This window comes from Anopheles maculipalpis, chromosome 2RL, assembly GCF_943734695.1.
Source record: "Anopheles maculipalpis chromosome 2RL, idAnoMacuDA_375_x, whole genome shotgun sequence".
Taxonomy (NCBI): domain Eukaryota; kingdom Metazoa; phylum Arthropoda; class Insecta; order Diptera; family Culicidae; genus Anopheles; species Anopheles maculipalpis.
Window position 1 is genome coordinate 36066390 of NC_064871.1, and position 64796 is coordinate 36131185.

Below are 64796 nucleotides of genomic sequence, written 5' to 3' on the forward strand. Positions count from 1 at the left end.
AGTATACTTAGTGTACGCGTATGTGCGTGTATGTGTGCACGGTTACAGCGCGCGTCGTGCAAGCAGACAGATGAACCGACAGCAAAGCATCGTCTATTTAACAAGAATCTTGTGATTCTTCTCCTTCGAATGATGCTAGTGCTGACCTGCCGGTGTTCGTATGTGCTTGATGATACGGTGCGTAATTGTGCGGCTAGTGGCTAGTGACTGATGCCATGTTTCGCCGGGTGTTTGCTACCCCGTTGGTGGACTGGTAGGCCATACTAATCCACCCCTTGACGGACGCGTGAGTGTACGAGCTTTGCACAATTCCACCCAGATTGACAGACAATCAGTGTTCTGCCGATATTAACTCGCAGAAAGAAAGATCGCATACGGGGGCCTGAAAGCCGGCGGTGCTACGGACACAGACATAACGCGATGGGACGAATGCCTTGCTTTAGGCACACGTTCGCGAACCGGTGGATGACGATCGGAATAGTTTTGCTGTGCATGGTCATCGGTAGTGTGTGGGCCAATCCCGATGCCAAGCGGCTGTACGATGATCTGCTGAGCAATTACAATCGGCTGATAAGACCTGTCAGCAACAACACCGACACGGTACTGGTTAAGCTAGGATTACGACTGTCACAGCTGATCGATCTGGTAAGTAATTCACATCCGACGACTAATTCCTCAGTAATACTGGTGACATATCCAGTTGTCGACAGTTGGCACCTTTGCTTTGCGTTTGCAAATAACCTACTTTCTTCTACCGGAAGAATCTACAAGAGTGTTGAATGTGAAACAAAATAAATCAATCGTTTAAACATAACGAACATTATCATTGCTACTGTTAAGCGCTCAACGACTTACTAACTTATAATAACACTAAGGATTTTTATTGCAATTCTCTTCTGCAGTAATTATTGCTTAACAAAAAATAATTTTTTTTTTATCAAATTAAGCACTATTAATTAATTCAACGATGTGTTGATTCATTTCATCAATTCATTGATTGTTAGATATCCTTTTATGGGCTTTAACATCCACGAGTTGAATATTGGAAGGAATGAAACCTTGTCAACGAAACAATCTAATATTCACAGCGAATCGTCTTTGCCACGATTTAATAGGTGGATGGTATGATGGCAGAAAGATGCTTGAAAGCTGATATGAAACATTATTATGATTCATTCTCTTAGGAGATTTAATTTGAATCTTTTCCTCTAATTTGCTTCACGGTTTTATAAAGCCTGGTTGTAATGAGATCTGCACATCAACAAAAACTTGTATACAGTAGAATGATGTGATCAGTTTAAATCACTCTGATGATCTTTTTCGTTCGACTCCTTTTTCGATTAATTATGGCATTACAATTTTAATCTTCTTTGACTTAATTGTACCTGTAGCTTAATTATAAGTCTCGTGTAGGCCGGATTCATTTGAATGAGATTTCATTCACGAGACCTGACGTGTGAATTCCGAGTCTGCTAGTGCTCTGGCCGTCAGAACACCCCAACTAGAGTGTCAAAACTTAGTAAAACACGCTAATAGTATTTGGTAGTTTCTTCTTCTTGGCTTAACACCCTAAAAGGTGACGCCGGCCACAAGACGGCTTACTAGACTTACTGATACCAAGCACTTGGAAAGTTATTCCTCACTATGAGAGGACACGCCACCGTTACACCATCGGGCCACACTTATGTTAGTTATTTTTTTTTTTAATATTAAAATATCTATCAGAGCATATCATTATAATTATAAGAATAAACTCCACCTTTCTTCATTTCCAGCTATCAGTAATTTCACCCCAATTTTTAACTCATACTTCTGCTCATTTTCTACTTCTTCTCAGCAGTAAAAAAAAATTTCCAATTTTGCGAAAAACTACTATTCGTAAGGTTTCTTTTTTTGTGATTTTTGGAGCCCCCTTAAATCTACACCAAATTTGCTTAAATCACCATCAACATGCACACATTATACATGCAAATTCGATGCATGACCACCAAAGCTAAGCAGTATGTGCGGATGTGTACTTGTGTCTTGGGCTAGAAGAAACACACAGAACACAGTCGCCGTTCATCATCATCCGATGCAGCATCCTTAGCCGACCACCATTCGGAAATGAAACTGATTCTCTGATTTGCATCATTCGGGTGGTATATGGAAGCGCGAGTGCGATTTATCTGTTTCCTTTTTTCTCCCCTCCGGCATTTCGGTGCATCTTACTTGTTTCCAAGGCATGTGCAAAACACGTGACACACGAACGGAGGTAGATCTCCATTGAGGGAGAAAATCTCAAATTTAATTTAAATCAACCATCCTCCAGCATCGCTTATCCCTGCGACGAGTGTCTCGAGCACGGTTTTTAACTAAAGATAATATCACCCCGCTCATTCTATCCGGAGTGTCCCAAGTGATCTCTACCGGTTGCTTGTGATGGGCTCACGATTGCATCGGGTGCTGCATTTGGCTTATGCTGATCTGAACACCAGTCTGTTCAGAGGTTGTTGCAGAGCATGCTCGTACCGTACCTACATGCTCGATCCTTCTACTACTACTACTACTACTACTACTACTGTTTTTAGCAGCATCCAGCTCAGTCTTTCACCGCCACAGATTTGTGGAACCTTCAGCTGTATGAAGGCTGCCGAAGGCGTGGGGAACTTTGCTGCAGAACCGCTGATGCATAAGTAAATTCTTGTTGCCCGATTACCACACCGCACCGCGCTTTTCCGCACTACGGTGCACCTCGTCCTCCATCACAGCCAGCAACGGCTTTGAAAATCACCGCCCCATTATGCATGCATACACTCGAACGAGCGAGTAAGCAATAGTGTGGGTACATGGATCATGGTACACGGTTGGAAATAACGAGCAGTGAAAATAACTGCATCTACGGACAGCGAGACTTTTCTAATGCTAAAGTGCTTTATGCAGCAGGGGGAAACCCGTGATGGGATAAACAGATATGCCGGGAAATGAAATTCTACCTACCTCGCGCCAGGCAGAACCGCTAGAAGGCGCTAGAAAAATGGATGGATCTGGTAATCTGAGCGGTGCATCACTTCACTCCACCGTGCACCGTGGATCGCTCCGAGGCTGCGCTATCTTTTACAATCAAATTGAGGAAATATAATTTCAAACCGTCACTACTAGATAGCCATTGCCATTCCGGCACCAGTGCGCCATTGCACAGTGTGCTTGTACGATGTTGTATTTTCTTTTCTTGGAATTGCTTTTTCAAAGCGGATAAAATTTACTGTCTTTCATGGTAGCGGAAATGGTGTGGTTCACGGGAACACGAGCAGCATCCGTGTGTCCGGTGTCAGTGCACCACAAAACCAAGGAAGCATCGTGGTCAAACGATGGGACAAAGTGGATCAATTGCAGTAGCGTTGACGTTTATTTCATTGCAGACGAGCATAATCGATCCATCTCGCAGCCACAACGAAACACACGAAGCACGAGGTTAATCTTTTGCACTTGTTCTATCTGATCGAAACATCAAACCATATTTGTTCCAATTCTTTTACTGTGCGCAATCATCATGAGCAATTCTATTTTACTGTAATAAAATTCCTTCGCTTCTTTTCTTCTTTTTCTTTGCAGAACTTGAAGGATCAAATCCTGACAACTAACATTTGGCTCGAGCATGTAAGTATCGGCATGTACCAATCAAGTCATGTATCAGAAAAAAGTAGTTTTCTTTTCTTTTACTGATTGTCTGATGTTGGCTTATTTCAAAAGTTTTGATTTTGCTTAAACTTTTATATATTTTTAAATAAAAAATGACAATATCGGTAGCATTGAAGGTCAAGAAATAAACTGGATTTGGGAAGCTTTCTGGTCTAGAATTTTGAAGTCTTAATAATATCCTCAGCAACATTTTGATACATTTCATAACGACAAGTCTTAGAAGTGGCGACTTGAAGTTAAATTACATCTTTATATTAACTAGACAAAGATTAACGCTTTGTCCCCAAATCCAGTCACATCCAGCGAGTCCAGACCTTTCCCGCCTTCGTATAGGTCATACCCGCCTTACAAACTCCTACCTCCTAGAGAAATCTAGTCCTCCACTCTACAGCTTCTGTGGTGTTGAAATCACTGACCGCCACATCCTCACCGATTGCCATGGATACACGACACACCTGCCAACTAGACACCGATTACACGACAATTCTTTCACCCTGCAATCCTTCATCAGAACCACCTTATTAGATTTTTACAGATCAGTCATTTATGTAGATAAATTTAAGCAATAGTTTTAAATTATCCATTATCATATGCATTAATCGCAATAGTGTTCCATATTATTTAAGCCACACCTACAGTAGTTTTTATTAGATTATACCACTTATTCATACAGAAGAGGCGAATGTAGTCTCTAGGACTCAAAGCCCCTGTAAATAAACGAGAAAAACAAAACGCTTTTTTGTCATTTTATCTGTCAAACCAGCAGTATCAGTCTCCAAAGCTAGGAATCAATTGTTAAGAAGTTCAAAATTTTATATTTATAATGGGACCATCCAACAAAATCTTGCTACATAGTATAAACATACTAAAATAAATACTAAAATACTAACAAAAATTTGAAAAATAGTACTAAACGGACCTCAAAGAAAAGTAACACACCACGGTAAAATATTCAATCGTTTTAAACACACCGACCAACCATATCTTCACATACTATTACCGCTAACTTAAAGAACGCACCCTTGCTAACCCCGATTTGCTCTGTTGTTACATTAGCTTGAGCTCAACCATACTCCTTGCGGGCGCACGAACCACTTCAACGGTTTATTCGAAAAAAAGGGTGCCTGGGCACGGTTTTGGAGACCCGTTGACCAGTGCCTTTCTGCCCGTAATCACGTTCATTAAACAAATTAAAAAGGCCTGTCCAAACAACCGTTCGTACCGAACCTTTGCACACATTCGAAGGTTTTATAGACGGAGTGTTTCTTTCGCTGACACCGTCCATTCGTATGCATACGGCAAAGGGCTCTCTTTATCATCCTTGCTGCACGATTTGTGAAGCTTTCAGAACACTAAGGGACACCTATTAATGTTCGGACCGGCGATCCAAACCGACGAGGGGGAGAAAAAAGCACCACTCACCGGTGTACGGTGGGTAAAACATAGCCGACAGATTACGCCCGGGAAGTGGCTACGGTACGATAACGTGCATAAAGCGAGCAAGCAAGAGCCGCGTTACGCACAGAACACATTTCTGTAAAATTCGCACGGTGACAGAAAAGACATGGGTACGAAATTTTACCCGTACGTACGAGTTTTTTTTTTTGCGATTGTTCATGCGCTTTTTGTGTGTAGCTGATCAAAATGCTCTCCGTGTGTCAGAACCATGCTGACATCCATTAACCAAACAGCGAGTGGAAGGTTTGCTAGGTTGTCCGGGAAGGTTGTCCAAACCTTCGAGTAGAGCAAAAAATAGCCCTGCGAATGAAATGTTCGCACCAGTTCTGGTTCATCTACTATCATCATACTCACACACACCAAAAAGGTACACATTTTCCAGATATAGACATGACAAGTAAGCCAGATCACTACCGGTTGATCGTTTCAGTTGCATCCGCCGTTGTCTGTTGCTAGTGATTCATCTGTTGCAGGTGTTACAATAACACTCGATTCCGACACATACTACTGCTTCCCTTGAGCACCTACTAAAAAATACATCTAACAAACACCAAAACCACTTACAACACGCTATGCAGTGTGTTCTTTCGTACGATGAAACTAGTGCAAGAAAAAAATGTTAAGGTTGCATTCTAGCGTGCAAACTAAACTAATTTACAATTATCAATCTTTTCTTAAGTTTCTGTTGTTTAGTTTGTTATTTATAATCGTCTTGTTTTATGCGTGAAGTTTTGTTTTCCTTTAATAACACTATCGACAGAGTCTAATCATACTCAAATATTCAAGAAGCATTAGTTGGAGCAATCCAAAATATACTTTTAATACGTGAGACCTCTAATTTATCGTTTATTGTTTTATATGTATTCATGATTATCTAGGAATGGCAAGATCACAAATTCAAGTGGGATCCTGCTGAGTACGGTGGCGTCACCGAGCTGTACGTGCCTTCCGAACACATCTGGCTGCCGGATATTGTGCTTTACAACAAGTAAGTACCGTTGAAAGTTTATCAAATAATGTAAATTATTTTTTTTCACATTTGGCCCTGTTCTCTAATAATTAAGACGATCAAGATTAAGTACGAATACTAACATTTCGACCACAAGACTAACTGAAATGTTGCATTGGAATAACTTGAGGGTCTAAGTAGAAGCGGCGTTGTTATTAATATTTTTGAAATGATAACTATCAAATTCACATTCGCATGCCCGGGATACAGGTAAAGGAGGTTTTTTGCCGTTTGCCCAGATATTTTTGTTCTTATCCATTTTTATGACACGTTTTCATATACTTTTGGTTTCTTCTACCGAACTTTGAAATAGTTTTGGTATGCTAGGACATATAAAAGTCTATGAGCACTCTGAGGAACTCTGTAAAACTGTAAATGTAACTTTTTTTTTTTGAATATGCAAAACAGAGTGTAAAAATAAATTAATTTCCGTATTTTTCATACTAGAGATGCATTGTTCATGATGAATAAATAAAATAAAATATAGTTGAAACATTATTTTTAGAATGATTTTAATATGACAACGATCCTTTGTTTAGTTCCAAGGAGCGCGGCCCAATCAGTGTTTAAAACCGAATCCATGAACAATCATTTTCATCGAATCGAATCGAAAAAATGGTGGTAAAATTTTATTTTTTATGTGATGTATTTTTAGTAAAACCATGTGAAAATTAATTGATATCTTGGTGAATTTTTATGTTCAAACATGTTATTTTTACAACTTAACAAAGTTCCTCAGAGTGCATTAGCTTTGAAACGAGAAATTCACTCTAAGTTCTAGTATACTAAAACGAAATAAAAAATCAGTAGAAGAAACTAAAATAATATGGAAATGTGGCAAAAAATTGTGGGACAGGAACGAAAATATATGAACACACATAAAAAAACTCGAGACCAAATCAAACATATTTGGCCGCACGACGAAAAACCATAGGAAATTGTCAAAAATTGCTGGAATACCCTATAATGCAAAAACACAGGGAGGAAGTTCCCCGGTCATCTTCTTTATAAAAACCGTCAACACTTTTCTGGTCCGAACGGCATTCCTACCTTTCGGATTTTTTTCAAATTTTTAACAAGTATAGTTGTTAAAAATTTTCACTTCTTCACACCTATCCTCTGTAAACTCTTTCGCCTATCTTTCTGTTCATCTTCATTTCCCTCCATTTGGAAAACGTGGAGGCTAACACCAATGGAGCTCCAAAACCGTTGTTTCTAACTACCGTGGCATTGCCAAGCTTTGTGTTACTGCCATGGTCTTCGAAGCTTTAACGTCAAACATACTCATGCCACAACAACATAGTTACACCGAACTTCAAAGCGACATTTGACCGTTTATCGCACGACATTCTCCTAAGAAAATTGAAAAAAAAAACTTGAACTATCGGACGACATTCTCTCGTGGCCTTATTCTTAGTTATCAAACCGTGTCTATCAAGTCAAACTTGACAATACTTTTTCGTCATGCTTTATGTCTCACTCTGGCGTAACCCAAGGAAGTGTGTTGAGTCCTTGTCTATTTATTTAGTTTATTAACGATTTACGCAGGGTCCTACCTCAAGATTAGTTTCTTTGCTATGCCTACGATGTTAAATTGTTCTCCCGTATATCCTCTTACTCCTATCTGTCTCGAAATGCGTAGCGATTAGTTTCAGTACATTCCGCGGACCGATTTTGCACGATTACAATGTAGCCGATTTAGCATTGACCCGTGTCCAGCTTGTAAATGATCTGGGTGTCTGGTTGGACAGTAAACTTACATTCGCTGATCACTTGAATATAATCATACCAAAAACATACAAATGTCTAGATTTGATTCGGCGCCTAGCATTTGAATTCTCTGATCCGGGTTGCTTAAAAGCACTTTACTGTTCAATGGTTAAGATCGATCCTAGAATATGCGTCCATCATTTGGATCCCAACGACTGCTTCGGATATCGCTCGAATTGAACGCATCCAAAAGGCATTCACCCGTTTTGCGATCTGCAAATGCCTACGAATATCATATGATGCCAACTACTAGGTCTGGTAACTCTTGATTGCTTCTCTATTCCTTAATAATTGTGATTGTTCCAATTGTGTTGATAATAAGACGCAAGCCATCATACTTAAAATAATTAAAATACATGAACATTTTCTGACAATACGGCATAGTGCCGTCATACTAAAATAAATAATAAATAAATATGTATTATTAAATTTACTATCACGTAACTTCGCACCTTCTTTCAGTATTTCTCACAACCAAGTTTATCTCAATCTCAGTTTATCAATCTGATGAGCAAATTCGTATTTCTAGTATAAAGTATTCAAGAAACGATTACACTGAAGGCTTTGAGAATGATTTAGGAAATAATGTACAATCATTTACATTTCTACATCATTATTTTGCAAGGATATTCCAATAGTAACTTATAACAGAACCTCGTATGAATGTTTGTTAGAATGTTTAAATTTCTATGCCAAACGTTAACAGAAAACACAGCCACCAAGCTATGAATTGCTGGTTGTTCTACATATTTTCGACAGGATTTAAATGTGACTAATTTGTCGTACAACAAAGACATACCGAAAAAAGTTGCATTATCGTGCCATCTTCTTACTATGAATATTACAAAATGCTCTTTTTATTCTACATTTTTCTCGCCCCTCCCTTCTGCCTTCACGTGTTGCCCGTAGTCTTCAGAAAACGACCAAAATGACGTAGGCGTATGCTAATAACGCACTGTCATGCCGAACCCAACATGTTGCGCCTGCTGTAATGTGGCCGCTGCTGTCGTTCCAAATAACTGCTACCCCTGTATGATGCCTGAGTGTTCATCTGTGGTAAACATTCATCAAGCAGCGAATAATGATACGAAACGAGCCTTGCTAAGGGGGGCGGCACACCTAAATCGCCCATGTAGTCACATTTAATGATGCTCATCTATTGGGCCAGTTTGGCCAAATTGCTTTGCATTATTTTGTTCAAATCATGACAAAGTCCAGTCCAGTGGGTTCATGAAAAAGAATTGACTTACGATGGCCATTTGAAACATGTTACCTAATGAGGCCCATGTCGGTCGGGTTTCCAGGCTGGTACCCATTAGAAGTAATGGATTGCATTATCTGATTAAGAGGACACAGTTTTTGCTGGACATTGCTGCGAAATGATGCACCTTTTTGTTGAATTGTTATCTATTTTTTTTCTAATAAACGTCGTCCTCAAATATCCGTCGTCCTCAAGTACCGAAAAGTTTATCTAGTTAACAAATTAACCCAATTTAAGTCACCTTTAATCAGCGCACGCTCCTGTAAATTGTGATAAAATTCTGATTTAGATTCGTGGAACATATGTAATCATTTGATTGCTGATGCGTTTGCATAAAAGTTTGTACTTATTAAGCACAAAGTTTTTACGTCATTTTGATCATCCTGATTGGACCCGGTAGCAAGCATTCGACCCCGAGACCTTATGTAAATGAGCGGTCCTAAATTCAATTATGGTCCCAAAACCAAACCATCGCAACAAGAAGCGAGAAGTGTTTAATGTGGAGTAAATGTTTACAGCAAACGTTGTCCTTCGGTTTGTCGTTCGATGGAAGCTAATGGAAAGCACACGCCTTCCCGCACACTCAAAAGCACACAAACATACACGAGCAATCCGCTCAGCTTGATGGCTGTTGCCTTGCATAAACGAAACGCGTAGTGAAATAAATTTGACAGTCAAAGTCAAAACTAAATAAAACAGTCAACTTTTTGCGTAATAAATCAACTGCGCCCGAAAGTCAACAAGGCACAACGCCCTCACCAGTTTCCCAATGAACTTGTCAGTTTGATCTGTGTATGCGAAAGCGTGTGTGTTTTCCTGTTTTTCTTTTTTTTTACTTTCAACTTTTATGCGACTGCTGCACGAACTTTTCAGCAGGTTTACGTGTGTTTTTTTTTTTTTTGCATTATTCCAGCTCTCATCTGAAATTTGCTGTATGCTAGGATAACATTCAATTGCAAAATAACCAAGTGAGAGTTTTCGCTTTTCTATGCAAAGGGGAAAAAAGCATCCCCTCTCTTTAGTAGTTTTACTACGTTTGCATGTTTGCATATAATTATCGTTTTCTTCAGTCCGACTACGTTGCTCTCATTAGCACAATTTCATTGAAAATCTTAACCTGCCCCAGAGAACATATCATTGAATTGCTCCAGGATGAAATGAATGCAGTATGAAAAACGAAACAAACAAAAATAAAACAGAGAAACCTAATACCTTGCACATTTCTGAATAAAAACATTAATAATTTACACCGGACAAACAAAAGCATCCTGCATCTACATTAGCCTGGCCCGTTTGTGATAAGCCACGCAAAATAAGGCTAGTGAATGTTCGGGTGAGCGACAGCGATCGTAAAAATTCTAATGTACAGTCTTCATACCGAAGTTATGATGTGCTAATATGAGTCCACACGGCCTCTGAGAGCTTTCGGCGCGAGGGAAGTTAATTAAAATACACAACTTCGTCGTAAGCGACAGTGAAAAGTTCCTTTGTGCTGCTTTGGTCCGTTTTATTTATTTGCATTTCCTTACCGTGCGGGCGAGAGTGAGAGCAAAAGTGGTGGTACTGCCTTATCTAGATCATACCTTTACCCTCGGTAAATTATAATTAACACTTTGCCGTTTGACCTGTCGCTGTGAAAATAGCGGCTTTTAGGATCTACACATTATTGTCTTACTTTCTAAAGGAATGCATAAACTTGATCTGCGTTGATTTGAACGATAAGTAACTTTACAAGAGAGTTACAAAAGTTCTACAATCTCACATTGGTGTAGATATGAACGTTTATAAATATTGAGAGCTTATGATTCATTTCATTTTGTAGCCTTGTAGTACTGTCATAAGTCCTATTTATCATGCTCTAAAGATTGACAGAAGAGTTCTCAAAATGGAAACATTAATACTTTTTCTTGGCTTAAGGTTCTTCTAGTAGGTTACGCCGGTCATCGAAATGACTTACAAGACTTGCCGATACCACCAAGTTGGGTAGTCAGTCCTCTCTGAGAGGAAAAGGTCCGGATGAGATTTGAACCTCGGTACTGCCTTATAAAGAGCGGCACCGTTGTCCTCTAAACCACCAAGAAGCCTCCAAGATATTGATACTATAGTTGCCAAATTGGCTATCCGTTAGATAGCACAGAAAGCGTGTAACTTACTTAAAGTTTCAACTGCAATCTCTGCGTTACAATTGACAAATATCCTTCCATCAACTCATGGCTATGGCTATGGAGCTATGGAAAAGTTTTCGAATTAATTTTTTCGATTCTACTGTTGTTAATTTAGCAATGGATTTTAAAAGGGCGTTTTTCAAGATATTTTCTCTTGCCATTACAAGTCAGTTGTAAAAGATTATTTGTAGCATTTTTATCCAAAAGTCCTTACAGAAACAAGTGAGAAAAAAATATGAAAAATTAAGAAAAATATGTTTGATAATGGCAATAGTTTGTTACCATTATACTAAGGAGTAAAACAATAAACCAAGTTCATAATTTCAAAATTCATAATTTGGTTTATTGACCGACGAACTACAAGGCCCACTCGATGTATGTTGACAGCAAATAAAATTACTGCTCTGACAGTGACGCAGGACATTCATATTGTTCAAAAATACTAAGTTGAACTTGACCGTTTCGACCGCATCACAAACATCAGGAGAACGTATCGGAAGATCCGAAAGCTGTCCGTCGATCGTCCACAGAGAGCTTGAACTTGAACTAATAAACTTGAACGCATCGGGCAACAGGTTTTTTCTGTTTTTGTAATTTTTCCGTCATCAGTCTTAAATTTAATTACCTGATAAAGTGATAAAGGGTTAGGTTTATCAAAAGCATTGTAATTACGATTATTCACAGCATAATAAAAACAACGATAAGGACACATATTTTTTCCTCGACTAGCGGGATAGTACTTACGACCACGCAAGCTGCATCGTAGGAAACCGTCTGGAAGGCGCTGGATAAGAACACATCTTTTAAGTTGCATTTATCATTGACGTTGAAATCAATCCCAGTATTGTTTCAACGTTATATTCTATCCAAGAAGAGGATAGAGAATAACAACATACGGCTCAACGGATCCAATGAGGCTGTAATATTACGTGTTTTTGGGAGATGAACAACAACACTTTTCATACTGTTGGTTGTTCTGATGTAACTTTAATTAAATATGTACTCAAATTTCATAATTAATCACGCATAAAATACACCTTCACACAGAGATCGTAACAGCTACTCAACGAAAACAAAAGCTTGACAAAAGTTTAACTCGAAGTCATAATGCTGATTTAATGGATTTGTGATCGGCGAAGGTTTGTTTGACAATTTGTCTTCAGAGGATCGTCATCTTCATCGTCATCGTCATACAGTTCTTTTTTATTTTAAAAAGAATTTAGGTCATTTAGAACATATTCACCTCTTACCAATACAATCTGACTGCAGTTAAATTTCTCTCCCGCAATAACAGCAAATTTGATATGAATGCACGTTATTTCAGGAAAATTTAGGTAAAATTTTATTCTTCTGAACCAATAGACCATGAACGCAACTGGAATCCACCAATTATTGAACCTTTTCTTAGCATACTTTTTTATGCACAATTTATAAATTTTTACTTAACGATCTTGAATCAAATCCTTCTGGATACACCAGAGATGAAAACAAGAATAAATCTCGAAAGAGTAGAGACCACAAAATCTGCTACTAATTATCAGGTGATGGAAAAACTAAACAGTTCTTTGACTCTGGCGATAAGGGATCAGTAAGACGCTGACCGGAAACTTCAAGAAGGAGGGATTTATGAAGTGTAATAATTAAACAACAAATTTCAAATGAATAAAATAGACATTATTAGCACATCTATCAGTAAATTAATTCTCATAACGTGTAATTTATGTGACACAAAGCAACAACACTAAGCATACGTACAAGAGGCGTGGTTGCAAGAAGTTCACAACTGATTAGCGCCAACAAGTCCTTATAGCAGCCGGAATCTATCACAAACTACCAGCCAGCGTGTTGCTAAGCACGACAACTTTAACAAGTTTAACTAACCGAGACGGAAGAAGCGGAGCACAAGGGACCTTGTTGTCCGGGGCAGCTTGATGGTTTGTCGTTGGCTTGTTAGGTTGCATATATTGGTCTACCATTTGCTGTCGTTTGCTGCTGCAAACTCCAAGCATTCAGTTTCCCCTCAAATGGGAGAGGTCCCTTTGGATCATCGAACCGTGAGCAATGTGGTCGTCCGCTGTCCGCCCCACCAAACTAACAAATCCAGAACCATACACACATACACACACTCTCACATAAACACCTACCCTCTGTATCCACGGGCTGGTGACTCGCACTGCAAGCATTAAGTTAATTGCGGGAAAAAGTTTAAATTAGTTTCGAAAACTGTTCAGCTAGCTCCGTGCGCATCGGTGCCTTCGCCCAAGGCGCACACTGGTTTTCTTTCGTGCATTGTGGGTTCTGTTCTGGACGGTGGAACACTACCATACACACGCGCACACATCTTCTAGCGCAGCACATACGCTTACGGTTGATTTATTTTGGCGATATGCTCTCGAAGCATTAGTTTCGTGTAGGAGTTTACCAAAACCGAACCAGTACCATTACACAGCTCGAGCTTTACATCACCAAAATCCCCGCCGTTCGATGGTGGTACAGAGGATGGAATGGTCGGTGGTATTCTGGCACGAAAAGTGTCAATTAAACGATGGTAACTTAATTCACTTCAAACGCACCAGCTTTTATAGGGTTCGAAAAGAAAGTCCCAAGTAACGGGCCGTCCCTCCCTTCCGGGGCGAAAGTTTTTGCCCGAACAGCGAACCACAAATACTGCCTGTCACTTACATTATGTTAGACACCTAGCGTGGCATCAGTCGCTATTTATTTGACAAACTTCACCACCTTCCGATGGTGTATTGTATTGACCCGGCGTGCAGTGAGCCGATTCGGGTCGTGGAAGGGAAAATTAATTTATTTGCTAATGTATGCTAATGGGAATATTACTGTGGTCGGAGGCGGGTGTGTGAGCGACGTATTCATCATGGGTGCTAAATGATGAGTTTTGTTTTACATTTCGTTTTCACCTACACTGGGCAAGCATTTTAAGCCGCATTGACACGGTTCATGGGACATGACACAAAACCCATCAAATATAGGCAGTTGTGTCAATTATTGCAATGGTAATTAGGTGATTAATTTACAACATTTCTCTTTAGTTCATGTTGGTTTATTTTTATAGTCAGTGGTCGAGGACAATATGGTGATGAAAAGGTAATTTTGTACGCACGAAAAGTCAATGATAACAAAACGCAGTTCTAAGTCGGATGAAAAATATAAAATAACCTAATTCAAAGCGAATCATATTTTCTAACGTTATAAATCAGTATTGTAATATCTTCCAAACCATTCACAAACATTCGGCAGCCATGATTTGAGTCACAAAAATTAAAAGATATTATAAAAATATCATCCAAAAGCCGAAACACATTGCTAAAGGTGGTTATTTTAAATCTAAAAACTTTCGACCATAGCTGTCTGTCCAAAGTTCAGCAATAAAATGCCTTTTAGCTGGTTTTGTGTGTGTCTCTTTTGATGCAATGTGCTCGCTTTTCCATAGGGCATAAATGCAAGGCTTCTTTCTCTCATTCTCGGAATTCGTGTTGTCGCATTGTCAACAGATAAGAATGCTAATATTGCTTTCACTGATGTGCGTCCCCGAAACCAAACCGATTCTGTCAAAACAAAAGCTTCCATTGGAAAACTTATTCAATTATTTCACTTGGATCAATAGATAAATTTTCAATGTATAAAACAAACTTGTGGTGAATGGTAAATGAAAAACTATAGTTTGAAAGGAGTTTTCCAAACAAAGAAACGAGGAACCGTTGTGAGCATTTGATCGCCATATATTAAGCAGTTAATAGTTTAATATTAATATTTTGTATTTTCTGAATAGCCATTTTAAACAAATCACGATTCGTGCTTTGCTTCTGTGTTCTGTTTTATTTCTAGTAAATAACATTGCAGTTCACTTCTCACAGTATAGAGCGACCGAATATCAGATAAATTATAACAAAAAACATGTACAGTTTCCTTGTTTTTTGGCAAGTTTCTGTGCATTCAGCACATCGACATTGGCGAACCGTTCCTAAATCCAGGCCACTCGGAAGCAAACATATAATTTATCACTATCGATTATGTTCAATACAATACCGAAACCATTCCCATCCTGCTGCTTCCAACATCGCAACACACATACATCCCTCCCATCCTCTCTAGCACGCATGAACAGCTGCGTTGAAACTTTTCATGATCTTCATTTACAAATGGAATGAATACGGGAAGAGGCCCACAGACTCCTGTGGGCTCTGCCCACCGGGCACACAAGGATCAAACGCATCGAGCCAAAAGCAAACATCGTTTTGCTCGCAAATGCAAACACAACACATGAGTGCCTGTAAACGCATTGAACTATGACTCACTAACGTATGTTCCGGGCGACTGATTTTCCTGTAAGCTTTTTCCTTCCTTTTTTGTCGCTCGGTCGCCCACCCCACGGACAGGCCGCACGCTCTGCTGGCGTTACATAATTCAATCCTTCAAAGCGATAAAGTGTGTGCACAAAGATCGTGATTTATTTTGCATTCCACTTACCAGGTACCGGCATGGAACTTTTTTCTTTCCTCTGATGTGCGTATCGATTTATTGCCGATTGGAAAGCAAACAGATTTGCATTCTCGTACACAAACCCGTGCTTGAACATTAAAGCTCGCGTCACTTTCATTTGTCACATGCTCGGTGGAAATTGATATATTTTGTCACCGAATTAATTTATGTATAGAATGCTAATCAACTGTAATAAATATGCAAGCAATGCTGCAGTGACACGCGTCCCTTCGCTTCCTTCGTGGTCTGCCATTTAAAGTTTGCCATTAATCACAGTGCAAAAATAAGTAAACAAATCGTTTCATTTAACACCTCCACACCGTATGAGTGAGCGGATGGCATGACACGCATTCGTCCGTTTAGTCGTTCAATAAACTAATTCGAACCGATACAAAACGGTAACGATGTTATTGAAATGAGCACGAACGAATTCGATTTTTGGCATCTATTTTCGACCTCTCATGAGCTAATAGGGATCCAAGTCAACATTCGTTTGATAATTTCTCATACTGCCTATGCCAAAAAATGAACGAAGAGTGTCCAACACGTTGTCCAGATCGAGAAACCTAATTGAATTTATCGATAGCTTCCAAATTTTCATTTTTTCTATTCCTCTAGGAGATTCTAGATGGCAAACTTACTCCAAACCTTCCAGCTTCAAACCTGATGACTGATGACGAGGAAGACTTATCTTTTCGACCACTTGTGTCTATGTGTCTGGTTCATACATCCAAACCATTCTAGTATAAACTTTGAATTAGTGAATTATGGTTTGCATCGCTAATAAATCCACCGAAAACCTGTCTATGTCCAGGACATTCGATAATGAACAACGATTGTCCATGAGGTTGGATATTGCCTCGCGCACCAAACTACTTTTGCTGCTATCTTCAACAAAGCTCAGTAAGCTATCTCCATACGTCTAGAAGCACACGTTTCCCCGTCATAAATACTGTAAATTTTCCAAGAATTAAACATCTCTGCCATACCAATAACCAATTACAGCATAAGTGGCTTCATAGAGGGTACAGTTTACACAGTTCTCGCATATTTACACAGCTTAAATTCAACATTCGAACGGATCGCTCTATGAGTATGAGAAATTATCAAACGAATGTTGACTTGGATCCCTATTAGCTCATGAGAGGTCGAAAATAGATGCCAAAAATCGAATTCGTTCGTGCTCATTTCTCGTGGAGTGCACACACTCAACCAATGGCAATTACATTATCCCACCAGCAGCAGCATCAACGAGTACAGCGACAAGCGAATGCCGTAATGGAAACGCAATCGAAATTCGGTACAAATTTTATTTTTGATGGTTTTATTTGCCACAATTACATTAATTGATCCCCCTTAGCTTGAGTTTACTTCATCACGGCAATATGAATATTTGGTTCGAGTAGATATGTCGCGGAAGAGGACACTTCGTGGTAAACTTTTTCAATTTCCTCATACAATCAGAAATTCACGATGTTTCAAGCAATTTTTTAAATGATCTCTCTATTACTAGAAAACTTCATAAATTAAAAATGTCTGCATACCGTTGGCACATTAAGTTTTGTCGACTTTTTTATTCACCACTCATTATAATGTATATGAGCATAGCAAAACGTTGGATTTCGTTGATCAGAGTATACAATAGCTCTCGAATTGCACTCAATTTTCACTTAAGAACTGTACATGATAAGCACGGCGATTTGCAGGTCCAAATTTTCAATTTCAGACCGGTATCTACACCCGGTGTGAACGAAATACAAGAAATAGCGCATCTATACGGTATGGCCCATAAAAATACTACGAAAGTGTTTAAAGTTATTTTTTAGGGTATAAAGGCGACATTTTCACTTCTGTCAGTTATGGTTCATATTGCCAAAACCACAAGAGTTTTAACTGTCAAGAAATGTAAAAAAATGTCCTTGAACTCATAAGCAATCAAAGACGATCGCGAAGAAAGTCGTGTTCAGTTTGATCAGCGCGGAAAAATCAGCAAAAAATAACGGAGGCTCTGGGGTGCTATGTGGCTACTGAATACCGCATGAAACGTATCCTCCTCGATGATCGAAATTCAAGGGTGGTTAAATCTGTGAAAGAAAAACTGTAACAAAACCCATTGCGATCCAATCGACAGTTGACAAAAGAGGCCAATATATCTCCAAAACTTCAGTGCAATGATTGGTCAAGTTTGACATAAATTCTAAGTCCAGGGCACGAGTAAAACACCACTTAATAATGGACAGAATCAAAGCTTTACAGCTAGAACGATCGGAGATTATGTTGAACATGCTCAAGTAGAAGCATCCGATCGTCGTGTTCTCTGATGAGAAAATTTTCACTATCAATGCTGTGTAAAATTCACGTACCAATAGGTTTATTTCGTCACAGAAGCTTGAAACACAATGACGACGAGTTCCAGAGTAGGTCAAGTTTAAGTTCACAACTAAACATCTAGTCGGAGTCATGGTTTTCGGAGCAGTTTCCTCTAATGGATTGAGCTATCCATTTGGGCATATTGAAGGAGAAGGCCTTTCCTTGGATCAAAAACAACTTCGATGAGCACCAGCTGGTCATTTTTCAATACGACAAAGCGCCGTGTCACACCTCAAAAAACCATTAAAAAATTGGTAGAAGAATAACGTGGCTTTCTAGTCAAAAGATGTTTGGCCCCGTAGCAGGCCAAATTTGAACTACCTCGATTACTTCGTATGGGCGAATGTTCAGGCAAAAACCTGTCTTAAATCTCAGTGTCGAAGCGCTGAAAGCTTCCATTACAAAAGTATGGATCAGGAGGTATGCTCCCGATACCGATCGCGCCTGAAGAGAGTGATAAAAGGCAGCGGTGGCCACATCAAATAATGTGAAGTATGAAAGTTGAATAAAAATATTCATAAACTACATTTTTGATGCTCTTCATTGATTCAACTGAAAGTGATCTTATAAAGTTGTGTATAGATTTTCGCATTTTTATGGATCATTTCTGGATTTCTTGCTCGTCCATACGAGTAAAACTGGACTTTGTAGTAGTATTTATAACACAAAAACGTCGATCTGTCAATTACTTTCTGAACAAAACCGTTTCCGCTACTGCCCTTTCTATGCTTCTTTCAGGACACTCTGTTTGTGTACGTGCTGCGGCAACATGAATCCACATTTTTATTAGAATTTCCCTCTCATTCACACATTTTTTGTCTTTTTATTTCTAATTTTCGTCACAGTGCTGATGGAGAGTACGTGGTAACAACGCTAACGAAAGCTATCCTTCACTATACCGGAAAAGTCATCTGGACACCGCCAGCTATTTTCAAATCATCATGCGAAATCGATGTACGCTACTTCCCGTTCGATCAGCAGACTTGCTTTATGAAATTTGGATCATGGACGTACGATGGCAACCAGGTAAGATATGAAATAAATACAACAAATTTAATTGTTCTTGTTAAAAACAAATTTAACCACAAGCGATTATTAAAATTACTAAGTTCCCGATACGCAGTTACAGACGATCTTCATTTGATTGCAATGAATAGTGTCATCTTTCAATAATTATTTTTCTAATCCCCTGAGGCATACTGCCACTGCCTGTCCCAGCCTATAATTTTTTTCTGTACTCGATGAAATTCGACTCGTCAATTGAGCAATAGTTTTTCTCCTGTCACGGTTGCACTCAAGTTATTAAGAGATGTGCTTGCTTTTATTTTACGCCATAGTTCGTTACGATGATTACAATTTAACTAAAGGCCACAGCGATATTGCAACGCGGAACGGAAAAAGCAAATCCATTGTGAGCTTTACTGAAAGCATCCATTTCCTAAATACGGCCTATCTGTTGCATAAACAATAGTAGCAAAACACCAATATCGGATGCTTTTGTTACACTGAACAAAGCGCGACACACAAATTTAAAAGAGTGTGAAACAAAGTTTGCTCCGTTTGCTGGTGAAGGTACGCCTGCCTGCCCAATTTTTACACAAGCAGCAGCAGCTGTCCTAATCCATAAACTTTGCCTCTTGATAGAACCCCTGCCAACCCTCCCAACGCCATTCCCATCCTTTCCTCTCCCAAGCAGCACACTTCTTATCGGAAATTATGAAAGCGATAAAAGTGATACCAAGAAAACATAAACAACAAAAAAACACAACAGACGATGATGAACTAGGTCGCTGTCAACGAGCCAATGAGTTTTGTCAGGGGAAAATTCGTCGTTCTTTTTGCTTCCTCTTACACTTCCTCTTCTGCTTCTGGGGACCTTGATGGATGGATGAAAGTTAGCACCACCATTTTTTTTCTGGAACCGGCACTTTTCCATTGCCCACTGGAGCGGGCCCTTTTTCCCCCACCTGCTTAATATTATTCGTCTTTCGCTTGTCCTTCTTGTACCGGGAAGCAGAAGGCAATGGTTTGAGGATTTTCTTTAAGCCCTTCGCCGGTACATAATTTGCCCTCCGGGCCAACGAGAGACCAGCGAAAGGTTGTACCGGTTTGGTCGATTTCCATCTCGCCCCGTACACACATTGCCATCGACCACCGATCGTTACCGCTCGGCCGTGTCCATTTGATGTTCTCTTCTTTGCCTTCCCGTGGAACTATTCTCCTTCCCGTTGGCCACCGAAGCGACGAGGAGACCAGAGACCGGAACACAGCCGTAGCGTACGATGGAAAATTAATAACGGCGCTAAAAGCAAAAATAAACTTCTTATTTTGTCAAACAATCATCGCACTGTAGCGAGGTGGAACGGAAAAGTTGATCTCTCGTTCGCCTGCCGCAAAAGGGAAGATTCGCGGGTAAGATGCTGCTCCACTGCGAGTTGCTTGTTGGCAGTTAATTTTCTACATCAGCCGACCGAACCAACAACATCAATACACGCCGAGGCACGTTTGGTGGATGGGTGGCAGTGGCAAGACAAATTTGCCCCGTCGAAAACGAGTTACCGAAGCTCGGTGAATGGCTGAATTGATTGGTGAAATGATTGCGATGAACGAGCAATCGATTTGTACCAACATAGCAGAGGGCCTTGTGGTTCTACAAAAAAAAAACGTCACCATAAACCACAGTTCGGGTGAGGGTTGGATGGCTGGTGGAAACCATTGAAAGTGGACGATTTCCAAGTTAAAAGCATAAGGGTGGCAGCATCGCTAACGTTCCCACCTCACCGACACATCCATCCGAATCGTCCGTGGGTGATGTGCGTAACGTAACGGGCGGCGGTTCGAGTCTTCGCGTAGAGGTTTTTGTGGCGTTGAAATGAAAATATTTGCCATTTCCCATTTCATCACCGTAACCGTTCAATTTTTCGCTGAACCGTCCACCGTTCAGTTCCCAACCGTGCCCGCTCTTAGCGGCTTCCTGTGCCAAGCGCCATCCTTACGCCTACTTTACGCTTGTGGCATTTCTGTGTATTTTGCTGTTGGCACCAAAACAACACGTCCAAACCGTTGGCTTTTCCCAGGGCTTGCTACATTCCTCCCGCTCCTATCGCGAAAGGTTAAAAGGCTTTTGACGTACACACAAACGGGTGACAAATGAGGGCATTGTGCAAGAACTGGTGCGCGTTGATTTGATTCGCGTGCTCAACTGTGCTACACAAACAAGCATAATTTGTTGTGTGTACATAGGAAGCGGTGAAGCAGTCCGTGCGCCGGTTCTGCTAGTTGAATGTGAATTGTGACTGTCAAGTTTGTTTTCCTTCAAAGCATATTCATATGGATTGCTGTTGTCAAAATATGTCGTCCGAAACAGCAAACGAAACGCCAGCACTGGGAGCTTTCCGGGGCGTTTCGATCGATTGAGCTTCGACTTTGTTTGACAACTGGTAGTATTATTGATAAAGCTTAATTTGAAAATAAAATAATTCTAGTGGCAACTGGTCGATAATTCATATTTTGAATGACTTTAAGAAAAATTGGTAACAAATGAAAGAAATTATTAAAATACATTAAGGAAAGGAATTAAAAATTAAGGAGATAACACGACATGGAAATGGAACGAACACAACCATAAATATTTATTTAGAACATTTGACAAGAAAATGCATTGAAAAAATCTTAGCACTCAGCTGTAGTTAACAGAGTGCTGACTTGGCGGTCGCCTAGGGCCCCGGACACTGCTTGGTATAAGGAGTCTTGTAGAAGGGTCCCCGCGTTAGCAGCGTTGCAGTAGTAGCTTCGTAACAAGGGCCTCGTAATGAGGCCCCATGGCAGGGTTAAGGAGCGTAAGGCGTGTAGCGTGTCAGGCCCTTGTTAGTTGCCTTCTCAAAAGGAAAAGAGACCTCCTCCTCCCCCCCCCCCCCCTCCCGCACACTTCGCCACTGGTACTCAGCAGAGTTTAAACACCACGCACAAAATGATAGACTCTAATTTGGTTAGCAGAATTCAAGGTTAAAATTTGATTAATAATCACTTAAAATTTTTGTAAAAAAAACCGTAGTTGATCAGCAAGTAAAAGAAAACTATCATGGCAAGAACAACGTTTTAAAACTCAAAGCCTCTATAAGTAGAAAAAAACCCTACGCTTTAAAACCTTTCACGGTACAAATATATTGCATTTTCCGCTGTATTTTACCACTGTATTTTCCAAACAAAAACTTCAACAACTTCAAAGATCTATCATCTACTGCAACAACTTATAACACCAGTTTCATTACCTTTGTACCCATCAGCCGGCCAATTACGAGTGGAACATTTGAGACAAAATTGAAAGAAATACCCTTTCAAGTGTGAACTTCAAAATTGACCAGTCACCTCAACAAAAAGCCATTGCATTCCGACTAAAAATAGAGCCTAAAAAATACAGTTGAGCACCTTTTTTTTTTTTTGTTTGCTTCCGTGCTGTTTGCTCAAAAAGCAAGGGACAGCTACAGGCAACAAAAGACAAGCAAAGACGTTAGTCATCACGATGGTTACACGGTGGCGAAGGAGACAAATTGATGAAAATATGATTTTTATACTTCTTCCACTTTTTATACCATTCCTCCCTCCCATCAATGCTCTCTCGGTGGCGTCCAGTGTAACCGTTCTGTACCCCAACACCAATGTTGGAACCTTATAAAAAAAGCCGAATCGTAAAACGATGCTAGACGATAAAAAACCATTGCCATCGTGAAGCCATGCGACGTTTGCAAAATGCTTTCCCGGCTTGATGTCTATTGGTGGAAAAACTTCTCCCTCTTCCAGCCCGGCAAGGGAAATGGGGAAGGTCCTCCAGCCGGTTGACGCCTTCGTGTTGTTTGTTTCGTTTTTCGTTCCTTTTACCACTTTCTTGCCAAGCTTAATTCAGACTTTTTGCCCTTTTTCTTTAAGCATCTTGAGGATACTTGTTTTATGTATTTTTTTTTTTACTTCTTTTTCCGCGCTTGTATCACTTATCCCGCGAAGGGAATAGCAATAAAATGGCAGCAGAACGGAGTGAAAATGTATATCATCGAATGCAGTGAACGGGAGAGCAACAACAAAAAAAACCGGCAACGCAAGTGTGTTCTCTCCACTAAACTCATGCAAACGGTCCGCGCATAAAGCTCACCCAAGCGCACCTTTTCCACCATCCTGATCGGTTTCGACTCGGTTGGTTGATGGGTTTTCGCGTATAAATGGCACACCACACCGCGCCATTAGCATATAACCGACGGTAGCATCAGTTTTTCTGCCCCCCCTCCCTAATGGATGGGAAACCTTTTTTATTATTTACCGTGCAGATTTGAATCAATTGCGCTTCAAGGCAGGGGATATAAAACATAATTCCTGGTGAAATGTAAATCAATCCACGTTTCAGTTTCTCGTCGTCGTTTTGCTCACTGACAACCTGGAGGGCAGTAATTTGAATGGATTCGAAGGAAAAAGGACGGCTATTTTGCCGCGCTAGTCTTTTTTTTTTTTGTAATTGAAAAAAAAATACTGCTAGTCTAAATTTAATGTTTTTTATTCTTTAAGCGATTTATCAAGCATTTGAAGACATCATCAAAACATTCCACAAGTTCGTAAAAGTTAGTAAAAAGCTCACTTATTTTTTTATTTACTGTCGGGACCTACAACTCCTTTACCATCTTGAACTGCTGCAGAAGCTTGACATAATTAGTGGACACATCGACGTTATCTTTCCCAACATTTTGTATCCTTTCTCCACGCCTCTTCTGTTCATTTTACTGGTCACAAAGTCATTTATGGACTGGGTTGTTCGGTACCATTCTCATGACATCCAACGATTTAATGAACAGCTATTAAAAAACCAAACGTTTATTTCGTGTGTTTGTGTGTTACAAATATTACAGAAATAACAAATAACAATTCAGCACTTCGGAGATGGTATTCTTTGCGGGTTGTGTATAAGTGAACTGCATGTGTTATCTGTTTGTTTATGAGCAGGAACAAGCATGATCTTTGTCTCTTGCAACTGATGTTTTTCCAAACCTTTTTTCCACGGTATGGAAGGAGTTTCCAACGCAACTTTAAAATCGGGTAAACCTTTCGTTGCTTCAGCTATTCAGTGCTTTGGATGATGTTGCTGTTGCTGTATTTGGTTGGAACTATTCGCACCGTTCTTTGAGTTGTAGAAATAATAACAACAATTTCACCTCAGCGAATATTGAAAGCAGATATAAAATTTCTGAGTTCAAATTGCTGATACCAAATAAGATTCAATAGATGGATCTAGCTACATACATCTACTAAAATACAAATACAGACTGCTACATTAACAGGCTCTTTTATTCGATTATCTCTTATTGAAATTCAAATATACTTCTTCTCTTCACCGAGTTTCAAATCCTTTCTGGACCGTAACCCCGTAGTGATGGCTCACTATCAAACTACGCGGTATCGGCAATTCCAGTAAGCCCTTTGATGGCCGGCGTGACGTTAGATGGTCGTTAAGCCAAGAAGAAGAAAATATCTTACCGATTAAACGAAATAAATTGCAAGAGATCTATACATAAATATAGATATGAAATTATATTCAGTTTTATAAATACAGTCCACCAACCAGTTATCTATAATTCTTTGGTTCGTGGGTTAATTATTTGTTTATCAAATCTCATCGTACCATGATGGCGCCATTATCAAAATACCCCCTAGGAAATAACTACCACGCTGCTACGGTCCGGTAAATATGTCTGCTTTCGCCATTCCACAATGCCTATCGCAAAGTTGCGCACCGTGCGGTGAGGATCAATGCTTCAAATTAGCACCGAACCGGAACAGCCGAATAACTTCTCAGCAGAGTTTTTGTGTTGTTTTTCTTCCTTTTTTGTTGTTGCGTGTATTGTTTGTTTGTATTTACGCTATCTTACATCCGGCCGCTGCCACGACCCGAAGCGAAAGCCCCGGGACACGACGCATGGACGAGCGTTTCGCTTATCGAAAAAGCTTCATCGTCATAATTTAATAAGTTGCTTTGCGGCACATTAGCTACCGCCCCAATGTTTGTTTTGGTGCTTAAAAAGCGGATCTAGTGTTTCTTTTTTTTCTGTGTTTCAAACTTTTTCAGTACGATAAGTAAAAAGTTGATTATGGTGTTGTAATTTGCTACCGAAACTGGCTGTTTACAGACCTGCACGGGGCAGATGATAGTTACAGGGATTTCCCCAGAAATCTCACGTTTATCCCACAACAGCCCTATCGTTGTGGTGCAAAGTATGTCCTACACATGATCTCTGCCCTCACAGTGAGTTAAGTAGTCGCGACCATTTATCGCGCCTATCTGATGATCCGCTTTTTCGACCAGCTGAACATTCGGTTGAACTTTGGCCGTACTTAAAGGCTCCATAATGCCCCAGTGCCTTATCGTGTCACATCTTGCCGGTCGGCATGTTTTGGTCGTATGCTTCATTTTCCTGTGTCCTCTTTCAGCTTATCTCATTTGATTAGTTTCTCGGTGTCTCTTTTGCCTTCTAGAATTAGTAGGAAAATCCATCACAACTCAGCATCATTCTGGAAGTATGGAAAGGTTAAATTTACTGCTCTTTGCCAAAAATATGGTGTACAAAAACGTACCATACTTCAAGCAAAATCGCAAAACATTATCTTCGAAGAGTGTTTCATGCCAGCTTACAGCTTTCTTCTTAATGTATGTGGAGTAAGCGAATAGAACATTACTCCGCCAATTTTCCGAAGTTCATTCAGTTTTTAAACTTACACACACAACTTTGCTTAGTGTAGTCCTGTCGCTCTTGAAACAACATCCAGAAGTAAGTGTGCCACACCAAAAACACCAAATACTTCCAGTGCGTCTTTGGTTTCGCTTCACCAAAGGACCGTTTCCGGCTTGGCAGTGTGGAAAAAAAAATCTACGAGAATTCTTTCGCTTCAGCTCCTCACAGACAGCATTCTTTATGCTTTGTTGCCTGTCGAGTAGTGGCGGCAGCATTATTTATGCTTTCGTGTTATCATTAAATTGCATCTGCCCGTGTAATTCAATTCACTGTAGGAGCGCCCCATATCGCTCCCAAGAGTACGCTGGTTGCCATAAAGACCGACCGAAGAAGACGTCCGTTTTCCGAGCAATGTTACAATATTGGTGTCTCACAGAATAAGAAAGAAAACCCGACAATTCTTTGTCTCTTGACTACCCAGCAGGAATTTGTGCATTTGTGCATCAAGCTTTGAAAGTTTCCCAAAGTCTCCAAAGGCCCATTCAGTTGAAATGCCGACAGTACAAGATGTTCGTATCGCGCAAGCGAGGTAGCATGCAATATGCAAATGGTATCACATTAGGAATATTGAACTTTTATTGAACTACACAACAACAGCAACCTCGGACCAACGGACGAACGATATCGGCCTGATATACACTCTTAAATTGAATTTCACCCTCTTGCCAAACTGTTCTAATATTAATGCAATAAAAGTGATGCATATACCCAACCGAGGGTAGAAAATTGGGGAGAATTATGCTTTTTTTATTCCACCAGATGCTCCACGGACTCGCCCATCCGGGCAAAGTAAACTGTTCTCCTCATAAAGCGTTTTGAATGCCTTGAATGTTTTCATGTTCGAAAGCATCCTCCGACACTATCCAAATGTTCCGCCGGGTGGGTCTGAGCTGCGTCGGTCCGTATTACTACACTGTTAATCAAATGAAACGTACTTTACCGTACCGGTCGTAGCATAAAACTAAAGGAAAACTTTCATTTTCCCGTGCAGGAAGTGAGCAGACCAAAAAAAAAAGACCCCCCGTACGGCGAAGGTGAAACGGGTTAGGATCGACATAAAACAACAGTAAACTTCCGTCTCCGACACCGACCAGCCAGTGTAACCTCGGCACATCCTTTTTGAGGCGAGCTTTGCCACAATCGCTTCATTTATCAGCGTTAATAAATTATTGTGAAATTTTATTACAACATTCGCGCCAAAACTGCAGTTTTATGTACCACACAAGTACACTTTATTATGCCAGCCCGTTTACCATCGGAAGCGGTGGGGAACCATGTGGCGTTAGAGAAGCATAAAGGCAGGGCAGGGTATCGGGGAACCTTATTCCATTCATTCAGGCGTCTTAGTAGATGTACATCATAAAAAAACGGTCACTATCTTGTGTTTTGCGTGGCACCGTGCCCTTCGAAACGACTATCCGCCGAACAGTAATCCGGACACTTTGTTAATGGGCACTACATTGCCGACCACTTTGCTGACGGAGCCAAGCCCTTCGCCCAGGAACGAACAGGAAAGTGATTTCAGCGCTTCCAGCTGTGCCCCCCAGATGGACAGTTGACAGAATCTGTAATCATGTAGGGGCCATTTAGTATCGCCAATGCCAAACTACCACAATTCCTTCCCTCACCTGAAGTCATTATCCACCGAAATCTTTTCGCCAATCTTTACGAACGGTGTTCCCTTGCTGGAAAAGCTCTTGAACACATTGTCCTGATGCATGCTGGTCATGTTGAGGTACGCAAACTTGGCAATAAACGAAGCAAATGACTTCCGTGCGTTAATGTCTTTCGCTGACTTGACGGACGACGATAGGATGGGATTTCCGTACACGTCGTGCGTATCGAATAGCAGGCCCAATTCATCACCGTGTGCTACCAACCGGTTGTCGGCTCCGTTTGTGCCTGCCTTGGCCACGATCGGCAAACCGGACAGGAAGTCACGCCCTCTCGTGCTATCCGACCGATGTTCGAAACTGTACATAAACGCTTTGGAGCTTTTGCTCCAGGCCTGAGCGGACACAACGGCTGGTAGATTGAAGACAGCATCGGTCGTTGCTTCTACGAGTTTGCCCAACACCTGCGTCACATCCCAGTTGCTCGGAATTTCGAGATATTTATCCAGGTTCAGTACGCCACCGACGGTATCTAAGGCTTGTACCTGTTTCTCCACATTCAAGAACCCTTCCAGCCCGACCAATGAGCTTGTTTTTTTGAGGAAATTGGTTGGTCCTTTAAATGCCAATTGAATCTCTTTCACTAAAGAAAAAAAAAACCCCCCGTAATGAAGTTACTGCAAGTTTTGGGAACACTGTTCAATGTTAAAACCTTACCGTCGATCGCGTTTGCTGTTTCATCTTTCGTCACCCCAATCAGTAGAGGAATTTTGGGAAAGTCTCCGGCTAGAAGCGATGCCTCCGGTTTGTCCGTCAACAATCCCAACAGTCCCCGTCCATCATCTTTCTCTTCGATGACCGGATTGAGACCTGCCTGGGGCGTAACACCATTGACTAGCTTTTCTCCACTGAATCGCTCAGTCTGCAGTTCCGAATCCATCAGTACAATCTCCTCGGTTGTCTTTGTGCGCAGACACTTTACCACCTCGGTTTCATTTCCGGCCGCGCAACGATGGCGCATGGTAGCTTCTTGGTACGCTACCTGAGGCTCCTTTTCGTATGCATTTGGTTGTACAGACGACCCGGACATTGCCACCACACCGGTGATAGAGCTCCGTGCCATAGTGGCCGATGCAAGCACCATCGCAGCCGATGCTCCCGATCCGTGACCGATCAGCTTAATCTGAGCTGGATCTCCTCCAAACCATCCGATGTAATCCTTCACCCATCGGACAGCCGTCGCCATATCGAGAAGTGCCAAGTTACCAGACAAATCACGACTTCCATCTCCGACCATACCGAACGATCCGAGCCGATATTGGATCGGGACAAAGATCACTCCATTTGCAGTTAGCGGTTCAGCACCGTACTGGGAAGCAGACCCGTACCGATAGCCCCCACCATGTATCCACACCACCACCGGTAATCCCGTCGTTTCGTCCGGCATCTGTGGGGTGAAAATGTTGAGCAGGAGACAATCCTCGTTGCCGATCACACGGTACGGGTTGTCTGCTCTCGGTTGGGGACAGGGTGGTCCATATCGTGTCGCATTGATGTCACCGCTGAGATGACGATACTGTGCCCGTGCGAAACGATTCTGTCCGGTAGGAGATTCCGCATAGTAAATGCCGAGGAACGAGTAGAGCCCTGTCTCGCGATTACGTAAGCCCTCGATACGGGCTGCACGACCTCCAGCTCTCACAAACACCACCGGATCGTCGAGGGGAGGTGTGGCCGATCGAATACCACCAACGATACCTTCACAAGGTATTACCAACACTCCAAAGAGAAGTGAAACACAAAATCCAGCGCCTAATGTCGTTAGAACTTTCTTCCGTGCCATGCTGGTGCTTGAGTACGTGGCCCGGCCTAAAATGCAACTAGCGATCGTAGCTGGAGTGTTTATCAGTGTGCGATTCTGGATAGTGAAGTTGCTAAAGGGTAAATCAAAAAGTTCCCTGATCTTTCGGGAATCGTACACCAAATTCAAGTCTTGCTTTGCAGGATGATTTTGTGTGCTCGTATGCTTGTTTTCAGATTAATAAACGGTAATCCATTATTTAGTTTGTACATTTCAGAGAATTAGCCACCCCTTATACAAGAACTTTTTAAACCCTCTTATGCCGTCTTTCTCTCTTAAATCTCCGCTGTTGCAAATATCTTCAAGTCCGACTCAGTTCAGCATTATCGTCTTCACTTACGAGTGTACGCCTTAACCATGTTGTGATAAAACAATCAACAGTTCCTGCGTGTAAAAAATGTCCAAAAACTGTCTGGTTTTGTCTTGAAAATCATTTAACGCTGTAATTCTCATACTTGTCCTTCAAATTTTACAAATCATTCACACGGATCTAAACTCCTGCTACCCGAAATGGCTCGAATTGCGATTACCAATATGCAAAACGTAAACAGAGCGTAATAAATAATGACACACAACTATTCGAATAAACGTTCAAGTAGTCTTGTTTTATGTACCTTGCCATTTAAATCTTTTTCGTGTCTCCTTTTGTCGCATCCTCTCTGCACAGCTCCCTACAAAAAAAGAGCCAACTATGTACAAATCGTCAGCCACTATTGCCTTCAGCGGATAGGTTCGTTGGCATTGACTTTCGCTCGCGCACAGCCCAACTTGGTGCAAGTTTTTTACGAGTCTTTGCCGCTTGTTCGGTCAACTTTTATTACCCAATTCCCTGAACCAGACAGGGCTCGGCCTCGTATCGTATCGAGAATAGTACAGCGTCGCTATGCTACTTCGACGACTTGCGACATGCAGCGAGAGCGTCTCTCCAGACTCTGGTTGATCATGATACACGGACAAGATTGTTTGCACCATACGTTACGGACATGGTTGTTTTGTTTTTACTGTTACAGTTGAAACCTTCGTTTTCTGTCGCATATGTTCAGTTTGGGGAAGCAGGGTAGCAGGCGATATTGAGCGGTAGTGGTCAGAGTGCACAACTTCCGCTACATTTGGGCAGTTTTATTGTGGAACATTTTGCTACTCGCTGGCAATCTCGGAACGGGTCACTGGAGAACCGAGCTCGAGAAGATTTTTGCAAAAACCAGACGAGAAGATAAGCGGCCCAGTATTGCACTCGTTAAGCAGCTCATTCGTGCTGGAGCAATTTATGGTGTAATCAGATAACACAATAAATACAGAATTAGAAGGGACATAAATAAAACAGGCCACCATCTATCTATCGAAACTATCAGATGTAAAGCGAAATTAAAAGGATTGCCAATGCCGGCCAAAGTGTCTCTTCTATTTTCACATCAGCAAACGTTTCTTCAATATTGATCCTGTTTTCCGAGGAAAGAAAATTAAATAAACCAACTCTCTTCAACTTCTCAATGTTTAAAGATTTCTGGTCTAAAGAACACAACACTAATTCTAAAGGAACAAGAAATGCTCTAGCAGCACGCTCAAATCGGTTTGGAATCTTAATGCCTCTTGCATTAGTAACGTACGAGTGTTTTTTTGTAAATCAAATTTAACCATATTCTATTTTAAAAGCAGAACAACCTCCCAGCGGTTCGCTGTATCGATCAGCACTCTCGTCAAAACTCTCACACGGCTTGTCCTGCGTGTTAATAATTCATCCTAGTATAAACTTCCTACAAAGGATCGTGCCACATATCCCAAACGTAGAACTTTCCTTGGGTGTTGGGCGGTTTCCACCAGAAAACGACGACAGTCCCGGAATGTCGCAACTGCCGATCGCATGGATTATTGGAAATCATTCCAAATCCAATTTGCCAGCTGAGTACTTCTGGTCCAGCCGTGGTACGCGCGCGTTTCTCGGCACGTCTGTTGGCTTCACGAATGCCACTCCGGGGAATCGGCCCTACACCCCTCGATTTGTCATGATTTGTAGAATGTCGAATCGAAATCGGGCGGGACCCGTGCAGAGAATGTTATCGCCCGCACGGGCAACTCCTCCCTTCCAACGGTTCGTACCATTCTCAAAAAGTTCCCGACCCGTCGCACCATGTGTTGACACATGCAGCCTTATCGGTGGCTCGACGCACGAGAAACAACATAACTTCAATGGCTATCGCTTTGGCCAACATTCCACCGAGGCTGGCTGCTGGATGCCTAGCGTATGCGTTCATGCGATGGTAGGTGTGATAAGCGGCGGCGGCAGCATCCACTAAGATAAAGGCGCCGTTTCATATTCATGAAACTTTATGATTTCCGGATCCCTCCGTCAAGGGCACCTACCGAAATTGTGTAATGCTGCACGCTAACACGCTCCAGCGTTCGGAATGCGACCTCATTTCGAATGCTCGAATTCCTCCGACAAGCCTGCCCGTACCCCTGCAACTACCCTCCACACACACACACACATTCACACACGTAGAAGGGGCTGCGCGATGGTGGCGATTTTCATAATTTCATATTTGTATGCATGGAAATTGGTTCCCATTCGGTAGGAAAAGTCCAGAGATTGGCAGGATACGCTGCGGAATGCCAAAGGTCAGTCAGAGAGGTGTGCGGACTGGTGCGAGCAGGTGTTTCCCTTCCCCACGTTTTCTGCCAAGTTTCGGCAGGAAAGTTATGCCATCCGGATGAAAAGCATACGGTACGAACACAATATACATTTATGGCTCTCCCCGTCCGAGTTGGCCGCCAAAACAGGAAAGAAGGTGTCTGCAGCATCTTAAACATTCCAAGTTGTAGGTACGTAGTGGAGAAGTGCGGGCAGCCTTGCTGTTGCCAGGCATATACGGTGGCAAAAAGGGTCTCCAACTCCAGCAACCATTTGTCAGGACGACCGATCCTACCAACAGGCACACGAACGGATCGCGCAGTTTATCGGCACACGATACGAGATTGTTGGCATGCTCGACTTTTGTGTATGTTTCCTTTTTTTCTATGTAAACAAATCACTTCTCACTATAGATTCATGTTATGATCCTCGTATGTGAGACACTTCGGAGCGTATTCTGAAACATGTTCCCGGAATGGTATCAATACAGGCCTCTGAACAAAACAATCCCATTCAAGTCGTTCAGTAATGGTGGTTGGTAGCGAACCAGCAGCAACCAGCAACATGTTAACAACATTCCTATCAATTGCACCAACCTGCCCAGTTGCTGGGCAGAGACATAAAAATCAACACAAAACAATATTTATAACACACTGGAATTTCAATTGTGATTTTAGAAAAAAAAATATTAAAAAGGAAAAATTGTTTTCTCTCGAACAACACAAGATAAATAAATCGGTTTTATGCATAAAAAGAAAAACAAGATTCAGAAAACACTACAATACACACAATCGATATCCGGTGGCGGTACAATATTCACACAAAGCCCCATAATCTGTACGGCTTAAAAGTGATAAAACATCCATCCTTCGATCCATCAAGCGACCCCCCCACACACACACCACCGAAATCGTGTTGCGGATGAGATAAGGAATTGAAAAATGATACCCAAAAAAAATAGGTAAGAGGTGTTTGATGCTGACAGCCAAAACATTTCCCAAAAGAAGAGGGTAAAAAAAACTGCTCATCAACATAAACATGCCCACCGGGCCAGTGTTGTATGTATAAAAATACGGATGCATTATTGACAACTTTACGATAAGAATGACCCTCGAGTTTGAAGAATCTCAAACCCAACGGTTTGTCTATTGCACCCCTAAAAGCTGAAAAAAAAAACTCGGTACGCATAATTTCACAATCCTTTGCCCGGAAAGCATGCGTGGAAGGTACGTTGGCGAGTAAATGTAAAAAATAGACCGCTCCATTTTTTACTTCATTCTCAAGATTGTTTCCTACTTTTCTTTCTTTCATCCTTCTGGCTTGTTTTTTCTTCTTCTGCGTCCGATCTCAAAAGGATTGATGGAGTGCATGTGTGTGAGCGGGTTAATAAGAAGTAACAAAGAACAAAAATAACACGATGTCCTTCATCCCTAAAATCCAACAAATTTGGAAATCCTGAAGTACTGGTGAAAAAAAAAATGGGAAAAGGATAACACACGCCCGCACATCTGAGAGTATCACTTTTTCGAAAGGATCTAAAACACTGCTACATTGTAAAAGTGTTTAGTGTGAACTAGTGTGTGTGTGTGTCGCTTTCAAGAGTTATTAGGAACGAACTGAAGCGAAACGGGAATCGATCTGTGCATCGTTTTATTTCCTTTTAAAATGGATAGCGATTCCCTTGCAAGCTTCTTACAGCCGAGCTCGGGCCAATGGGCCGCACCGTTGCGAAAAAAAAAAAATCTCGAGCATCTCGACAGTCAGTTAAAGAATGGAAGCCCCACGCTAGGACCTACGACTTATGGCCAAAAGATATGGCGCACACACCGACCAACCGTGTCTGTCCCTTCGTCCTTTCGGGTCGTTTCGATTTCTTTATGTTGCGTTTATTCACAGCCTGACCAAAGTTTCCCGTTGCTGTTTGTGGCATCCTCTTGCCTCGCGCCCGCTTTGCGCCTGCCTGTATGTGATGCTTTCCCTACCGTGGCAGGAAGTGGCGAAAGACCCATTTCCCAATGTTTCCGTTCCGCTTTCCCGAAGCGGAGATTGCAACCGTAGTGGGGCGCTGTTTTTCGGCCAGCTTTTTTTTCTCTCTCCTCTCACTACGGTTCGCCCCACACCGAAGCGTCTCACAGATTGAACCGTGTAAAACAAATAAAAGTGAAGATGAAATGGAACATAAAAATTTACGACACTCGGTAAATTGAATATAAATTCGAAGCTAACTGTACACGATACGAAGGTGGCAAATGGCAATACCGAAATGCTCCAGAGAGAGGCACATACACACACACAGACGTACAATGTAAGGCAGGATGAAGTGACGGTGAGTGGCCAAGTGAGTGTAGATAAAATAAATTGCAGCTCAAGATATCCCTTTTGGATGATCCTTTCGAGACGGGACTTTGACTCGATGAGCACGCCCTACCCAACAGTCATCAGCTCTTGACGAGCGTAAAGTGGGCGCCGGGAAAAGGAAAATAGAAGCAGTGGCAGCATTCTTGAGTAACAGCGTAACACACAACGGTGACTGTCCAGGCTCGCTTTCCCAGCAGCGTGTATTAAGAAAAGCGATAGGAACCACGTGCTACGGTCGCTCGATGGTTAGTTTTTCATCGATCAATCACCACCCGGTGTGGTGTGGTAGTGATTGCTTTCACCCACCATTTCGCTCACCCCACCCAAAGGCATCGATGAAGTCTCCCGGGCCGACGTTTATTGATTCGATCAGAATCTGAAGGAGATGGAAGGTTAATGCTGCTCACTAACCTTCGCTAACGTGTGCCCACATTGACAGTTGATTGAGTGCAATCGTTTGCGACCGAATGTTTATCTTATGTCATGCGGAATCGAGGTACATCGCGTCTTTGGCAAACTGGGGCAATCAGCCCGGGTGGTGCAGTAAATTGCACCACATCACCATGGTGCAGTGAAGATGCACTAGCACTGCGGTGTTTCGTATTTACTTTGCATCTAGTATGTATTTGTTTTCGCAACACTCGAGCACCGCAGGAAGCAGCACTACATCGCAGGAAGAAACTACTTAACGGAATGGAAACTTGTTCTTCAAAGCGGCTCCCAATGTTGTAATGCTCTGTTGATGTATGTGTAATGGATAAACTGTAGCATTCAATAGCTCCTCGTGACACAGATGTATTGAATATGTTCTATTAGCTTACAATGAATGAGCCCTCATTTCAAAGCTCAATCGAAAGCAGGACAGGTAAAAATGCAATACGAAAACCACTATTACTAAGTTCAATACGTCGCAGTGGCGTCGCTTTGTGGTCTTGGCCTGTTACAGGGATTCTCGATACCGCTCACGGTCCTGCGTCGTCGTCTTTCAATCCAATATCCTGGCCATTCTTGCGGACACATCAACGCCATCACTGCAGCTCAGTTTGGACCAGCCACTTCTCTTATGTTCGTGTACATGGAGTAGAAAGTCTTTACGGGCTGGTCCATGACACAAGCAGCCTTTCCATTGCCATTGCCTTTCCATTGCCATTTCTTTTCGAGTCTGACACATTTCTAGGCTGGGAAGTATCAATTTTACCAAAAATAACAATTAAAGAACGGAAGGAATTCGGTCCTGTATCTGAGCTACAAAAGCCTTCACAGATCAGAACCTAGAATCGAATCCCGTTTTTACGTAGGATTGACAAAGGAAGCCAGTTATAACATTCCAATACCTCCCATGGTTGTAGGGCTAAAGCCAAGAAATAATGTCAGCTTTCATCAAAAATTTACAATATAATTTTAATCATTCAACTACTTCAACAATTTCAAACCCAATCTATCACCATGAAATCCTCTTCTTAAAGAAGCCAATAAAAGATTTATATCGTTCAGTAAACACACAACAATACAAAACCTCATCCCCACATGCTCTCAATAGCAGTCAAACATTTCCCATCCATTATGTTAACCTGTAACCTGTCCGAACAATCAAGTGATTGGTAGTGCACTGAAATTGTCATTGCATTGTTCAAGCACACCCATCACCTCAAAACCACAGTAAGCGCGTTTGCGAGGTGCCCATAAATCTGCAACGTTCCCTCATGTCCGAGTGCTTTCGGTTTTTCTTCAATACCACTCACCGTTTGATTATTTTTTCTTCCTTACCGTTTTGCCGCAGATTGACCTGAAGCATAAAAATCAACTGAACAATAGCGACAACATGGTGAAGATTGGAATCGATTTACGCGAGTACTATCCCAGCGTGGAATGGGACATTCTTGGCGTGCCAGCAGAACGCCACGAGAAGTACTATCCTTGCTGTGCCGAACCCTACCCAGGTAAGCGAATAGCCGATGCACTGTCAGAACAAGAGGCAAAAAGCAGCGACAAAAAAGAAGAAATGTAGCCAGATACCGTACCGTTAGCTACCCGGCGGCCAGATCGTGCATTTATCCTCCACAGCCAACCCTGCACACTGTAATTCGGCACCGGACGCTCACCTTAACCTCCATAACTATTTTCTTCATCAAACTGTCGTCTCGCTCGACCGGACGCATTTAGCCTCACTTGCTGCTTCGCCATCGGTTTTTGCCGTTGCACCGATAGCACTGGCAGCCATGGGGGCAAACAATAACCATCGATTGCCGCATACGTTCGTCCATTCCATTCAACCATCGGTGCATCCTAGTGCTCCCGGTGTCACTTTAAACGCTACCCATTGACTGGCCGGTACCGGTGCCGGAACCCATTGAAAGCACCCGCTAACACACCCTCGGACATTCCATTTTCTTTTCTTTTTTTTTCAGACATTTTCTTTAACATCACATTACGGCGCAAGACACTGTTCTATACGGTGAACCTGATCATACCGTGTGTCGGCATCTCGTACCTATCCGTGCTGGTGTTCTATCTGCCGGCCGATTCGGGTGAAAAAATTGCATTATGCATCAGCATCCTGCTATCGCAAACCATGTTCTTCCTGCTGATATCGGAAATCATCCCGTCGACTTCGCTGGCCCTCCCGCTGCTCGGCAAGTATCTGCTCTTCACGATGATACTGGTCGGGCTGAGCGTTGTGATCACCATCATTATCCTCAACATACACTACCGGAAGCCGAGCACTCACAAGATGGCACCCTGGGTGCGGAAGTTCTTCATACTGCGCCTGCCCAAGCTGCTACTGATGCGAGTCCCGAACGATTTACTTAAGGTGAGTCCGCTGGTCCAGGCGATTGGAGAGAGAGAGAGAGAGAGCACCCTTACTTGACGATAGTTTACATACGTAATTACATGTCCATCGTTCGTTGGGCCACCCGATGAAAAACCATTGATTCTAGTGGTTTCTTCAGACCTGTGCTGGAAGCTATTAGCTAGAAAAGAAGTAGTACCAAAGTTTAGAATCGATTTACTATTACTTTAAAATTTCTTATCGAGAGTATCTCATTAGTTTTCATCTAACAATCATTAGAAAAATTAGAGTTTTTAATGAGTTATTTGCATTACCAGCGGTCTTTACGAATGAAAAATCTTCAATGACGTTTAGTAGTTATTTACCAAAGAAATCATGGTTGAAATTCTCAGAGTTTCGATTTTAAATAAAGCAACTCTCATACATTTTAGGCTATCTTGAAATCAATCAAACCTAATTATAAAAATGTACTGTGTCTACAATTATATTTTTATTTTCTATTGAATTTTAACTTTCTTAGGATTGCGCTGGGCAGTATGAAATCTACTCATACAATGTCCCTAGAAGTGATGTCCATAGTATCCAACCCACTAGTGATTGAAAACCTTCAAATCGCTACTAGAGACAGGCTCTAAGTGCAAAATCATGAAGCTATATCATGGTTTTGTATCTCTCCAGGCCCTAACCCTAGTACCACTAAAGCAATAAACCTTTACCAGAGTCCTACAATTCCCTTTTAGTAGTCGACACCTCCATGCGCGAGGACACGAAGAACATTCCAAATGATCTTCGCCGGGGGACAGTTCCCAGCATTTTTGTGGATAAGTATGGCCATCCAAATTCTCAACAGTACTACACAGACGGATCCTCTTCGGAGGCGGGCACGGGCTTCGATGTATTTAACACACGCACCGAAACTTTCCACAAGCTTAGACATCCATGCTCTATATATGTAACTGAGCTGGCTGCTATTTTTTTTAGCACTGCTCATTATAAGCGCGAATCCTCCAGACTAGAATTTCACATTTACTGATATCCTCAGCGCTGTCGAAGCACTGAAATCCGTCGAGGCATTAAAGAGCTCTGATTACTTTATACCACAAAAATACTGAACATTCTAAGCTCTTTGTTCAATAAAGCATTCCGAATATCGCTTATATGGCTGCCTGCTCATTGGCCAGGATCCCCGACAATGAAAAAGCAAACTCCCTCAAATCAAACGAGGTGCCTCCGATGGCAGCATTTTTGAGAGGTCGATTCCCCCTCACGAGTTTCTTTACACCCCACAACAGCTGTGCATGGCCCGCTGGCAGAGCATGTGGGATGACGACGAACTCGGGAGGTTCCTGCACTCTATCTCACCACAGGTTTCCCTGTGTCCCTGGTTTCACGGGCTCCCGGTAGATAGTGCGTTTATTCGCATGATGTCGAGACTTATGTCGAACCATTATGCGATGAATGCACATCTTTAACGTATAGGTAGCGCCGACTCCAAGGTTTGTAGCTGTAACAACGGATACCACGACATTGACCACATCCTCTGGTCATATGTGGAGTTCGATGCGGCTAGACCCGGGCTCTTAGCAGCCGTTCGGGCATCAGGAAGATCCCCGGCGGTGCCGATGCGCGATATCCTGGTACATAAGGACTACGATTATGCGCGGATTCTGTTTGACTTCGCCAAAGAGATGGGAATCGTCCTTTGATTCCTTCCCCTCTCCCTTCCCGTAGATTGTACGCACTATTAGCGGATTGTAGTTTGTTATGTTTATTTGTTTTTTTTTTTTGTTTTTGTTTTTATTCTTTGTTTATTACACGTTCGCAACGGTAGCGTTGACATGCGCCAGTCGTTATTTCGGCACCAGAGTCGGTAAAAGTTTATTTAGGAGATCTGGGGTCGTAACTGGCGACCTTGTCGTTGACGGGATGTCTGGGTTCGATTCTGCGGCTAGTTGTCGGCTTCTTGCGTTTTGCTGGCGTCAGGGTCGCCAGCGACAACATTAGATCTCTGAACCAATTGAATTAGTTTTGGACGACGTGCGTTGCGTGGAACGTGGAATGCGTGAGTAAGATGCTACTGTAGCTTCACAAAGTTGTAGTGGCTTTCGGGCTCGTGCGTTCTACCGATGGTGGGGCCGCCAGCCATAACATGCTAATGCTAGCAACTATATGATGTGAAGAACACCAAATAGTATCCACAAGAAAAGGGGTTTTCTTGGGAACCAGTAGTTAGGCTCCACGGCACGATGCTCCAAAGAGGCACTATCGGAAACAGCGAGGACAACGTCTGAACCATACCTGGCAGTAACAACATCCACAACCGAGCTCACCCGGGATAAGGTGCACTTGAATTAAGGGAGAAGGATATGTCTGCCCTCCAAATAGGATATAAGTTTCATGAATTGTTAAGCTAGATTTAAGATTAGATTTTAAGGAATACGGCCTGGCCGACATAACGAAAAAAAAAATTTAACTAAAATTTAATGTTGTACGGGGCTGCCCAGTGGTGTAGGTGACCAGCGGCACCGGTCTTCAAACGGCAGGGGTTCAAATCCCATCCGAACCGTCCCCCCGTAATGAGGACTGACGTACCTCACTACGTCGTATTCATAAGTCAATACGGTCAGGCCGTTCTTACGAAAAAAAAATGTTGTAAACGTTATTTTTCATTGTTTCATTTGTCTTCTTACTGTTTCTTTCACTAAACAGGAGCTGGCAGCAAATAAGATTAACTACGGCATAAAAATCAGCAAGAGCAAATTCGGTGCTGCCCTCGCCGCTCACTCGCAAATGCAGCCCAACTCCGGTGGTTCCAGCCCGGACTCGATACGACACATGCAGGGCCGGCCGGGTGGATGCAACGGACTGCACTCAACGACAGCCACTAATCGGTAAGTCGCCGACTAAATTCCTCGTTACGAGCATAGGTAGAGATGATGTTAAATTTACACAGTTAAGTGAAATGCTGCACGGATTATCGCGAAAAATCTTATAAAGGATTAAACAGAAGGGATGGTGTAGCTTAGTAGAGATGCTTTTGTGATACGTTTTATATTGCAAAATCAAAATGAGAGTATGCCAAAGAAACTTTCTATAAACGCTACACTTAAAATACATCGCATAAGCTGCAGAGCATTTACTACTTCAATACGAGACGGAAGATGGATAGAATATGCTGTATGTACATCCTCCGGAGCTCTTCTTTACTTCCGTACGAACTAAATACAAGAAAAAGCTTCATTCTTTTCAACAATCGACATAAATGTAGACGTTCCCTCGTTCTCGATACGGTTATCGACACGATTGCCACTATCACGATAATTAATCCTTGGCAATATTTTCATCGACCTTCTCCCCGGCACTCACCACTCAAAGCTGAGCATTTGAAGCAAGATATCTGTGCCATTGTGGGCCAAGTGTGGTCTGCCGGGGGGAGGGAACGTATCGTAACACAAAAGAACACGCCATATCCTATATCGCTGCAATTACTCTTTATCCCGCGAGGGAACCGTTCACGTGCGAATGCTTAGCTCCCCATGTTCGAAGCTGAAGATTATGATCAACCGGCGCCTTACAGCACTCGGAATTCACAATCGATACTGCGCCGGTTAGAGAGTTTCGTACGCTTTAATTAGTCAATCGCTATATCGTGCCACTCGACCATTCTGTTATGCTTTTTTTTGTTTTTTTGCTTCCTGCAGGTTTAGTGGATTAGTTGGTGCCTTGGGTGGTGGGCTGAGTGGGCTGGGTGGCTACAACGGATTGCCCTCGGTAATGTCAGGCCTGGATGAGTCACTCAGCGATGTGGGCACGAGAAAGAAGTACCCGTTCGAGCTGGAGAAAGCCATCCACAATGTGATGTTCATACAGCACCACATGCAGCGGCAGGACGAGTTCAATGCGGTATGTATCGTTGCACGCATCAAATGTCATTAGCAGGTTTTGTTTTTATAATTTTGCTATAAGTTTTTTTAATTCACATTACACTTTAGGATCCGATTGCCAACAGACTCCAGGCATGTATGGTAAAATTAAATGAGTGGAAATTGATTACGGTTTGTGGTGTCGGTTACACACCCATCCAACCACGAAAACCACAAATGACAAATTTCAATCAGTGTACACACGTCACGTCAAGCCACTTCCCGAAACCCACATTTTGTTTGTCATCTTTTTTGGTTGTAGTTATCTCTAAACAAGCTGGAGCTGGAGCATTTGCCGGTCCTTAGACTAGGCCATATTGTAACCGCAAAAAAAGCGAACAATCCCTCAAGACAAACCACCAAGTCAATCCGGACAGCCGAAGAAACACCCACGTCCAGTAATCGATTTGCCTTCGAACAAATTCTGTCCCGTGCGTTACTTCATCTTGAATCTTCCATTTTGCTTAAAATGGTCCACTTGTGCTTTACTTCTGTAGCAAGTTCATTTTCCAAGACAGAATCAAACAAAAACCATCTCAAGAAAAAGACCCCCAATGCCAGAATTAGGCCTTCGCACTAATCCGGACCCGTTTGATACGCCATCGATGGGGACAGCAGACACGTTTCGACACGTTTGTTGCTTCTTACTTGCCTTTTTTCCCCCTTTCTTCCTTTTCCTGGCTTCATCTCCAAAACACACATTCTTCGGGGTTTTTGCACGGGTCCATTATTGGGAAAATTTATATCCACCCATTCATTTACCGCCACCATCGTTAGTGTCATTGAATTTTGTACTGGCCGTTACACGGGCCCAATCGGTCTTTACAGCCACGTCTGTAGCAAACGGGGATTCGACACTCGACACTGGAAAAATCATCCCCATTTCCCGAGAAGAAACCTTCCGAGGAAAATCGTTTCCGATCCGCATACCACAACCGATGCTAATGATGATTGTTTTTCTACTCTTCTCTTTTTTTATTCTCTCTCTCTCTCTCTCTCTCTCTCTCTCTCTCTTCTATTGCTGCACTCGCATCTCTTTTGTCGGTTTCGCGTTGGAATTTGTGGAATTCGAATCGTTAAAATTTGCGAAAAATAACCCACAACAAATGTCTTCACTGCACCGAACCGAACTGGAAATAAAACTCAACAAACGCAACGACGGCTGACCAACACGGACACACCGGAATGTGGAATAAAACCCGCGTTTTTTAACCGCAAACAAAACCGTACCGATCCTCACTACCCACTATACTACCACCAACTCTATCGTGTCGCAACAACTACAACAAAAAATAATAACAATAATTTTTGCGCCGCTACAAAACAACTTTCTTAACTACTTTTTCGTGGTGGGATGATGGTTCCTCTCGCCCTCGCTTTCCCCCCCCTCTCTCTCTCTCTCTCTCGCTTCTAATATTTAACTTTGTGTTGATAATACCCTGAAACTCCACACCGACGGCGTGGCGCACACAAAAAAAAAACGACACCGGTCTACCACAACGCAGGAAGACCAAGACTGGGGCTTTGTGGCGATGGTTTTGGATCGTTTGTTTTTATGGTTATTCACGCTAGCGTCGTTATTCGGCACATTTGCGATCCTGTGCGAGGCCCCATCGCTCTACGATGACACCAAACCGATTGACATCGAGTACTCCATTATCGCCCAGAAGCTGTTCAATCTTACCGTCAAGGATACGCGTTCCTAAGGGTTGCGTGCCACGGTATATGCGGCTTTACACCAGCGGTTCGAGGTGGATTGTAACAGGCGATTGATTTTAATTTTTTAAACTTCAACGCACACACACACACACGATACTGAGTAATTCGGCGAGTACTGCACAATACCAATTTCTTTGTTTCCATGAACCAAGGGTACTAAACATTCAGTTTCGTACACCATTCGGTTCCCATCGTAAAGCCATCAGCACCAAAAGCCTAGAAAAGAAAAACATGGTTAAAGTAAGCGCCAGACCGGACATCGTGCTGGTTGTGGTTACCATTTGCTTTGGTAAGTTTTTTGTTTGGTGTAATTTTAGTCAGTCGTTGCATTTTAGTGCGCAGTTTTTATCTCGCCTTCGGCGCTCTGCTTTCGAGCACAGTTACGCCCGATTAATGGCGTTCAGTAGGTTTTCCGTAGAACTAAGCGGTGCACCAGTATGCGTCAAAGTACACGGAATCAGTAGGATAGTAAGTGTGTTGATGGATGAAGGTAATGTGTACTTGTACGGCATTTTTCTATTTCTGTGGTTGGATAAATGAAAAAAAAAAATATGAAAAAGTTCATAGAAGCAAAATTAGTTATAGAAAAAGTAAATCCAGCGTTAAAGTACAGCAATATCCTAAGCATTGGTTTATTTCCTGAATAAAACAGACTTCAACAAACCGTTTTATTGCGTTTTTAAACGCCCTAACTTCAGCGTACATTATTAATCTATATCTAAAAAGGTTAGTGATCGAAAAACAAATTTCCTTTGATACAGCATAACGCGCAAAGTGTGAAAACAAACTTTTTTTTTTCTTCTTCAGTTATGACCGGTTCGTGTGAATTTCAGTACGCGTTCAGCACCAGATGAAACTGTATTTTTCTATCCACCCTTTGTAGACCTTTTCTATCATTGTTGCAAGGAATGAATCATAAAACTGCTTCCAAAGAATCATCCTCTCTTTTCATTCCTGCAAAAGGGAGTAAAAAATACTAAAAAAAAATAACTTCCTTCCTGTACCACTGCTATCCAAACATGAAAAAAAAACCGAAAACCAAGACTTTATATAAAATCGATAAACAAACAGTGTGTCAACTAAACGAACTACAATTATTGGAAACAAGATTAACAGCATTCAACTAAAGTATTGATACTAAATGTAAGCTAAGGACTACAATTGCACGGAGAAGTAGGCTAAAACCGTCAACGTACTGGTGGTAAGGCACCATCAAACGATTCACAATACATAGAAGCGAGTAAAAAAATGTCTCCATCAACAATGGCCACCATGGCAAAGTGTCAATGATGCATGGAAATTGATTTTCAGGGTAAATAAACGAAATAAAGTACTCCAGCCGCGCCGGGAAGCTGCTGATGAATTCAAGCGGAAAAACAAAGTAGTAATACAGGTGGAGCACATCTATCTGTTGCCCGGGAAGCATTTTAACCTACCCCAAACCGATAAACTAACCCACACACACCACACTCGCGGGGGTATAAAATCAGTGCTAGGGAGAGGAATGTTTTGTAGTGTGTTTGAATTTTTCTTTCGTTCGATACAATAGCGTGAAACAGAATGAGAAGAGCAAACAAAACATGAAAGAATATACGAGTAAATAAGAGTAAAGTACGCACACATACTGAGAAAGAATAAAAGAAAACTACCACACAACATCCGCACCTACAAACCAGCGTTTGTAATGTTCTTTCGGTGATTTTTTCTCCACCGGCCCTACTTTATCATCTTTTGTTTGTTGGCATGCCGAAAATGCAACATGTTCTTGACGCTTTTCACTCATCGGAATGCTGCTCAACACTGGATTGTGTCTCCGTTTCCCGCAAGCTACGATGTGTAAAATGGTGCGACCGTTTTTCAACCAACTATCACGCATCACACCCGTGTGCTCGTGTGCAAAACGAGGTTAAGTGTCAAAGTGATCTAGCCTGGGAAGGTTAGAGAGAAATGGTACGCCTTCACACATTTGTTCTCCTACTTTCTAGCTTCGATTTTCATCCTTACGGTGTGCTTCGATTGCGAGAAATCGGTACTCGACAATGAACATTCAGCGCACAGGGCACACATCTGCCACCAATACGAAAAACCCCCGTTACGAAAGCTCGTACCGCCTGGTACCTGTCGCCCTAGAAGTGGTGTTATTTTTCCATGCGAGTGGAGCATCATTTGTGGAAATCAGGTGAAATACGACTATACAAGACAGCGCCCAAAATGCTGCAATCCTAACGCCCTGTATGACACGCGTAACAAAGAATAAAACACCGCATGCCTACACCTACAGGAAGCCGGAAACCAAGAAACCCATCAGCATGAAATGAACTTGTCGATTATGGGACGCGCTCGTTAGATCAGACGCGCCGGTGTGGGGTGAACCCTAAATTGACATTTGGCAAAAAAAAAAACGATAACGTCCTCACCGGGAGACCGATTAAGGGCACACGGGCACACACCAGATCGGCAAGCGATGTGCTAGCATTCGGGCACCCGGAAGCCCGTTAAAGGCAGATGATTATAGGTTGTTGTTGTTTGCTGTTGTGGGAGCAATTAGGTGGAACGCATTGTACCATCTTCCCAACAACTTGTCCCGCGTACCGCGGCGACTTTCAGTACAAATGCGCGTATCATTAACGTATACTCGCGTGGGAATAATTTTATCACGATGGGAATGATTTGAATTCGCGTTGTGGGAAACGTGTACAGTCCTTCAATTACGTTCATCGGTGCTTTGAGTGCTTTATTGATCCTAGCTCGAAAGGAATTTGTTTAATTAATCTTAACGATCAAAAGAGGCTCTAGATTCTGTACTTCCTAAAATTCATGGTGATTCATGCGGCGTCGGAAAAATATTAAAGGTATCCGAAAATTTACTGCGTGAAACTGCTCTAATTCGTGTCAAGCTTGTGAATGGTTAAGACTATTTAGGATCATCTTCCATTCGTCCTATGATGATGTTTCTAAAGATATGAATCATATGATGCGGAAGAGAGCGTGATGACTTCTAAGTTTTAGGATTTAAGTTTACTCGTGTGCCAAGTGGGGTCCGGTGATAGAGGTGACAGCAATGATCCAACTACGCGCTAAAATTTGATGGCCAGCTTAACCTTAGAAGTCCCTTCACTTGGGGGCGGCCCGGTTTTATAGGCGACAGCGGAGCCGATCTTCAAACGGCAGGACCAGCATTCAAATCCCATCCGGACCGTCCTCCCGTAGTGAGAACTGTCACGTGATATCAGTTAGTCTCGTAAGCCAATTCGATGGCCGGCGTGACCTAGAAGGTCATTACACCAAGAAGAAGAATCATTATTCACTTCACTCATCAATGTGACTCCTATACTCACTCATGTAATCTGCTAAATATGCCTAAAACAAACTTCAATTCTTAGAATTTTTCCTTATGACAATGTCAATAGTGCCACTTGACGAAAGATTGGTTCGTCAAGTGAGAAGCGAGAAGCTTAGTGATTAGTGAATGAGTGTCGCTCGCACTGGAGACACTCACAAAAAATATAAATAGGGCTAAAGTTAGTAAATAAAACTCTCTTGCATTTTGGAACTACGCAAATCAGCTCTTCCAATCATGTAATAAATATTATAAGCACAAAAATGATCCGAAATTCCGCAAAGTTGTTCAATACCAATCCTCTGTTGTGTCAATTGTTTTGTGGCAAAATCGAATAACAAGCTTTAAGCAACTATTGATATAAGGTCTGTCAAATTTATTCTTACAATAGCTCGTCCGATGACATAATAGTCACGCCTTGTCTTACAATGTGTTTTCAACAACTTCAATAAACTGATGATCGGACATCATCAACTACGCCATCACTCGTTCATCCCCGTAACGAATGCAGACAAACGACGAAGGACGAGTTATAGCCAACTTCAGCAAAACTAAGCAAGCTTAAGCTATTACAACCACACACCCTATAAAACAATCCAAAAGTCACGACCAATTACAAGCGGCAGCCATAAAATATAGACATCGCCAGCGACCAACCGACCGGGAAGCCAAACCACCATCATCGCATTCTTCTACAAATTTTGCTACATGGTACGATTCCCCGGAACGGCAGCCTAGTGCTACCGAAAAGTAATTACCAAAGTTGTTGCCGAAGAACACTCATTTTGAGATACAATATAGTTTTGCGAACGCAAGTGAGGATCCGTCGCGACACGCTGGCATCATTGTTGCGGACGCTCAACCACACACAAACACTCTGTTGTCTCGTGGAATTATGTATGCTCATAATCCCCAATCGATAGTGGTTAATAGGGTGGAAGTTTATGTGAACTTCTCTAACAACCGCTGCTCAGCTCCGTAACCCATAAGCATTGGATAACTGCAAGTACACTCGAGAGGTCCTGTTTTGAAGGGGGCAACTTAACCTATTTAAAGCAGTAGCCAGGTAAGCAGGTGGTAAACTAAGCCGGATAACTTTTCTAATCAGTAGGTTGAAATATCATAAAAAAATGGTTTCCGTACACCAACGGGCATGGAAATTGTTCTGTTGCATTTTTCAAATATTAACCAACAACATCTTCTGCCGCAGCCATCATCCTCGTGGGTGACTACAGTTTCCAGCTGTTACCGCTAGGTTTTACAAAGCACGACCACTTTCTAATTTTCTATTCATTGTTTACACTTCTACTGCCGGGCTGCTGAAACTGTCAGCAAGTCGAACGTACGAACGAGCCACACTTTTGCTTAACAAAGTATCATATATTTATAATAAATTTCAGAATGCTCGTATAAATATTTTATGAACCTTTTGCATGAGTTTCTTCTACCAACAGGTAGTAGCAGCTTAGCGCAACGCTACCATTCCAACAAACACATTGAGGTTCCTTACATTTTTTCACTAGTTCACGATCTACAAAGGATAGGTGTTTTTGCTAGAGCATAACATTGTTTTACCTAACTCATAAAATATTTAAAATCAACGTCTAGTACAGCTACAAAGATAGAGTGGCTTAGGCGACATAAACTTTTAGTGATAGTTGCTTTTAATTTTTGCCTTCTCAATATACATTTTTCTATTTAAATATTCTTCTTGTTCACCAGTAAATTGCAACAAAATGCCATTCCCACTTAAAAGAAAACAAAAACCATCCCCCGCATGCGAGCTTTCCAATTTCTATCTCTAATTCCGCTTGATTGATGCCTACGAGTTGCACATCAATCCATTCACCATCGCGCTCATCCCGAACTCGGTGATCAAAAGCTACATCAGACAGTTCCGGTTAAGTCGTCCTGCGGAGGTTTCCGTTCTGCTTCGCTTTCCACCGCAAGATGTTTTTCGTGCAGCACATAAATCAATCACTGGTGCGGTGGAAAAATGTTGCGCAGCCACCCATAGCGTACCGTGCGGCCCCAATGTGAAACACTCATCCAAAATGCACATCCCCGTGAACTTGTGAAAGGCTGTCCATGGTTAAATTGCTACGAACGTACCGACGTTCAAACGGGCTGACGGGGCCAGATCAACCGTACAGTGTGCAATGTGCAAATAGAAGCCACAACCTGGAAGCCACCGGTTGACCGGTTTAGATACAGTTGGTTGCACGCCGTTCGCCACCGCTCGCCACGTTCCGTCTTTCGAGTACCCCGAAGAATGACGGAATCTTTGCGGGAGCAGTGAAAAACCCGTACATACTTTGCGGCAAAATAATTCAACCACTTCGGATGCTTCCCTTTCCCAGAGGCGGCACACATTGGGCACGTCTCGTAAATAGCGCATATAGTTCCCGAGCGCCATGACCATCATTCGCACGAGAGTGGTTGTTACACCGTGGTGGCGAAATATCCCAGCGCCCACTATGGTAATATTTCAAAATTAATAATGCAAACCCTTTTTCAGCAGCACATGCAGCACATCTGCGCATCGTACCAAGCATTTGCGCGAAGTTCCGTTACTAGTTACTGCTGATGGGAACGCATTTTCTGCTCCGTGCACGAAGTGCATGCTGTATATGTTTAGCACTGGAAACTGAAGTGAATAAAAAAAATGAAAAAATAGAATGTACAACCAGGACATTTTTAAACACTACAAACGCACATGGTCACACGTATGAAAATAAATATCGATTAAAATCCCGGGACACGAGATAAAATTAAATATAAAAACATTTAACAAAACTATCTTTCGGAGATTATTTCCATATATTTCAAAACCAGAATGAAAAACATTATTCTGTCTTTCATAACATATCGCTAGTACCACTTTGTTTTCTATAAAAACACGCTAAAACTTTTAGCAAATATTTAGTGCCAAATGTGGTTTAAATTTTGAACTTTCCAATGTATTTTACAATGTCTCGCGGAGCATTTCAGTAAAGTACTGGGCGCCTCCATCGGATTACTTTGCTTATGGAAAACGACTCCCACATCTTCGCCTTTAGGCCGGGGCAACACACAACAGACCAAAATGAAACAATAAATTTTATTATTTTACATTGTTGATGGAATAATTGTACGTTATGGTCAAAGTAACACCTTTTTTTTTTGTTAACGGGGAGGGAACCTTCGAAAGGTTCCCATCTCGGAAGGTGGTCTGCGGCCAGACCGACCCTCAAGATGGGGTATGTGGGATTCATCGTGACGCTGGGCCCATGAAGCGGACCCGGCAGCCGATTCGACCCAACTAAACCACTCCTCGACCTGATTCGAAACCTGCCGATGCGCTGATGTGCGTAGTACTCCATGCAGGATCGTTTGTGCGATGCACTCATCCAGTTGGCGCGCGGTTGCAGCGTCATTCGTCCTTGTTGTCTCAGCTGCTTCTACTGCTTGGTGCCTTTCTTTCCGCTGCTGCTGCTCAGACCCGTAGCCGTTACTCCCAGTTGGGTCTAAGCTCATGCTGCTGCTCTGGTTACTCGTCGCTGCTGCTGCTGCTTCAGTTGTCGTTGTAGTACTTTGTGGGCGGTTACGGCGGCAGCTGTTGTTGCCTTGTTTGTTCCGTGTTACATCGTCATTGCTGTCGCCTCCGTCTTGCCGTTGGTGGACTTTCCTCATTCCACCTCACTTGGAGGTTTCTGAAGATGGTCCGAGCGGCAGTCCGGACTGCTTCCCATGTGTCGCGGTTGGCACACATTTCCGCCGCCAGATTGTCCATCGTCAGGCGGGTGTGGCTCTGCTGCTGCATCTCTTGTTGGATCCGAGCAAACCGTGGACAGTGGAACATTACGTGGTCGACATCTTCCACGTCATGTTCACACACCGGGCAGTTTGGCGAACCGTCGAGGATGCCTTTCTCGACGAAGTAGCTCCGGAGAAACCCATGCCCTGTAAAGAGTTGAGATAGATAAAAATCAATTTCTCCGTGCTTACGATATACCCAGGACATAATCTCCGGGATAAGTCTCCTCGTCTTCATCCCCGGCGATCTCTGCTGCCCTGCTCCGGCTGTCCACTGTTGTTGCCAGCGTTCCATGGTCTCCTCCTGTCTGGCCCAGCACATCCCCTCGCTACCTTGTCGTCATGGCAGCGAATATCCTCCTCTAGGAGGAGCACTAGCGGGATAGTACGGTCACAAGTACTACATCGCAGGAAACCATCTGGAAGGCGCTGGCTACTCGATGTACTCCTGTGCGGTGTGTTCTCTGAACGGTGGTACGATGGATGTCTCTCTGTAGAAGTGTCCGTCCCCACGATGGTGCCGCGTAACGAACAATGCTATTCCCAACGTTAACCAGGGCTCTCCTTCTGCTGCTTTTGGGGCCACACTTATTCGGCATCAGAGCGGTCAAGGCATTTGCGATACGCGTCGCCTTGGTGCAAACCCTCTCCAGATGCCGGCCGTAGTGCTGCTTGGCAGCCGAGGCACAGCTCGACGCCGAGGTACTTGAGCGATTCCGTGGAAGTGATCGTGTGTGTCCCCGCCTGTAGTTGACCTACTTGCGGGTTGTGATGTGTGCAGAAGTGGTCAAAGTAACACCTTGGAAGCTCTGATTGTTTCGGTCAAACCCGCAAGAACAGCGAAACAAAGACCACAACAACAGTCGAAGAAGCGTTACGAAGCGTTACCTTTTGATGTTTCGTTTCGATCTGTTTCGGTTGTGTGTGGCCCCGGCCTCATACATTTGAAAACAAGAATTAAAAACATTTTACTGTCTTTCATAACTCATCGCGAGTACCTTTTTGCAGTTTCCTAAAACACCTCTGCAAAAAATTTTTAAGGTTTTGCAAGTATTTAGTGTAAACTGTTTATTATATTTAAAACTCCCTCATATTTTTTCTCCATGTCTTCCATTCCATGTCTATGTCCAATGCCTTTATAACCACTACTAAGGTTCTTTTCAATACAAATTTGCCTTAGTAATGCCTTAGTTGGTGGATTTATATTGATTTTTTTTAATAGGGAATACAAAGCAAATATTCGAGCAATTCTGCAGAACGTGTAAAGCAGTAAAATAAACCCGATTGCCGAAATACAGGCAAATTAAACAAAGACATTTCAATGTGAAGAATAATTTACAATAAAATTTCTAAATGGTTTATTATGCACATGCACTAGATAATCGCAGAATGGCCATTGAAAACTTGATAATGTTCCCCATAACGCTTGGCTCAGGGAAATGATTTCACTGTGAATTATCAGCTTTCTGTTATCTGAAACTTAATGTTACCTACAACTGCACCCAACTACCATAAATTCCAAACTAAATCAGAAAGAGAATGGGCCATAACGGGAACTAAATGAAAAAGAAAAATATTTCCCTCTTACTAAACGATCATAAACCGGATAAAACAAACATGATGAACTGTTCGTTCCATTAAAAATGTTTTTCCTTTACGTTCCTACCAACTGCTTGACGCCATTCAAAAACTTTGGTTGCTTTCGGTGAGCCAAAGCTCCACTGTCAAAAGGTTGATGCATTATGACGCAAATGTCTTACGCCCAGCCTGCAAGATCCCGCTTCCATATGCATCATTATACCTTCTTTCCGTTTTGGTGCCTGCTACAAACACATCACAGATCCTTTGCTTTTCTCCATTTTCACGCTCGGTTCGTACATCCGCAACAAACCATTATCTTCATAAATTATCTTAACGATCCAAAACCATTCCACTACGTCATTTCGTGCATACAATTACACCGTTCCCGTTAACGGTGTGTGACATGAGTATATAAAAGTTTGGTTTGTTTTTTTTTTTTCTTAGTTCCACACTTGATTATTATCCCGGTGCGGTGCTTCAAACTACTTCGCGTTAAGTCCCATTTTCGACTGCATTCCAACCATCTGGCTCGAAATGCCGAAAAGGTGTGCCACACTTAAAAACATTATGATAAAAGGAAAACACAAACAGGGGAAAATAAAGCATTTCCACTTCACAGTTTACCACACCAGTCACACGGCTAACCACGTTAAAGGAACGCATCCGCTTGTTGAAGCACACAAGGTGGGGCTTAAGTTGTGTGGAAAAATTAACACTTTAATTGCATTGCGCCGGAAACGGAACGGCACTACTAATTTATATTTATTTCATGCCTCTTTTACCTCCCAGTTAGATGTCGCTTCCCGACCCCTCGATTACCGCGCACTGGTTGCTCTATCGTGCGGAACCACCATCCCTATGGGTCTCGGGAAGGATGCTGCACGGCAGCCGCATAACAACGCTCGGTGTGATTAAGATTAAAGTAACAATTAAGTCCGGTGTCAGGTGGTGGATTGGTACGGACAGTCGAGCACAGGCATGAGAAATCGAGAAGAAAACCAGGGCACCCAGAATGAAATGGTAGTGAGCGAGATTGTCTGCGTTGCTCAGGATGCCATAAAATAACACCTCGTTAAATTTCATCCATCCTGAGTACGTGTGTCTGAGTGTACGATCAGAACCGGCGGGGGTGAGGGGCGGGAAGGGGTTTTTTATCAGTTATCTCCTGTGTCGGATGTGAAAACTTTGGGAGCAAAAGTTAAAATCTTCATTAGAGCTCGCTGTAGTTTGGCTCCAAGTGCAGCCAGGGAACTTTACTTAACCCCCGATGCTATATTGCTTTATCTAGTTCTACCGTCTTCTACGTGACAGAACGAATGGTTTCCGTTTTCTGGCCCTTCCACCATTCCCTTGCCATCCTATGTCCTTGAGGAAGATGCACTTGGTAAAGTACGATCTTATACGCTTGCTACGATTGCGAGACGCTGATGCATCGATAACATTTCACTGCAACTAAAGGAGGAAAGTATCATTTTTCCCTTAGATCCTTCGTACTACTGTAGATGCTTGTGAAATGATTTTGTCGAAATTATAAGCTGATTGGGTCATAAATTAAATAAATTTAAAGACATTTCGTAAACACAAACATGACAAAAGAATTTTATTCCATATTCATTATAATTAAAGCGTTATTCTGTAGATTTTTTTTATAAGGAACACATTTTTGTTTATATTTAAAAAAATTACAATTTTTTCTTAAACTTTCTTCCCCATGCATACTGAATAACCGATAAAGAAAAAGTGTACAACACACACACACACTGTTATCGAAAAAGGATTCCTAAAAATCATTCCAAGCTTCTGCCGCTTCCACAAAATAGCTCTGCGGGTAAACAAGTTTGCTCTGAATGCGAATTTTGGCGAAACCATCGTTCGCTTTCCAACTTTCCATCGTTAAACATTCATTTGAAAGGCCCGTACGGACCCTGACCGTAACTGTGAAAAGGCGACCATGTTTTTCCGCCAAAACTTGAGCCAATCTTTTGGCAAAACCCGTGGTTTACGGTTTCTTTATTAAACTCCCTGCTTTCGAGTGGTCCGTCGGCCCTGAAGGCATTCGTACCGCGTTTGGCTTGCCCCAAAAACATCCCACATTTCGTTAGATGTGGCTTTCGGCTGCACGGCACTACATGGAAATGGAAATATTACGAAATAACTCATTTTCCTATGGTTGGCTTTGGGTGAGGATGTTCCACTACCTTTCATTAAACATTCAAAGCTGAAAGCGAAACATTTGTTGCGTCGTCTGCTGCCTGCTACAGCTGCTGTGTGCACGTGGCCCGGTACGGTCAACCTATACACCACCCATCTGACATCCCATGACGGATCGTAATAAACAGCACAACCACTCCTCGTTTGCTTTTCGAGCGAAAGAAACACTCTTACCACCCACCTCCATGGCAGCAAAACTGAAGCATTTTTGCATTCAATTGCAGAACACATTTTTGACTGCAAAGATTTTACGTACGGCTTGTCGACAGGACGCTGGGGTGGTGTTGGCCGCTATAACCCAAAGCCGCCCCCAAACCGGACGGATGGACGATCGCACGAACCCACCCTTGGTTAGAAACATTGTTGGACAAAGTTTCGCATTCATTGGAAAAGTTTTCCTTTCGCGTCCGAGCACCCTTGCACCTTGCTTCGCTCACGCACACCGAATGTCCGACAGTTCGGACAGAAAGTCTTGAGCTCCGGTGCTTCGGTTTTGTGTGGAGCGGAACAACAAAATAGACCAACATTTTTCATTCACTCACACTGGACATCCCGTGTACGGGTAGGCCAACTTTACCGAACCAGAATCCGAACAAGGACGCCGGGACGCAAGTAAACGCGACACAGCCACGTGCGCTAAACGTGACGTTCGGAACATTTCAAGGTGTGTAGACCCTCTCACTGGTCGCTGCATAAAGGAAAAAGGAAAAAAGGGAGAGCGAAAATCGTTCCAACGCGCTCACCGATTACGGCAACCCGAAACAATTCCGATCCAATCAATCAATCGCTCCTAATGAATGGGAATTAGTTGCCGAGTTGTTGGTGTGCTGCATCAACTTCCGGTCAACATTTTGCCACCATATGTTCCACAACCGCCATAAGACGAATGCCTTACTTTGGATGCGTGCCGCTTGTCCAATACACTTGCGGAACGGTGTGCTCTCTCCCAACTTCGGGACGTGATTTCAATCAATCGCACGATAATGGATAGCAAAAAAATAGTTTTTTTTTGTTTCTGGTGAGAGTAGATGGATGGATAAAGGAATGGTCGGTAAATGAGCGAAAGATTTCCGGTATCAAATTGTGAACATTTGTTGCGGAATTGTTTCTTGTACATGCTGTATATCGCTGTCCAAGCTTAACAGCTGAATAATAAGTGTTCTGAAGTGTTTGCGTGCAATAACAAAAGGACAAAAATCACCTCTTAGTAAACGGTAATAATTCACATATAAACAAGATAATATCAGTTATGCGCTTCCCTGAGACCTAAACCGAAGAGCTCGCACATCAAGTCATTCTGTGACTCCACACGCATATCGTTCCAAACTATCCATAACACCGGCTCTCGTCAAAAGTAAACTCCGACACTAAACAGATCCTTAAAATGATGATGTCGCAGCCTTATTTGGTGGACCTGCTGGACATAGACGCATGCTCAATGTATCGCTCATTTCGTGTGACTTTCGAGTGAAGATGTTTAGCTCGTCTAAAAAATGAGCCTTCAAATTTTGACCTAATTTTCTCCGGAGCGGAGAAAGGCTTAGTATTTTGAGTTTGTCACACAGTCTGTGATAAATAGACTAATGCTTGAGGTTTTGGTCTTCACCGTCATTGACCCATCTTCAAGAGTGATACATTGCTGTAGTTTCAAGTAGACAAATCTTGCTGTAGAGATTGATTATATAAAGATAATTTGAGCATCCGACCCGTCACTCAAAACAAAGAGCTCACAAATAGGAATAATACTAACTCTAATAAATGCTACCCAGTTAAATCCCGCACATCACTTCATCAACAATTAATTCCCACGGTAGTAAATTATTCAAACTAGACCAAATTGTTGGCTAGCATCCTACCACATAACCGTTTATGGAACCGATATTTAATCCCCTAATCGCCTACCAGCCTGCCTACTGACAAGTACACGCCTCCAACTGTCCCACGCATCCATCGGTTTCCACTGCACCGAAGCCACAAAACAACTAAATTATGTTTCATCGCATAGAAAACCAATTTCACCACCAGTCGGACACCGTTACCCGTAAGCCGTAATACTTTGAATCCATTTCAATTTCAATTTACATGCCATCCGGGCCCCCGCATCGCGCATGGGGTTTGGGGAATAGCGTTGAAGTTCATTTCTTTCCGGAGAGCAAAAATTCCCCACTTAGTACCAAACCTTGTGACGAACTCGACCAGTTGCTGTGCGTTTGCAGGCACCAATACCGGCGTAAAGGCGTCCAACGTTACCCGTTAAGCTAGGAAGCATGGGGATACGTTTTTTGATCCGCTCAACGACGTCATCGAGCTGCCATCGCGTTCAGCAGTTCAGACGACACCACCGAGAGCGACCAGGTGAGTGATCATATTTGGTAAACCACGAAATTAGTTTCGCCACCGAAACATCTACCGAACTGTACCTGTCGTTAGTACCACACGCTGTCATTCGGTCATACCGGAATGGCACTAAATATCGGTTGCAGTGACTAGCCGATTACCACGGGCAGTCAGGGCAATGTGCGTCTACTGTAGCAGGCCACATACAGATACACCAGCAAATGACATTTTGGGGCGTAAGGATTTCGACACACTAAACTGTATCGATCGGAATTGGAAGTATTTGGCTGGGCAGTACAGTGCACAGGAGTGCCTTTCCCTTTGTGCTGTCAGGGAATATTAGCTGCTCAGTCTTGTGCCTTTCTTCTGATGCTTGTTTCTCACTGATTGGATACGTGAAAATCGGCTTTATGGGCAGAGTTGGTAAAAAATAAAGTTTGTTTTTGAGTCATCGCGTCTAGTTCACACAAGTCTTTCTAACTTTGCACATAAGAAGTCTCAATTCGAAAGCATAATTTTAGTTTATACTTCTTGATGAGTACTTCACGCTGATCCGAATAAGCCGACAGGGTAGTGGTAGATATTTCCGTCCAGCATGAATATTCGATGGGCTCACATACACCGCTAATTTGATATTCATCCGTCGATTGAAACCAATGTCTACAAACAACGATTGATTGCTTCATGCATAAATAAGCATCGTTTGCAAATTGATAATTAATTAACTTCATTTTTTTGCAATCGATTCTGTACCAATAACTATTCACAATTAATGAGCACATATACACTTTTAACTGAAAAACCATTTAATTGGAACGTTTAATTTTTGCTGTAAATCGACCAAACAAAATACCGTTTTGCGAAAGGGGTTGCTTAAACATATCCACTAAGAAATTAAACAATTGTATTTCAATTAAAGTCCAGCTTTGGTTTCCACATCGACCCCTTCAATCTTCAAAAGCTCTCGATAATTAGTTTCGCCGAAAATCACAACATTCGTTCATTTCTATTCTACAAAAATCGATACCAAGATTACTGCAAACTCGTTAAAATCAACACAATAGGATCCGCACCATCAAACCTTACCATCTGGACGATCGTTTGCCTCTCACAATAGAAGCTTTTTCTGTGGTATAATAAAAATGAAAAATACCACCTTCACCACTCTATTCGTCAATAGAACCCTTCGCTCACTATGAAGTTAATGCCGTAGGAAGCATTTCCGCTTCCCAGCGAGCAAACCATTACACAGCATCCTGACCCTTAAGCAAATGGCCACTTGAGTATGACTTGAGCTTGAATATTCCACGATGTGGATAACCTTCAGTGGTCCTGCGTGGAATTTGAAACAGCCAGACCCTCCTTGTTCAGTGCAGTCGAGCATATTGGCAGACGAACGGGTACTGAAATAACAGAAGTGTTGGCTACCAGGGACCTCACGTACACAAGGCTCATCTACCGATACACCAGAGCCAGCGGAGCCAGAGTCCTATGATTCCACGTCCTCATTACAGAGTTTCTCGGGTTGTAGAGCAGGTGTCTCCAAGAGCAGATGTTTGGAACGGTAAGAGATTTTGGTCTGAACAATAATAAGACGTAATGTTCGGATTGTTTGTTCTATCAAAACCGCTAAATATTTTAACATGGAAATGCTTGTTCTGGGACCTGAGAACGCTGTATCCTTCCAATCTTTATTTGATTTCCATCATTACTTTTTAGTTATTTGTTGTGCTGTCTATATCTTAAGTATTTTTTTTTAAGTGCCACTTGTCATCCAATGGCGGGGAAACAGCATTCGGATTCGTTTCAACACTGCCATATATGGGGCGATTTTCACAGTGCAGTGTTCTCCTAATCAGTTTAGCCTTGACACAACTAGTTAGGCTGCGTTGGAGTTGGGATCGGGGGTGTTTGACGGGTTCAGCTTCAAGAATAACGAGGTCGTTCTTGCTGTTGCGTACGTGGCTAGCTGATCATTCCTGGAACCGATTCTGACCAGATTGGACTGAAACTGTCCCTGTCACTGTTCAGCGAGCACTGTACGCAGGGAAATAATTGTTTGTGCTATTATAACAATATTTTTGTTTATCACAATTTTTACTAACCCAGATGCAATCAACCTCCATCGCTGCAATAGTAACACGAATAGTACCAGAAATGAAACAAATACATCTACCTGAGGAACACAACAACCAATAGACTTGGACAACATCCACAATCGAGCATGGCCGGGATAAGGCAAAGAATAAGGAGGAAATACCTTATTATTAATGTTCGTTTTTTCAGTCGCACATGGTGTTGACAATACGGCAACGTGCCCTCATACTTAATAATAATAAATAAATAAATAAATAAATATTTTAGTATGACGGCTCTACGCCGTATTGTTGGATCATCTTGTGATAAATACGTTACATCTTGCTGTTCTTGCTGAACGTTTGTTTACAAATAATATCAATTAAACAAGAACTCTTTAATCGAGCCAACATATTGTTGCTTTCTTTGATGGCGCATTGTTTTAAACACTAATCGTGTTTAATTTCTTAAGAAAGCTGTTTTATTACACAATGATTTTATTACTTAAGCAAGCTGAAAATAAAGAAAATGAGGTCATTGGTAAGTCATCACGCTACAAGTGGAACACAATTGTAAATTAATGGCAGCATTCAAAAATACTTATAAGTTTTAAAATATGGAAAAAAATGCAATGCAATAATGAATGTTGCTACTCATATTTGTAACATTCCAACGCTGCTGAGGAAACCAACATACAGACCCACAAACCAGCAGTGCATACGACACGAGTAAATCATATTTTGATCACAATCGTGCTTTTGAAAGTAAAGCCACTCACATAAACTTAAACTGTCGTGCAGGAAAGCACGAGGCAGCAAAAGGCACTGCTGTTGCTGCTGCTACTGCTGCTGAAATAAAGCAAACAGATCGAAAACTTTTCCCTACTGTAGAAACGAAAAAGGCCATAAAAAGACGAATGCTGTAACAGAGCGCAAAAGAAATGAAACACACAACAACAAAAATCCACCTCCAAGAAACAAATAAAAATAAATAAACACACCCACCCCCATCCGGTTTAGAAAGGCAAAAAAGAAACAAATCAACAACAGAAAAAAAAGGATGCAACCCACTGCCATCGACGGGAACTACAATAAAACATCAAAATCCATCATGAAAAGCGAAGGAAAAACATCGCCTTCGTACGGGGGGTGAGACGCATTTCTCATCATTTTCTTCATTCAGCTGGTTTGTTTTGCTCGACTTTTTTGCATACTTTTATGTGTTTGTCTTCTGTTCCGCTGGGAGGTGGCTATTTTATTTTCTTTGCTGTGTCATGCGCCCGGTTTGGCTCCGGAACACACCATCCCGTCCCGCCCTCCAAACGGTCGCCCGCGAATGGGTCCGATCCTGATGTTTATTGCACTTGGGATTTTCGCACATCAATATTTTCGGTTCGAACTGGGCGTTATGATGGGTATGATGGTATAACACAGAGGGGGTTAATATTTGCACCAAAAACCGTTTAACGCTGCACACGTCTTATGGCGGTATGCGATGCGCCTTGCGAAATATACGAATTTTGCTCATATTTTCGTCAGCGTATTTTTACTTTCCCAAGATTTTGCTTTACTTGTCCGCTCAGCGTACGCTTTCGCGGCCGCTTCTCACGGTGAGACAGCTAAACGAGCAGTAACTTGTAATCTGGCTTGTAAAATAGAGGCCTTCACCCTGCGGGAACTGAGCAGCAAACCACACAAAAAACCACCCAGCGAGCATTCTAAAGCGACCAAAGCCGGTCATGATTAAATTTAAAACCCAAATCTTTTCCCACAGCGCGGCCACAATATCCAATTTCGCGACGCCAGCGTGCCCTGAAATATTGCCATGCGTTAAACGAGAAAGTGGCTTTTTTTAAAGTTCCCACACAACAAAAAACACCCGAAGAATTCTACACCAACGAAAAAAGCATCCGTTGGTCGGTTGTCTCGGGTTGGATGGAACGAAAAGAGGGAGCAGCAGTAGAACCAAATTTCGACCCACAAACAAGCATTTTTCGGTGAACATCATCATACGCGAGCTTCTAGTAGTTCGGTCTAAGTCTTCAGTCGTGACCCTTAGTCCCGGAGGGTATAGAGCATGTATAAACGCCGAATCTCGCCACATTTTCTTTCCCCCAGCTAGTCTGCTCGTAGCATACTTTCACAATGAATAGCCGTAGGATTGGATTCGCCAAAATAAACTCACGTACCACACGTTGGCTTGTGGGATGTTGGACGGGTGAGAGTGAGTGCCGCGTTAAGAACCCCAAGTTCTTAAAGCCGTACCCGGATAAAGCCAAAGATCCCAACGCATCGGAACCTTTCTATTCGATTTTTATAATTTATGGTGCACCATATTTTTCAAAAGCCTGAGGACATGGTCATAGCCATGGTTTCGTCCAGGCTAGACGCTCTCCTATGAGTAACAGTATCATTACGAGAGTAGATTTTTTCCTCTTCCTTTCTGCTATGCTTCTGCAATATGGCTACTTGTAGGTACTATTAATTTCACTCGACCAACCAAACCTCTTGGGTGGAATTTATTTTCCTAGCAGCAAATACAAAAAAAAAACGCACAACAAAAAAGAAAACCATCCCAGCCAAAAAGACAAAACCACACCAGAAAAATAATCTCACCGAAAAAGCCAAGCAGGGTTTTTAGATGATAAAGTTTTATATTTGACCAAATTAACTGCCGCGCAGCAATTTTCCAGCGAGTTCCAACGGTTCCTTGCCATCCGCGCACTGCTCGCAGCCTTCCAAACAACGGTAGTATAATCGTTAATATCAATTAGTGCGACCACATTCCAGGCATGTTCAAGTGGCTGGTGTGAATTTCTCATGAGGAACCTTTAATTTCTTTCTTCTATCTTTTTCCCACTTTGTGTGAGTGGAGGTTTTTTTTTTCTCGTGCCAACCGGATGTTTGAAACTGTACTAGTTTTAATTAAATTAACTCAGTAGAGCATTTATGTTGTGTGGAGGGAAACATTCCAGCCATAAACATTGTTGAGTCTTTAAGCTTAAATTTAATCAACTTTATGTATTTAGGTTGCTACTAAGGAACAGCGCCATTTTTTTTTTTTTTTGTAACTTTAAAGCATACAAATGATGCCATAACGGAAAGTAATGAGTCCTATACAAAGCGCTAAACTAAACCAAAAAGAACAACTAATGTAGCATATCTGCTAAACATCCCACTAGAGTATACATTATCTCGCATACAACAAGCGTTAAGTAGCGTCAAGAAAGCAAGCAATGTACATTAACAACCATAAATGTTCAAAACAACCAGCAAGTCCAGACAGAGGTCAGCAACACAAAACAACAAAACACAAACAAGTAACTTCATGCATAGCAAGCATATAGATCCAACGACGAATGATATCCGACACATTTCTTGCAAGTGCAACAATCGATCACACCGCGACACATCTTATGTTTACGTAAATATTTTTGTACAAAATGCAATAGCAAAAAGAACAACCACTAAGAAACAATCTTGGTTACAAAAACGAGCAAAAACTATTGTTAGATTTGGGTATAAATAAAGCGGTCTTGGAAGCCTTCGACACACACAGACAGGCAGATGAAGAGAGAAGGTACAACAAGCTAAACCTTGCGTTCAATTCTTTCTAGAGGTATGAATGTCCCCCTACCTAAGGTAAGGCCTCAAACCTCCAACATGCCTGTAAGGGATATTGCTTCTGAACATCCAAAGTCGCCTGGCTGACTTGCTCCGCCGATGAGCATCGAGAGTCCCCCTACCAAAGGTAAGGCCTCGATGTCTATAACTTTCCAGTGAGGAATATTCTCATCTAGAATCTTCAAACTGCCTGGACAGTCAGATAAAAGAAAGATATTATTGGTTCGCATAGCTAGCAAACACGTTGTTCCGTTCGTGTCACGATTATAAGTACGAAATTCTTCTTCCCCAAAACAAGGTGTCCATGAACGAAATTCTTCTTCCCCACCACACTAAGCAGGAGTCGCCAATGTTCCATCTCGCATAACTAAGCTGCACACAAGCTTCTCGTCTTTATGGAAATAAGCTGTTTTCAATGCCGATTCCTTGCTCCTGCATATAAGATGATATTACTGAAAGATTATTGCGCAACAGGACTTCCCAAGCCAGAACCTCGTAACAATTTGCATCTGGTCCATTCCTCTTCTGGTCTTGACCTGCTTCTAAAGTCAATGATGTGTATCAACGTCATCAATTTGTGCCTACCATGTCTTCTCGGTGCATGTAGTCGACTCAAAGGACTTTGCCTTTGACGTGCTGAATCGTACGGTGTCATTCTCATGACATGCAGGGTTTACCGTCTTAGGCCGACATTTTTTTGAGTTGCCGCATTCGGTATTTTATTTGCCGCCTTCGGTTCTTGACTTACCGCCATCGGGTTATGACTGACTGTATATATTTTTGAATGCAAGCATCAGATTTTTTATTGCGTTACGTACATTTCATTCAAAACATTTTTATGTCGCACTAAAGATAAAACACCTAATTCATGTACTAAAATTTAGCATAAAATTTAAAAAATACATCATTCCAAAAAACTCTTCTGGTAACTGAAAAAACAAACCATCAAGCAACAACAAAATTTGAACAAACGAAAATATATACAGTCAGTCAAAAACCAATGGCGGCAAGCCAAAACTAAAGGAGGTAAATAAAAAAAACGAATAAATCAAGTCTAAAAATGTGGGCAGCCCGTCCAAACTCTTTGACATCGCCGAAGCCTGGCGAGTTTAATTTGCTGTACGATGGTGAGGTTTCCGTACAGCTCGCAGATATCGTGATTGTAACGGTTCCTCCAATGTAGCTTCCACACAATCAGGACCAAAAATTGTGTGAAATCTGCGCATCTTACCCTAGAACGCGGCTTAGAAGGTTCCGTCGATTTTGTACAGAATCCATGTTTCATAAGCGTATGCGAGCTGGTAATATGAACATTCCCTACAGTTCCAGTTTCGTCCCGTCCGACAAAAATTTTGAGTGGAGAAGATTCCTCAGGATATATCTTGTATAACATGTTGGCTCGCATAAATCCATGTTTGTTAAAAATCATGGCAATCAATTTTTATTTGCGTTTTGTTTTACTACAAACTCAACTAAACAAGCATTAAAAGAAGCAGAAAATCTTGCTTTCAAACAATTCGATAAAATCTTTGCAACATTTATGAAACCCAAACCAGATACATCGACTACGGTCAAATCTTATACCCAGCTCTTTCAATCAAACCAACAAAATTGCAAAATACGCCAACCGTACCCTTCAAGCGCATGTTACAATAAAAGACACATGACAAACACGTGCCCTGTACGCAAGTACGAAATAACTTCGCGTGAAAATAAATCTCCACCACGCCGATTCTTGCCATGAAGGATTGCAGCTGCCTGCTAGCGCCGCCCGAAAACGAAACGTCCATTCCAACGTTGGCCGTCGTGTAATACGATTGACTGTTCCCAGCAGCCAGCCATACCATCATACCAGCCACGCACAATATCTGCACACTTGAGCCTTTCTCGTGTGGGAAAATTGGAAAACTTTTTCAAAGAAATAATCATTCCACTGGCACCAATCGCATGTCTTCGTACCTCTTTTTTTATTACCATCTTTTTTTCCCCCTTTTTTTCAACGAACTGTCACGCGCAATCTGGCCTCGTAGAACGCTTTGCTTTGACAAAAAGAACCATACCCTTTCCATGTAAGTGAGCTAAATCACCTGAAGTGGATGTATGCATATATTCGTCTTTTTTTTGGGGGGGGGGGCTTTTTCGACGACTGACATCTCACAGTGTATCATGCTCGTGTGTTTAGGCTGTACCGACGCACGAAACTATATTCCCAAAGCAAAGTGCAAACTGCATACCGGTACCGGTGAAACCGGAAGCCAAGGGGCAAAACACCGGTGTTCCAGCAAGCAGCAAATATTTGCTGCATTGTGACTGTTGGTTTCCCTTGACAACATCAGCCAAAGTTGCGTTGGAATTACACTCGTGTTCGTGTTTGCTAGCTACGATTTGCTGCCTTCGTCCGTCAGCACAGCAACAGGAAAAAGGATACAGATTTGGGGGTATACCGCACGAGGGAAGACGGGCTGGAGGGCGTGAAAAACAGGCGCCATCTTATAAGAGATGGTATAAATTCATCTGCTCGCTTGGCGATGAAGGAGCGTTTCCGTACCTTCACCTTTTGATACTAATAAGGACTTCAACTGGAAGGAAATTGTGTTTATTCAAATGACACTGCTCGACGGATGATTAAGTGCATTACATTCGTGACATTTTCTGTTTATTCTTGTTCAAACTCTACAGAGAGCATCGCTACAGAGTTTGAAGTTTGAAAAGAGTAAGGTCAAAAAGCATTTACCAAACTCCGAATATCATGTAGAAAGCTTTAATGCTTTGTTACAAAATTTTGAGAAGAGTTCTGAAGATTCGTTCAAAAATACTTAAATATTAAAAAAAAATTATTAGAATCCAAGGATAACAGGTTAGTGGCAATCAAGTAAATGCTGACGATGACGTATTCTTATGTTATACCTCGATCCAGGACTGCAGTCCCACCCACGGCTGCATCCAATCGCAG

At 42.2% G+C, this 64796-nt stretch overlaps 2 protein-coding genes across 2 annotated transcripts; one reads left to right on the forward strand and one right to left on the reverse strand.

Moving 5' to 3' along the window:
- Positions 1 to 394: 394 nt before the first annotated feature.
- On the forward strand, positions 395 to 42870 carry LOC126557565 (acetylcholine receptor subunit alpha-like 2). The gene is made up of 9 exons (XM_050213375.1): positions 395 to 645; positions 3595 to 3639; positions 6018 to 6127; positions 19063 to 19243; positions 36228 to 36387; positions 36856 to 37259; positions 39948 to 40129; positions 40940 to 41141; positions 42667 to 42870. The coding sequence occupies exons 1-9, from the start codon at positions 421 to 423 to the stop codon at positions 42865 to 42867; spliced, it is 1710 nt and encodes a 569-aa protein (XP_050069332.1). The 5' UTR covers positions 395 to 420; the 3' UTR covers positions 42868 to 42870.
- On the reverse strand, positions 27303 to 29442 carry LOC126557403 (carboxylesterase 5A). The gene is made up of 3 exons (XM_050213172.1): positions 28317 to 29442; positions 27615 to 28242; positions 27303 to 27551 (listed from the first exon to the last, which is right to left on the reverse strand). The coding sequence occupies exons 1-3, from the start codon at positions 29440 to 29442 to the stop codon at positions 27401 to 27403; spliced, it is 1905 nt and encodes a 634-aa protein (XP_050069129.1). The 3' UTR covers positions 27303 to 27400.
- Positions 42871 to 64796: the final 21926 nt, after the last annotated feature.

What these genes read in the sequence shown, in the direction of transcription:
- LOC126557403 (XM_050213172.1), bottom strand. Translation starts at nt 29,442, where the DNA reads ATGGCACGGAAGAAAGTTCTAACGACATTAGGCGCTGGATTTTGTGTT. An exon ending in AACAGCAAACGCGATCGACG is followed by an intron (nt 28,243 to 28,316) that starts GTAAGGTTTTAA and finishes TTTTTTCTTTAG; the next exon opens with TGAAAGAGATTCAATTGGCA. An exon ending in TCGGTGGATAATGACTTCAG is followed by an intron (nt 27,552 to 27,614) that starts GTGAGGGAAGGA and finishes ACATGATTACAG; the next exon opens with ATTCTGTCAACTGTCCATCT.
- LOC126557565 (XM_050213375.1), top strand. Translation starts at nt 421, where the DNA reads ATGGGACGAATGCCTTGCTTTAGGCACACGTTCGCGAACCGGTGGATG. An exon ending in GGACGTACGATGGCAACCAG is followed by an intron (nt 19,244 to 36,227) that starts GTAAGATATGAA and finishes GTTTTGCCGCAG; the next exon opens with ATTGACCTGAAGCATAAAAA. An exon ending in TCAACGACAGCCACTAATCG is followed by an intron (nt 40,130 to 40,939) that starts GTAAGTCGCCGA and finishes TGCTTCCTGCAG; the next exon opens with GTTTAGTGGATTAGTTGGTG.